The 72,089-nt window shown below is 40.6% G+C and overlaps 1 protein-coding gene across 3 annotated transcripts; it reads right to left on the reverse strand.

The window, feature by feature from the left end:
• Positions 1-1,666: 1,666 nt before the first annotated feature.
• On the reverse strand, positions 1,667-55,299 carry NMU (neuromedin U). 3 transcript variants are annotated; one of them, XM_075195892.1, is made up of 10 exons: positions 54,976-55,296; positions 31,754-31,812; positions 28,468-28,512; positions 28,325-28,384; positions 18,893-18,922; positions 18,747-18,797; positions 13,782-13,856; positions 6,635-6,688; positions 5,730-5,768; positions 1,668-2,786 (listed from the first exon to the last, which is right to left on the reverse strand). In XM_075195892.1, exons 1-9 carry the CDS (start codon positions 55,133-55,135, stop codon positions 5,733-5,735), a joined length of 570 nt encoding a protein of 189 aa, XP_075051993.1. In that variant the 5' UTR covers positions 55,136-55,296; the 3' UTR covers positions 1,668-2,786; positions 5,730-5,732. The 3 variants fall into 3 exon arrangements, with proteins under 3 accessions (XP_075052010.1, XP_075051993.1, XP_075052003.1); XM_075195909.1 differs by lacking the exon at positions 13,782-13,856 and having other exon boundaries at positions 1,667-2,786; positions 54,976-55,299; XM_075195902.1 differs by lacking the exon at positions 18,747-18,797 and having other exon boundaries at positions 1,670-2,786; positions 54,976-55,294.
• Between the last annotated feature and the right edge of the window lie 16,790 nt (positions 55,300-72,089).

Here is a 72,089-nt window from a genome sequence, read left to right on the forward strand (position 1 = left end):
CCTGAGTACACCAGCAATTTTTAGAAGACACAAAGAAGATTTTTATGCAGAGACGTGTATTAGTCCGCAGGGGTCAGCCTGTTTCCCCAAGTCTGAGATGGCAGGGATTGATGACACTGGTAACTTGTGTCTCACTTATGACAGAATCCTCTTCATTGGCATCATATGGCACTTGCAACACTCATCTCTGATACCATCCAATGCTACCACCTCTCTCCCACTCTCCAATAACAGAGAACAAAGAAGCCCATTCCCTGTAATTGATTCTCCATTTACCTAGACGCCTATACTCTGAGAACTTCAATTTACACTAAATTATGAATTGCCAATATCTGTGGTAGAGGTAACTGTCAGTCATTTATAGTAAAAACACATGCAGCTCAATAATGCAAAGCTGCAAAATGATTGACAGTTACCTTTGCTCAAATTACATATGCTCCCCCATATAATACAAAAACAGTAAAAAAATAATAATTCACAAATGGAATCCTACCCCATTAACCAGGGCCAGCACTATGTAGCCTTGGTAGCTATATAGGGTATCCCTACAACAATGAAAACCTTCTCCAGGCTGATCAGTATAGGATTTGTGCCCCTCTGAAGTCTGTATGTTATAGTGGAAACCAGTCCAGGCGGTCTAGTGCTGTTGCTGGGTGTAGTTTTGCATTATTATTTATTTCATGACATGTGTAGCATCTGGGGTCTGACTGGAGGTAACTGTCAATCACTTGCGGTTCTCTGTTATTCAGCTGTGTGTTATTTTTCTCTGCAAGTGGCTGATATTTACCTATGATCAGACCAGAGATGCTGCTGATTCATTAGTTTAGGACAGAATTTGAACGGTGGCTAAGTGGTTAGCACTTCTGCCTCACAGCAACAGGGCCATGAGTTCGATTCCCGACCATGGCCTTATCTGTGAGGAGTTTGTATGTTCTCCCCGTGTTTGCATGGGTTTCCTCCGGGTGCTCCGGTTTCCTCCCACAATCCAAAAACATACTGGTAGGTTAATTGGCTGCTATCAAAAATTGACCCTAGTCTTTCTGTATGTTAGGGATTTTAGACTGTTAGCTCCAATGGGGCAGGGACTGATGTGAATGAGTTCTCTGTACAGCGCTGCGTAATTAGTGGCGCTATATAAATAAATGATGATGATGATAATAATTTGATTCACAAATCACTGCTGTCCTTTTCACTCCTCTGACATGTGCATGTACTACCAACAAGGTGCCATCTGGTGGCAAAAAAATATACTGCAGTGAATTTAAATATAACTCTTTTGGAAACACACTTGATAAGTTGTGATGTGTTTCTTTAAAGCGACAGCATGGGGAAGATTAACAAAATCATTCTGCATTAGATGGCAATTTAATGCATTCTACATCTGTATCCATATCATCTTACTTTAATTTTCTATACTATTCTCCTGCTACGTTTCTGTACACCCTATTGTCCAGCAAAACACATTGTTTCCATCTCCATGTCTCCAGATTATTGCGGGGGACATTTATTATAGAGCTATCAGCTGCTTGTAAAAGACATTTTGTCCAACATATTAAACATGAATTAAATGAACGGTCACACAATTACACATCACTAATAATTATCAATTTTTATTTATTAAATATTTAGTACATTTTTTAAGTGCATTACCAAAAAACATTACAATTAGTTATTTGGAAATGTATTTTTAGACAACAAAGACGACTATCATGAAAAAAAACCAACTCTGTATATTTACTTAATTTATTTCTGTTATATGCACAGCAAAAAAACGATAATTGTTGTAGTGCAATATGAATTATTTATATTATATATAAGATACACTATTCATTTATACACTACTGTCATTTTTAAATAATTTATTCATTTTACATTCCTGAGCACTGGGTGCTGCCATACTCAATAAGAGAACCCATCCCACTTGTGTCACTGACTTGGATCCAGTTTAATAACGGTTACCTGTTTTCAACGCCTACTAAACACGATATAAAAAGCAGAGCACTTCTAATCACGGAATTAGCTTATTTCTCTCATCACCTCAGCATCTGTTCCCTTAAAGCTTAAGAACACAGGGATCTTGGTCCAAGTCATCACATTCTGGGACAGAAAATATACACATTTTTTATGTCGTTTTAAATAAAGTTTTCTTTTTTTATGTTTTAGTTCTGCTTTAAACACTTCAGCATAACTGACTGATGTCCATATTTGCTGGCACATTTGACATAAAAACCATAAAACAATTGTAAATGCATGGATTCAAATCAAATCAACATTTTCAATTTAAAAAGGTGTCGGAATTTCTGGAGTGCAAAGTCTACTTGCTTTTTTATTTAACAAAATGTATATTTTATTTAGCTCAATTTCACTACAATAAAGATCTGTGCTAAACTCTTACTGACATAAATGTCTCTATACAGCAATTTAAACAAATGAATGAAAAACCTAACAAATAAAAAAACTACTTTAAAAACCACTCTCAGTGGACGGCATTAATACACAAGACGAAAGATGTGTCTAGCAATGCTTTCAGAGTAGGACTAGTCTGCATGCACCCGTCACCATTCATTGTCATTGTACACCATACACAGTAGAACACTGAAAAACAATATTATCATTTTAATATGCTTTTAATATATTTAAGAAATTAAGGAAAATTTGGCAGTGGTAAACAAAAAAATAATTTATGATAGTAGTCTTTTACATTCTATAGTGAAAGATTGTTACAAGGTGTTTACAACATAAGGTATAGGAGTCTTTATAGTTGGATGGTCAGTGCCTCAGTCAACCTGTAACAGAATAATGAGAATATTATATGTCAATGTACCGAAGCCTTCTGTCTCAGACTTTAAACAGTAGTAACATTGTAATAAAAACATTTACTAAAGCTGGCCAATGCTTACATTAAGCTATATAATGCTTACATTGGGCATGATTTATTAAGAAGGGCATAAAAAAAGGAGTAACTTTGCACCTGGGCAAAACCAAGTTGCATTGGAGGGGGAGGTGAATTTAAAATGTGGGGACAGATTTATAGTTGGGGTAGGGCATGTCCTAGATCAATTTTAAATTTCTGTGTAAAAATAAAGCTATCATGTATTTGTGTGCTACATGGAAAAACAGGCAGTATTTAACTTATGTGCAAAATAAGAAACTAATTTGTACCACTTGCATTGTAACATGGTTTGTCCCGGAGAGCATTTACTCATTTTTTTTGCCTTACTTTCCTTAATGACTCAGGCCCATTATCTTCCGGCATATTTAACTGTCCCATATTGAATAGGGCGGGCATATACAATCTCATGTCTACTGCCGGTCCCACTATACATCACAGACCCGATGCCACTGGGCTTGAACAGGGTAGCATGAATAACATTTTGCGCTACAAACCAATGACGTGGACTAAGTGTTGCGGTGATAGTGGCTGGACATAAACAGAGATTGGATATGATTGTGCCCCCAGAAAATGGAGATTCTGCAGTAAAGGAAGGGTTAGATATATTGTGTATTTAGCAAACAACTGTCCATATCATAAAGGATATTTTTGCAACAGGTACATTTAACCCCTAAAAAATATTAACCAAGGAGGGCTATAGTTTAATACTAATTGAGCACAGCCTGAAAATTATTTGGATTAAACCCCTTCTAAGTTTCCTTAGTACTGTCAAACTGCTACATTTTCCCCCCTATTTAGATACTGAGCTTAGTGGCATATGGACTTTTAAAGCAAGTACCACTAACATCAATTGGAAGGAAAGTAGTATTACGTATGCTCTAAATTCACTGCAGTATAGAGTCAGTCAGTCTCCTTCACTAAATGGCAAACATATGCCCTCACAGTGCCCTTCTATGTCGGCATTTAAATGTGTCAATTTCTTACCTAGGTGCATGTCCACAATCCAGATTCTGAAGCTGTGCCCATAGAACCTGTCTGTGTGAAAATGTTCCTTCTAGGTCCCCCTTTTATTTATATTAACTTTTACAATTTTCTATGGCTTGTTCCAGTCTCATTTTTGTTTTAAATTATTAATGAGACTGACAGACACTGAGACAGTCTATATTACATGTCGCTGTATCAAACCTGACTGTTTAAATTATATTGGTCAAAATGCCACCTCCGAGAATGTTAAGAAAAAAGGTTTGAGGCCTCCCACTAAATGCACCATATCAACCACATGAATCTCAAGTAAATATCTTGTACTACAAAATTAAAGCTCTTTTTTGTATATAAGCATATTACCAGGTACACAAGTACATTTGTGTATAAGTTGGTTTATGATGTCACAATATATTTAGCTTTGTGGGCTCTCAGTTTTGAACTTTCGAACATTACATTAGAAATAACTTGTTATTCGCAAAGTAATTGGTAATGTCACTAAAACACATAGGGTTATTATAAGTAAATAATTAAGTGCATTTTTTATATATATATACGATTGTGGCTTGTTTGCACAATTTCCCCATCCAGCACGCACATTTACACAGACTACAAGTTTGTCTGTCCTTCGTAGAAATTGAAAAACCGAACAAGCCAAATATGTCTGTTAGGAAATGTTGTTAAAAGGAATACATTCACTTTTTAGGGTTTAAATCTGCAAAATAGAGCCTTGTCCTTTGTTTAATTGTAGGTTAGATACACTCTCTAGTAGCGTACATATTTACTTGAAAGTGAAGCTAAAACCATCACTTGGATCTGATTCTAGGGCCTGATTCATTAAAGAACTTAACTTAAGAAACTTCTTATTTAAGTCTCCTGGACAAAACCATGTTGCAATGTAAGGGGTGCAAATTATTATTCTGTTTTGCACTGACTGTTTTTTCAACCTTAAATTTCAGTGTACAAACTTAAAGTGTATTTAACTTATGTGCAAAACAGAATACTAATTTGTACCCCTTACATTGCAACATGGTTGTCCAGGAGACTTAAATAAGAAGTTTCTTAAGTTAAGATCCTTTATGAATCAGGCCCATGGTTTCGCCCATGAGACTTAAGTAAGAAGATTCTTAAGTTAAGATCCTTAATGAATCAGGCCCCTACATCTTAATTTGTGTATATTAGAAATGGAATATATCAGGGCACAAAATATTATTTTTCTGATTCTTTGTGGAGACTAGGAGGAGTGTTATTATAGGAGTGTTATTATATCTGAAATATATTTGAAATCTGAAATATAATTTTAGGGTTCCAGACAGACCTTGTGACCTGCTCCTAGCAGATCTCCATAAATAGCCGGACAGAACACCACACTCTGGCCTGGTATATAGACAGAGAGTCTGGGCGTATGGACTGCTGTGCACTAATCTAAATAAGGAGCTTAAGTGGCCCATTGTATTAAGTGTAATGATACCTTACATCCTGGCTTGTAGACAGACTGCAAGTTTAAGAATCATCTGTTAACTGGGGCATTTTTTATCATCTTATTTTTAAAATAGCAATACAGCCGCGGCCAATAAAGACATAGGAAAGTGAAGATATACAATCAGTATCTCCAGGTAATTACAGGATACTTCTGGTATTGCTGAGTTAAAGTCCAGATTGAATCGGCAGACAATAAACATTAGACTAATAAAAGCAACCGGCAGTATAATATCCAGTGTGCAACATTTGGCCAATAAACAGGTATGAGAGAATAAACATGATATTTTATTATAGATTGAGAACAGTCAGTCAGGGCACGTAACATTAAGAAATATTGTCTTAAGCGCTATAATAAAAAACCTGATCTAGATACCTCTTAGCGGAAGCCTGCCGATCTCCTTCCATTACGTGGCTAAAAACACAACAATAAATGGGATAATCAGCGATATATAAAACACAATAAACTTCTGGTAATTAAACATGTAAGATAAGCATCGTACATATTCTATTAATGAGCAGGTTTTTTTATGTCACAGCGCCCATCCATTCATATTATCCCTAGAGGAAATATGAAGAAACATTACTTAAAAAAAAGGGAAGCGGATAAGTGGAATAGTCTCCCATCAGAGGTGGTAGAGGCTAATACAGTAGAGCAGTTTAAGTCTGAGTGTTACTATGTAATGAAATATAGTTATGTTTTTAATTCAACTGGTTGCCTGATTGATCTGAGAACCCAAAGTCCTCACACAAATACAAAGAAATTGAGGATGTGGAACAAAGAGGACAAGCATCTGGGTAGAGAGAGGGTAAGACGTGACTGAGAGCTGAATTAGAATGTTCTTCTGAAAGAGACATGGAGAACTGTGGATCTCTTGCCTGCAAGAAGCCTTCCATCCTATATAAATGCACTTCTTTATTTCTCCCTGATATAAAGTATCCATCCAGTTACAGCTCTCTGCACTGTGATGAAATGTTGTACTCTGTAGGGATGTAATATGCTTTAGGAAGCTGTCCGTTCCTCCATGAAACAATGCCATTGGCCCTGTCACAGACATAAACCCCTCTTTGCTCCCAACTAGCAGCTGCACTGACAATCTCCATCTGCGGTACTTAAGCTGCAGGTGAGTCCTAGATCTCTAGTTGGTGGTCGTTTATTACAAGCACAAAATCTTCTTTAGAGAACAGAAAAATAACAGTAATTGACTTTCCTAGAATAACAGTCTGCACAAATATAAAACGATTTTGTTTGTATTAAACGTAATTAGATGTACGTCATACCCTGTACTGAAAGACTCCTCTGCTGGAAATACCTCCTGGTCCCTGGAGAATTCCCTGAAATAAAAGAACAATCACTGTAAATCGTAGGCAGGTATTCAGTGTTTGTCAGTGTGGAGCTAGTGGACAGATATGTTGGTAAAAAATACAATGTACTAATATTACTTGTTACAAGTGCAAACAGTTCTGTTTAGAATAGAGCTGTTGTCAGTAGTGCTCCCATGTGCTGATGTAATGCTTATGTCATATAACCCCGCCTACACAGTAAGTTATCTTATAGAACACCTCTGTTTACTTATCTTACTATTGCTTATAGGGAGTAACTCAATTTAGCTTGAGTTGCTTCGCAGTTCATTTATATGAGCCGCATGCCTGGTGTGCTATTCAATTCCTGCAATGCTCATCATGGCTGGAAATAGGGCTCAATTACCCTAATTTTGCTCATATCATCCAGCAAAAAATTCCCCCATATAGTCGTGTTTTATAAACACTACAAATCGAATACACCAGCAGGTTTATTTTACTGCGTTTGAGAATGTCAAACAATTGTAACTGAGGCCAACATGAGAAACTACATATTAGTTAATCATAAAGTCACGTATACCAGATGGGTCTTCCTTATTTGGGACAGACCACATTGCAAACACAGATCCCCACCCCACAGATATTCTCAACTTCATTTATTCCGTTGGTCTTTAGTGCTCAGAAGGCTTGATAATTCCTACAGCAAATAGTGTCTATGTCCACACATATGGAAACAGTTTCCTGTTGGTTTTCATTTGTCCCTGTGGCTCCTATGTTTATGTAGGATACTAATTCATTTATTGATGTATTTAGAACATAACCAGTTAAATTATTGGGTATAGAATCTCTGAAAGAGGGAATGTGAACTGATTAGTATTTAAAGTGCATGATATGTTTTGTACAGGATGGTTATTAACAAATTCATTTGACCACAATAATATATAACTATAACTGTCATATAGACAGATCACATTCACATTCAGGTTGGTTGCTATACTGAGGTGTATTGATGGATCATCTATGGACTTCAGTAACACCGTGCCATTATCTAGTAAGATCATCATGAAATGTTACACCTGCACTGCACTAACAAGAGGTACTCTCAGATCAGGGACAGGTGTTGCTGGGCCCAATATCAAAATTGTTTACAAATGCTGCTCTTGCTTCCTGGGCCCCCCGCTCAGCTCTCAACAGGGGGCCTCTTCTGAGTTTTCACTGTCTAGCATATGTGCCGGCTCAGAAGAGTCCTCTGTTCTACACTTTTGAGAGCAGTGTCACAGTCTCAGGGTCCTTGGAGAGAGACGGGCGGTCTAGCCTCTCTACCTGGCCCTATAGTGGCCGCTCTGCCTGTGCCCACTGTAGTTTTGCCACTGGCCACTTTTGATCACCAAAAAATGAGCTTGAACGTCTATATTGTTTAGATTTGTTGTTGAGGAGTGAGAACTGTTCTTACTCAAGATTTTATTCAAATATTGTTTATTACATGCTGCCATATTTCTTTGTAAGTCTTGTCAACAGTAATGCTTGCTACATTGTTTAATCTCCTTTACCCATTTAAATTATTTAATTATCTGTAAACATATATAACAGCTCCGCCTACTTTGTGAGAGTAGCAAGAGCTTGGGAATTAATTTGCATATAGTTGACTGGTAACATGTCCCATATCCTGACCTTCTCTGAATGGACAGCATACAGCTCTGATCATCAAAACACAACAAATAAGCATCATGTAGGAGCACAAATACACAAAGTGACGGTGTAACACAAACCAAAAAATTGAACACACATAAACATAGAAACAGATGCAATGAGAATCAAATCATTGACATCTTTTTTAAGTGCTTATTTAATAAACATGGAAAAAAATTAACCTTCAAGCAGACGTCTTTGGTTTTGATTGACATGTATAGTAAATACAGTTTCTGCCATAACAAAACATTAGGATTCATTAGCTAACATTGGATTTAGGTGCAAAATTTGCACACAGCCCTAGCAACCAATCAGACTGTTGTTCTCTTCGACTATCGTCAGTTGGTCGAGCAATTGGTCGGGATTTTGTACACACTGCAGGATTGGATGGACGCTGGAGCGAGATTTATAGTTCTGCTGAACAATTAAATTAAAGGACGATTGGTACTTTGAATGACTGTGGTTCATCGTTTAAGTAAACACACTAATGCGATACTGGCCCGAACTCCCGTTTATCGCTCGATTGACCCAATAGTCGGCTGAAAAACCTGTAGTGTGTACCCAGCCTTACTTGCACTCAGAGCCGTAACTTAGAATTCTAGCGCCTGGGGCGAGAAAGACAAATGCCGCCCCCCTATCCCTTCATTTTAACCAAATGAACCTAAAACATTCCTAAACTGCGCCCTCCTTCAGCGTTGCGCCCTGGGGGGTCGCCCCCTATCGCACAGCCCTAGTTACGGCCCTGCTTGCACTAGACAGATTAAAGCTGATTGGTTGTTGTGGTTCAGTGCAAATTTTTCACCTAAATGCAAGGTTAGTAAATGATCCCTAATGCAAAGTCATGTGTGACAGCCAAAACTGGCGTAGAACAGTTATGCATTTTATGTAGTGAAAAAAGGTGACTTTAAGAGAGACATGTATTAGATACGATTTATTGTTTCAATGGCACAGACAAAACTGTGTGGTACTCTGATGCTGAATAAGGGTACATCCTATGATATAGGAAGCACTAAAGCTTATGTATTTATGTATTTGAAAATGCATATAAAATTGATAAACATGGGTATAATATATTAATATTATGAGTTTTAAAAAAATAAAAAATAAATGTAGTATAACGAGTCTATATTTTCTTTCAAAAATACCCAAATATCTTCGAAAAGAGAGGAAGAGAGCTAAGTGCCTATCTACTGTCCCTTTTGTAAGCTGCATTACCGTCTAGAAAAATATTTTACTAAATTGACACCTCCCCCCAACCAGAGGGTGAGCAGTAAAACCAATCACAAGCTACAATCAAGAGAGGATGCGGTTTGTGATTGGTCCTCACATACCCCTTCTTTGCGGCCGTTAAGCCGTACATTTAGTTAACAAAATTAATTCGCCGATTAGCTCTGTCCATGGGAAGAGGCCACTAAAGGACATATTTTCCTAGTTTGTAATACAGCTTTAAATAATTATTTGTTCAAATCTACACAAATCAACTTTAATTAATATTTAGCTATCTATAATATAGTTTTATATGTCATTATGTTTTATGTTATGGAAACTCATTGATATGAATGTAATTACTGACTGTATAAAATAGTGATTGGATACTATTATATGAATGTAACAAAGTTATTGCAATCTTCTGCTAACATTTTTTAAAATCTGTATTTGTTCACATCCATACAAATCAACTTTAATCATTAGGTTTATATGTTGTTATGTTTTATCCTATGGAAACACAATTATACTAATTCAATCACTGGGTCTATAAAAATAATTGGATACCATTGTAAGTGCATCAATGTTATATCACATTTCTACTTGCATAATGGTTTAGTTACTTACTAGTCGATCATGATAATATATGTGTTTGTTCTATATATGTTTTACTTTTAACTTGATACATTTGAAACACTTTGGGGGAATTCAGTCAGCCGCGTAGAGCCTCCCGGACATTCCGGAGACACTTTGCTGCGGAGATTTTGACAGATATCTCCTCTCATGTTTCCTCACGTTCCATAAAGAAGCAAAGGAAAAATGAGCTGAGATTTCTACTGTAGTAACGGAAAAAGTGTGCAGTCGCAATGTTCAGAGGAACAATTTAATTGAATTCCCCACTTTAGATTGCTAACTGACTTTTACTTATTAGGAACCCTCCCGGGATTAAACATACTGAAGACTTTTGGACTTTTATGAAACTCCCTGATTAATCCATCCTGGCAAAACTAGTGGGGTGTTGTTTCTGTAGTGGGTTACTGCATGCAGCAAGTCGTGAGCTCCTGACCACAAGCCGGGAGTATGGATATGTATACTGCTAGCATAGGAAAACTGCGCTGAATTATAGATGCTGATAGGCCTTATTCTTCACACTGTGTCCACAGAGGGACCATGCTTTGTATTGTCCTGCAGATGTGAGCATATGTTTACTGTTATTGATGTATCTTTTATATTTAGCCATTTAGGGGCATATTCAATTGTCCCAAAGTTCCGCGGCGTTAAAACTATTATAGTTAATACGGTAAAATCTAGCTGAAAGGAAGCTGCGAGCTGAAATCCAGCGAGGATTTTACCGTATTAACTGATTTTCCGTGCACGATTACCGTAATAACGGTAATCATGCGTGGACCGCGGGATTTTCGGCAACCACGCCGACAATTGAATATGCCCCTTAGAGTGACAAACTTATTGAGCGCCATAGTTTTATTGTTCTGTTAAATATATATGTATGTATATATATATATATATATATATATATATATATATATACATATACAGTCAAGTCCATAAATATGGGGACATCAACACAATTCTCATATTTTGGCCTCTTGACACCTCCACAATGGATTCGAAATGAAACAAACAAGATGTGCTTTAACTGCAGACTTTTAGCTTTAATTTGAGGGTATTTACATCCAAATCAGGTGTAGGAATTACAACGGTTTCTATATGTGCCTCCCACTTTTTAAGGGACCCAAAGTAATGGGACAAACCAAACAATCCTACATCAAACTTTCACTTTTTAATACTTTGTTGTAAATCCTTTGCAGTCAATTACAGCCTGAAGTCTGGAAGGCATAGACATCACCAGACGCTGGGTTTCATCCCTGGTGATGCTCTGCCAGGCCTCTACTGCAAATGTCTTCAGTTCCTGCTTGTTCTTGGGGCATTTTCCCTTCAGTTTTGCATGCTCAATCGGATTCAGGTCAGGTGATTGACTTGGCCATTGCATAACACTCCACTTATTAGCCTTAAAAAACTCTTTGGTTGCTTTTGCAGTATGCTTCGGGTCATTGTCCATCTGCACTGTGAAGTGCCGTCCAATGAGTTCTGAAGCATTTGATTGAATATGAGCAGATAATATTTCCCGAAACACTTCAGAACTCATCCTGCTGCTTTTGTCAGCAGTCACATCATCAATGAATACAAGGGAACCAGTTCCATTGGAAGCCATACATGCCCACGACATGACACTACCACCACCATGCTTCACTGATGAGGTGGTATGTTTTGGATCATGAGCAGTTCCTTTCCTTCTACATACTCTTCTCTTCCCATCACTCTGGTACAAGTTGATCTTTGTCTCATCTGTCCATAGGATGTTGTTCCAGAACTGTAGTGGCTTTTTAGATGTTGTTTGCCAAACTCTAATCTGGTCTTCCTGTTTTTGTGGCTCAAAAATGGTTTACATCTTGTGGTAAACCCTCTATATTCACTCTTGTGATGTCTTCTCTTGATTGTTGACTTTGACACATATACACCTACCTCCTGGAGAGTGTTCTTGATTTGGCCAACTGTTGTGAAGGGGTTTTTCTTCACCAGGGAAAAAATTCTTCTGTCATCCACCACAGTTGTTTTCCGTGGTCTTCCGGGTCTTTTGGTGTTGCTGAGCTCTCTGGTGCGTTCTTTCTTTTTAAGAATGTTCCAAACAGTAGATTTGGCCACACCTAATGTTTTTGCCATCTCTCTGATGGGTTTGTTTTGATTTTTCAGCCTAATGATGGCTTGCTTCACTGATAGTGACAGCTCTTTGGATCTCATATTGAGAGTCGACAGCAACAGATTCCAAATGCAAATGTCACACCTAGAATCAACTCCAGACCTTTTACCTGCTTAATTGATGATGAAATAACGAGGGAATAGCCCACACATGTCCATGAAATAGGTTTTGAGTCGATTGTCCCATTACTTTTGGTCCCTTAAAAAGTGGGAGGCACATATAGAAACCGTTATAATTCCTACACTATTCACCTGATTTGGACGTAAATACCCTCAAATTAAATCTGAAAGTCTGCAGTTAAAGCTCATCTTAGTTTCATTTCAAATCCATTGTGGTGGTAAAAAGAGCCCAAAATATGAGAATTGTGTCGATGTCCCAATATTTATGGACTTGACTGTATATATATATATATATATATATATATATATATATATATATATTCTGTATATATCTTAACTTGGGGAATTAACTGCAAGAAAGAAGGGAGAAGTAGCTGAAGAGAATGAAGGTGCTGAGACATAAGTCATTGGGTCTTATTTAGAGTTGGTTGTAACAACGTGGAGCTAATGTGCACATAGAAGTACTGCAGCACATTGATGTTTTATAGTAAGATTTGTGCACCTTGCAATCTAGCACAAAGATATGTCCAACAGAAAGATGTGGCCTTGGGAAATCTACTAAATAAGTCAAGCCATTGGAACATAGTTACGGAGCGCTTAGACATGCTTCACCACGAGTGAATGGGGTGTGTACAGGTAGAGCACACATAATGGCTTCAAGATCATTTACAGTTATGCTCACCGTTACCTTGTAAGTGTAAACAGATGTAATCACTGTGCGAACACTCATGAGCAAAAAACAAATATGTGCATGGTTTATATGACATTATCCTAGTATACCTGCTTAGTCTGACATTGTACTGATATTACCATATTATCCTCAATACTTACAGTATCCATAGCACTGATCCCTCAATGTGAATAAAGATTTAAAGAAAAAAGCAGTACATCCAGGAGAACAGTCTGTAGCACCCCAAATTGTGGCTCTAGACTGTTTTCATCGCTCTAGTGCTTTTTTCCCTCTTTTTGCATTGTTTGTTGTGTAGGGCGGTAATTCTTCCCTTGTACAGCAGCGGGAGCAGCTGTCCAAGGGAATATAAAAAATGTTTATATTTTATACCGATTGCATTTATTATTTATTTAAGTTCATACAATTTGTGTCATTTGATTTCCAGGTCACATGGTGTGGCATCAGGAGGTTGTGCGTGTATTTTTTAATAAAGATTTAGCATGATAGAAATTAAAATGATCTCACGGTAGGTACATCAGTTTTGTAATCTATGCAATGTCATTAAAAAAAATTCTCATTGTTACGCTTAGAAGACCATAAAAAGGTAAAACAAAATAATTCATGGCAAACAATGTGACAATGCAAAAATTCAAAGTTACATACTTCAGGTTTGAATCTCTTCATCCTTCTGTCATGAAGCTGAGGAACGAGTTGCAGCAAAGGATGCAGGACAGACGACTGAGAGGACATGAAGACAGACAAATGAGCAACAATGGACATCTGGGTGCACAGAACGTCTTCTTCACTGTTACATGGACAGAACACACCAAACAAAACACGGAACATGTCCCCTTACACAAGACACAACCAACAGACTGAGCAAGAGATATGAAAACGTTCATATGTTTTTATCTTCCACACATGGTTGCAATAAACAGGTCTTTCAAGATAAAATAATTAATTTCTGATGTTATTTTTCCTAATGTATCACAATATTCTCGTACCCCTCCGTTACTTTTCAGCAGTTACTTAATGTAACGATGTGTCAGAATCTAGTATGTTGTCTATTTCAATGCTCATACTTACATTAAGAGCCCTCCAGGAATTCAGATAAAGTGCTCTCTCAATTACAGAGTAATAATAAAAAATATGTATCTATAGAAATGAGTTGGGTTCAGCAACCTTTAAGCTGTGCACTCTTTAAATGAGATATGGGGGATTTTTTTGGAAAAAGTTCATATTGCTCAACTTTTCTGTGAATCTTCTGTTCAGCGCAACCAATAAAATGTGTTTATTCATGATAATTGCAGCTTTTAAAAAAATAAAATAAATTTAATCTTTGGAAATAACATTAACTTATATGTAAACTCATATTCCTCATCACTCTTATCATAAATGCTAATCAGTACTTACATATGTGATGACTTTAGCAATCCCTAACAATCATAATGTAAACCGCAAGGCTATCCGAAGAACCTGAATAAAAGCTCTCACCCCATGGCTTTCATCCTTTATATAGTCATATGACTAAATCAGAGGGGGTCACATACAAAATAGTGGTGTAGTGCAAGAAACCAGCCAGGTGCCACAGTTACGTCACAATATTTGCAGATGATGTAATTATATTTACCAGACATTTAATGGATTTGTGGATAGAGATAGCCTTTGCGAAATAACAGGTAGATGGGAGGCCTTGTACTTTACTGTGCAGTAGACAGCAACCAAATCACAAAAATGAGATTGTTTTGCAGGACAGGAAATGTATATGATTTATTGGGAGTATGCAAATGTTGGGTATATTTAAAGTAGTTTCAAAGGGCCCAAAATGAGTTTTAAGCCAACCAAAATAACTTGAATCAATTTCAACCACGCCAAGCTCCATGTATATTGAAATACTGCACAATGTACATAAGTTTGCAATATGCACATGTGCATCAATGTATTAAATAAGGAAATACAAATATTTTTCACTTGAAATACAGTAATATTATTATATTGAGAGAAAAAGTTTAAATGAATAAGGGATACTTAGCCAAATGTGATAGTTCTACCAATTGTTACTATGACAGCACAACCAGGTATCATTATCAGTCACAATATTGCAAATTAAATATATTAACTAATGAGTAGAAGACAACTTTTATTTATGTAACAAACTCATGTTCATAAAAAGCAGGACCATTTTTGTATGTTTTTTTTTATGAATGCTAAAGTTACTGAGCTTAAGCATTGGTAATATAGTTGCCAAAATGCAATAAAAAAGTATTCCAGGTGTAATAACTTAATATCATCTAAATAGTAAGCGTTTATCAAACATATTGCTAAATGTAAAGTGCAATCTTGGAGTGTACTAAAGTGCGATTTTGACAAATCGCTGATATTCGGTGACATTGACGGCTAAATTTAAAGCGGTAATGTGATTAAAAGCAAGTTTTGCCTTAATCATATTGCCGCTTTAGATTTGCCGGAATATCAGCGATTTGTGAAAATCACACTTTATGTACTTTTAGCCCTTAGTGTGGGAGAGTAGAGTAAATCCTTGGCCATTTCAACAGACTACAAAATATAGTTATGGGGAAACTTATCAGTTTGATGATCTTATATATAAATAGCTTTTCACACTGCTCTATGTCACTCTGTAAAGTTTCAGCCACAGAATTAGAAATTATATAGACAGCCTAAAAATCAAAAACAGCTAGAAATCCAGCCATGATTTATTAATTCCAAGCTGCATTAATATTTAATAGTGTTTGTACCTAGAAGGTGCCGATGACAACAAATACAAACAATGATATATTCCGGGAGCTGCTGGCAGTGCTGTCTTGTACAGACATATGACACATTTATCTTGTTGTACAAAATAGATAGTGACAGGCAAAAACTTGACATCACCAAAATAATTCTGTATGATATAGTTTTTCCTATAGTGAACTTATGTTCCCATCTCCACACATTTAATGCCATTATATCAAACAACCACTCTTTATCTCACCTCATAACCTCTCTCCAGCACCTGCCTCATACCAATAATCTTAGCCACAAAGTTTAGATTGACTCTCTGCAAATTTAGCGCAGAGACAGATGCTTACAGGACGTATGCACTGAATGAGATGACAATCTAAAGTGGCCATAGTTCGAGCAGGCACTGGTTCTTTTGAGTACATGTGGAACCTAAACTGCATCCTTGCGCAATGAAGGTGGACTCTATCAGCCAGTCATATATAATGGAGATAATCTCTTTAGTAAGTGGGAAATGTAGACACAGGCGTTCGAACAAGGAGAGGGCCTGTAAGGCTTCAGGATGGGGCAAGGAGATAGCCAAGTGACGACCTGGAACAATTCAAAGAAAAGCAGCTGGAAAGGTTTAAACTTTTGTTGAAGATCTCACAGAGAGGCCGAAGTTCCATTGACGACGAGGTCCAAGACCACCCATTTCCCAGAAATGTTGACAGCCAAACAGCTTAGAGGATGATGCGATTCGCTGTGAATCATGTCATTAGGCCCCACCCCAACCCACTTCATAAGAGAAGTGGTAACACTGCTCTATTGGGAATCCTGGAGACCTCTTACAAATTCGAGAGTCTCCCAAACACTGCGGGAGAGTAAGCAACTATGATTAAAGGTCATGAGATCTAACAGTCCTTTTGAGGGGTGAAAAGCAAGTACTGCCCCTGTAAACACACTCCCTCCACCCCTTTATTTAATTTAAATAATACTGACCTACAAAACAAAATCTGAGTTTTCCATGCGGATGCACCTATTTTGTACTTCACAAGAAAACCCCATATCCAGCTAACTCATTCAAGCAGACAGTGCAAACATTTGCAGCCATGCAGGCACCACCTCGTTGGCCCACAATTCCATGTTCTTCCACATGAACTCAGTTGCAACTGTGCAAAAGTAGTTGTGTGACATAACAGAAGAGAATTCACCCTGCAGTTTTCCTCTCATTCCGGACATAACTGACCCTTAGTATTTTCTATTTTCTGCTGACAATGAAAAACATTAAGGGCTTACTCACATATATTGCTGAGACTGTGCATGTGTGTGTTCTGACAACACTGATAACCAGGCCGCCACCCACAATACCCTGCTCTCTGTCAGCTAAGATGTAACGCTCTTTGCTTTCAATCTCTATACTAAAATAGAGAACATCTTAGAGTGAACAGTGCTCCAGACCAAATGACCTATTATGTTGTCTGAAAGCACGTTTTTTTAATTTCTTCTCTACTAAAAGACTTTATCAATTAATTTCCCTTTTATACATCATCTATATAGTTTTTTATATAGTGTCTGCATATCATGCAGCGCTATACAGAGGGTGTTTAATTTTTCACATTAGTCCCTGTCCCATTGGAGCTTACAATCTAAAATAACTAAAAGGGTGCCAGAAAAAAATTAGCTTATCGATGTCTTTTTGGGTTGGCAGGCTGGAAGAGGGGCACCTGGAGGAGGCCCAGGTGAACACAGAGACAGCAGGCAAACTCTACACAGATGAAGCCCTGGTCGGAGTAGAGTCTATGGCCCCAGCACTAGGAGGGTGCAATGCTAAAGTCTGTGTTGCCCAGTGAGGGGTACGAGTGCGAATAAGTGATTACCCACAACAATTACGCTGACATGTTAATCGCGAGTGCTCTACTTCCAGACATACAGGAAATACAGACTTGTTCAAAAAATGACAACCAACAATTGTTGTAGGTAATCAATTCTTCGCTACATTGACTACCGCCAGTTGCGGATAATATATACTATGAATTTGATAAAAATAGTCTATGTACTGTCCTTCCCAACCCTCCCCCCCCGATCCTCCTCCCTTAACCCGTTTTGTTTCCTGTCTCTTTCCTACCCCTTCCTTCTACTATAAAAAATTAAAATAAGAGGAGATATCTTGTTGTCTTAACACAGTTGGTTTTTACTTGTTGTTTGCTCTTTTCTATGCTGTTTCCTCTTGTAACAAATAAAGAGTTAAAAAAAAAAAAAAAAAAAGTTTATGTAGAGTCATCCCCTACTTAATTTAATAGGTTAAAATAGTTTTCTCCTTGACCTAAAACACACTCTCCCCACCATTATTTTTCAGTTCTCCGTCCATGTACTCTCCCCCCCCAGTACTATGCACGCTGTCGGCCAGTTTAGTTACAGTCATATTCCACTGTGAAACTCAAGTTTTAATAATTCAGATATACTTTGTATAGCACAACTATAATCATCAACCCTAAAAAAAGAAAGTAATACTTATAGCTTAAACAGCGTTATACAAATCTCTACAACACACATGGCAGTTGCAGTTGTCACTATGTATTCTCAATCTATAATTTTATCCTAATATACCATTGACCTTGAACACATTTTCTTTCCAGGTGAAATTAACTGCTCCGTTTCTTTTATAAAGCACAGATCATGCTGTGTGGCTGAATACAAACACAGGCACACATGCATTTGCCCCATTACAATGATTATCCTGTAAAGCAGGAATATAAGCAGGGCAGTATTGCTTTGCTCACTTTTCCAGAAGTCTACATGGTACGGTGATACTAGTAATATTAATATACAATATGTATTCAGCAATGGAGGCTTCTTAGCTATGAGCTATGGTTTGGATGTTGTTCTCTCTCAGAAACTGCAACTTACCGTGATGTCTGAGTTTCCTGAGTCATGACTCTTAGAATAATGAAATAAGAACTGCGCAGAAAAGAAATTAAGACGCTATTTTACTTCACAAAAAGCTCATGAGGTAAAGAAATTTTCACAAATGTTGTGAGGTTAGCAATACTTACCCTTTTAGAGTCGTCTTTTTCGTCTGAACCCTGTGAGAAAAAAACATTTTCTATTAAAAAAATTGTTTCGTGGTTCATGTGTTAACTATTTCACATTCCATGTAGAGTAACCTGTTAGCATTTATCAAACTTTTTAAAAAGGAAAAATGGAGGTGAAGCCTGTAGCAACCAATCAGATTCTAACTATCATTTTATAGAATGTACTAGATAAATAATAGTTAGAATCTCATTGGTTGCTCTGGGCAACACCTCTTTTTCTTTTTAGAACGTTCGATAAATCTAACCATTAAGTTGGCCACACAACTAGCGATATTGGCTAGCTAGCTGTGTGTATGGTCCCAAAACCAGACCAAAGACTAGCTATATTTTACAAGATAAATATATTGGAGTATAGATTCTAATATTCAATGTCAAGGTTTTTTTTAGTAAATGAAAGTAAATGTCAACACAACTTTTACTCCACAGTTATCTCTGGAACAGTTTTCAGAAATGTCTCTAACTCTCTGTTAGTATTATGGTTTGTCTCATCCCACGATACATATTAGTGTCTAAGGGAAAACGTTTGAATTGCGTAGGAAAGTGGGCCCAGCATCCACCCAAAACTTTACCAATAATTCTGAGAATTAAAACATCCACTGATGCTGGGTGTTTAGAACATGTTGTGATTACATTAAATGAAACAGCTAGATAATGGCTGTGTTGTTCTGAAAGAAAGTTTGTTAACCCTGTATTTCTTTCTCAATTTGACCTAAAAGTGATCTTATCTTCATCTAAGTCGTAGTAACAGCGAATAAGAAAAGTTGGTCCTTTACACTACTACTACTACTACTAATAATAAAAAATAAGAATTTGACTGAACAACTAATACACAAAAACCTGTCTTCCTCAAAAATATTCAGGCAATATCCCGGTATATGAACCCGGGATATTGTCGGGGAACAGATCCTCCCACCCTACCACATACCCGGGTAGACCGTGTTAACACTGAACACGCGTCTGCCCATGTCTCCCTGGCAACATCACAAAAGAAACTCTGATTTGCTCTTCTTGTGATGTTTTTCAATGGTGTCGGTGAGACCCGGGTTGAAAAACCCGGATCTCACCATACACATTGCAGGCTACCCAGGTCAGACCCGGGAATAACCCTCCAAAAGACCCGGGTCTAATTCCCGGGTCATCCGACCCTGGAAAGATGCAGGGACCCTCTTTCACACTAAGCCTAGACCCGGGTCGTCGTGGCTCGCCCAGGTCTTTTCGGCAGTGTGAAAGGGGTATTAGTAACTAGTGGAACCTTATTTTGCTACCAAATGTTGCCACATGATAAATCCCATACATTTGCTTGGCTATTTTGTTCCATTCCTCTTTACAGAACTGCCTTAATTTTTATTTCTGTTGTATCTTGCATTAACTGTTTGTCATGTAATGACCGTTCAGGAGTTAAGGTGAAGTCATTGGGAGTTTGCAGGAATCTACGATCTGCAAATTCTATGGGCTAGATTTACTAAGCTGCGGGTTTAAAAAAGTGGGGATGTTGCCTATAGCAACCAATCAGATTCCAGCTGTCATTTTGTAGAAAGTACTAAATAAATGAATGCTAGAATCTGATTGGTTGCTATAGGCAGCATCCCCACTTTTTCAAACCCGCAGCTTAGTAAATATACCCCTATGTGTTCTAGGGAACAAGGGATTGTTACCTAGCAACAGCTACTGGGTAGTGACAGCCTCCCAAAGAACGCCGACATGAAAAAATGATGTGAAACATAAACATTTGTTTTAATGTTTCAGAGTTCTAAGAACGGGGTCATGTGATCAGCAGAACGAATTGCCAAAATCCCTTGTGTATTATCCAGTCAGATTTTCTGGAAGACTTAAGATGGCAATAAGCCTAGAACAGAAATAAAATGTAGTCAAGCAACAGCAAGTGGGTGGAATAGCCAGTACAAGGTGGTTGCTCTGAGGAACTACAGTCTGCGTCGGTTGGTCTCCAGTAGTGTTTAATGAATGTAGAGGTGGAAGACCAATAGGCTGCATGCAATATAATTCATAAGAAGACAGCTTTCCCCACAGCCTTAGTAGTTCCTATAGTAGCTACCTGGTAGGCCCCTCCCCTGTATGAACTTTAAATTGGAAAGTATCAATCCCAGAATTCATGCCTGTGTGAGGCTATGAACTGTAAATAGGAGGCTAAACATGCACAAGCAGTTCAACAGGATCTGTAACAAGGTCAAATTCAAGTCAACTGGCTTTTTCAGCTTACATTTATTTGTTATAGCTTTGAGAACAATATGGTAGTCACCAGGGGTCTGTTCGACCCATTGTATACTACTGTAAATTTCATGTACGGCTCTGTTGACCTTTTGTGGCACCGTATAAATAAGACACAATACAAATCCATGGGTCCATAATATGTATAAGGGACAATTCAGCACCTCTGGCAGACAGTGCTAAAGCCAATAAAGAGGCCAGTTTAATACGGAGTAGATTTATAGTCAAGGTGAGGTTGTCGAGGGACTTTAGGGATGACAGTAAAATGTCAATATCCCATGTACTTGGGTACTATTGGCCTGGGAAGTGACTTTTATTAGCCTCATGTACAGGGCCGGACTGGGACTAAAAATCAGCCCTGGCATTTCAAGCATACAGGCCCATCTCTGTTGATGAGCATGAAAAAAACTGGGTGCCGCTAAGGGCGTGGCCACATTATGTAGGGGGCGTGGTCAAGATGGGGCATTGATACATACATTACATACATTATAATAAAACATTACATTTATCAGGCCCTCCCTATCATGCCACCCCTCCACCACAGAAGCACATTACAACACCCCCAGTCCACTGCACTTATCTATGCTTCTGATTCTGCTGACATCCATCAGGATGGGAACTTCCTGTAGAGTGAGCAGGGAAACTCTCAGTCTCACAAGATTAATAAATCTCATGAGACTTAGAGCTCCTCGGCTTGCTCTGCAGGCTGTGTCCTATCCAGGGACTGGGAGTAGCTATCCGCTCCCTCCTGCTAACCAGAGCTGGACTTAGTCTCAAGGGGTCCTAGGCACTTAAGACAGGGGGCTCCTATGATGTAATATGGTTATTAGATACATTTTCAACAAATACATAGGCAATACTGTGAGCACTATTAGGTGAACACAGTTCTGCCTTCACAAGCAGTACAATGTGAAGTAGGACATAGCTCCCAACTGTCCTTGCAATCAGACCAAATCCTGACTAAGCGGGACAGTCACCCACCAAATTCAGGACAGTTGGCAGACTGTCCTGGTCTCTCTTACCTGTCTTGTCATTGTCACCACTTGTGGCTGCTGGTGTCTTTAGATCAGTTGCTGCTTGTCTGGATCCTGGAATGTTGGGGGCCCTATTTGGAAAAAAAAAATGGGTACATGAAAGTTAGAAAACTCCAAACAGCACCAATGTTAACTCAATATAGCACCCACGTTATAAAATTAGGCCTCACGCCAGTCCCAACATTAAAATAATAGTATTCCCATTTAATAAATAAATCTATTTCCCTCCCTCCAAACAACCTCAGCAAGAAATTAAATAGCATTTATGTTTAATAAAAATGACCATTTCCCACAAACATCCCAGGCATTAAATAATTCATAATCACATTTCATAATTAGACCTCATTTTCCCCAAACAGCCCCACATTCACTTAATAGCACACATTATAGTCATAAACTGTCCCCCACACACATTATAGTCATATACTGTTCCCACACACATTGGCCATTTTTATTTTCCCCCTCCTACAGCCATTGCCCCCCCTTGCAGACATTTTCAATCACCCCCTCTTCCCCCTGCAGACATTTTCAATCACCCCCTCTTCCCCTGCAGACATTTTCAATCACCCCCTCTTCCACTGCAGACATTTTCAATCACCCCCTCTTCCCCTGCAGACATTTTCAGTCACCCCCTCTTCCCCCTGCAGACATTTTCACTCACCCCCTCTTCCCCTGCAGACATTTTCACTCACCCCCCCTTCCCCCTGCAGACATTTTCACTCACCCCCCCTTCCCCCTGCAGACATTTTCACTCACACCCCCCTGCAGACATTTTCACTCATCCCCCCCTTCCGCCTGCACTTTCACTCACCCCCCCATCCCCCTGCAGACATTTATTGCCCCTCTCCCCCCCTGCAGACATTTATTGCCCCTCTCCCCCCCGCAGACATTTATTGCCCCCTCCCCCCCCTGCACACATATTCCTTTTGTCTCCCCCCTCCCTGCACACATATTCCGTTTGTCTCCCCCTCTCCACACATATTCCGTTTGTCTCCCCCCCCTCCCTCCCTCCCTGCACACATATTCCGTTTGTCTCCCCCCCTCCCTGCACACATATTCCGTTTGTCTCCCCCCCTCCCTGCACACATATTCCGTTTGTCTCCCCCCCTCCCTGCACACATATTCCGTTTGTCTCCCCCCCCCTGCACACATATTCCGTTTGTCTCCCGCTGCTCCCTGCACACATATTCTTTACACTTACCTCAACACTGACAGCTGCCTCCACTGCAGCTCATCCTACGCGGGAGCCGGGCCGGCGCACAGAGCCGTCATGACGTCACACGTCATGACGGCTGCACACACAAAAAAAAAAATATTTTTTTTTTTATTTAATCGGGGTATCACAGGGAGCCGGACCGGCCCATACTGCCATCGGCCCTTCTGGCATTTGCCAGAAGTGCCAGATGGCCAGTCCGGCCCTGCTCATGTATAGTTATCCTATTGCCAAGTTAGGAAATAGTATGCTGTATTATCTGAGGGTGGACATTGCCTATCCCTCATAAAACAATTTTAGCCATGAAATCGAGGGCTGATCTGACCTCACTAGAATGGTGAGGGTGTCTGCAGTGTTTTTACAGCTAAACACTGAATTCATGAAAAATTTGGAGGTATTTGGATCTAGTACATGGCTTGAGGGAATCTTCTAACCAACTCTGAGTAAGAGAAACTAATGTCTCCTTTGTTATCATCCCAGCGGTACCACCATCCACATGGACTGGGGCAGCTTTTGCACTGGAAATATTCAAAAGGGAAACCCAAGGGTAACTTGGACCTCTGAGAGGATATACCAATATTCTATATATATGTATATATATTTTTTTGTATTCATTTATTTTTGACTTGGTCTGACCCGATTTTATGGAGAACCTTCAAGAGGAGGTACAGAGGAGGAAATGGATAAGGAAGAAATAAGCCCATCCATTGGAATGACAATACATCCATCCTCCATGGTCCTGAGGATGACAAACTTGACACAAAACTTGAGGGCTCTGGGTACCATTGGCCTACATAATTTTCTGACAGGTTCAGGCTGTTAGAGAGACAAAACTCAGAAATACTCTCTATTGAGACAAGGAATCTGCTAACTTGTTCTAGCCTCCTGGTAAGTATTTGGTTGCGCTAATTGGATGTCTTGGGAAAGCCCACTTCCAGAGCTCTTTGGCTGCAAAAGATTCTGGACTTTGTGTCCCTTGTTAGGTTTAAGTAAAACAAAGATGTTTTGTTGTCCAATTTAAATAGGACAGAAACTGCTTGAAGCTGAGTTGGGACTAAAACACATAGAGCCAACCTGGCAGCTCTCAGTTCTAATAAATTGATATGGTGGAAAGGGCCATAGCATAGGACGTAGGTTGCTAATTTTACCTCTGTCAGTGGATGCCAAGGATCTGGCAACTATTTCTGGCTCCCGGTCCAACAACTGTCTGGGGAAATGTATAAAATCCTCCTCCTGAAAGGAGTATGTATCATTTCCCACTCAGGTAGCAATGGAGAAAAAATTACAGAGTAGCACCTGGACTGGCTGCCTTACGGCTTTAACAACTGGGCAGATGTATCAATTTCTGGGAGTGCATGCCTGCTATGGACCATATCAGGAAATGTGGCTTTGCTCGAATGAGCTTCGCACACCTTTACTTATCGGAACCTGCTGTGGATGCCTCATTAATATATCCTCATTAATATATCCTCATTAACATAGGGCTGAGGTTATGTGATATTTCATTCTGTAACTGGCTCTGAGTTAGATGAAAGTGAGAACTCCAGGGGTCCCTGATGGTAGCTCAGTGGTTTTTAATAGGGGGAGCCTCTTCTGAGGAAGTGGAATCTCCTCCTTATGGTATTGTGCACTTTACAGCTTTAACACTCTTCATAGAAGTGGATAGATGAGATAAAGTGCAATTATCAGTAGCAGCTACTGACACAGCGTCCTCCATCTTCCCTGTTGACAGAAAAACTGACAGGCTAAGCATGAGGGATCTTCGCTGCTGATCACATGATCCTGTGCTTAGAACTCTGCGACACAAACATTTTTTATGTTTCACATAATGTTTTCATGTCAGCGTGTTCTTTGCCACCACCCCACTAGCTGGAGATGAGGCCATTGATATTCTCTCTTATTGAGTGAAAGTGAGGCTATTGATATTCTGGCTTATTAAAGGTGAGGTCATTGTTGATCTGTCCTAGATTTTTTGTGTGTTTAGGAATGTTGTGCTGTATGAATGTTGAGCTACATGATTTTCAGCTAATGAATGATACCCTGATATTGCTGATAAAATATATAATGGTCCTCAAAACAAATATTTCCTAATTAAAGCAATCCAAATTTATACTTTCAACTCATATGTCAACAGAACATTCTTCCAATAATATCCTTCCAATAATATTCTGAATCACCCATGTGGTCTTCAGCAAACTCAAGATTAGCAGCAATGTTCTTTTTAGGGTGTAGCAGCTTTCTTCATGAAATTCCCCAAACACAACTCATTTGTTTAGTGTTTTCCATGGGGAGGACTCACAAATGTTGGCATTAATATAATGCAAAAGACCCTTGTCGTCAATTAGCTGCTATCGGGGGTTCTTTATTATTTTTCGGTGTATTACAAGTCTAGCATAATTACAAGCCTAGCCTAGAGTTATTTTTCTAACACGGAAAGTCCTATTAAATCATCTCCCTTTCTACAGTTTGCCCAAAATGGATTTATGGAGGCCAAAGTTTTTAACAATTTCTAGAATCCTGACTGCCGATACTGATTTGGGCTACAAACCTGTGTGCACTTATACAAGGAAGGGCCTCTCAAACACACACCTCATTGCCATCTAACTGACGTCTGAATCAAATTACCCCTGGATGTTATTCCTCTACAAGGTAATATACTTTATCCTACAGATAGTAAATGCAATATACAACATGCTATTTATCCTTATTGTTATTTTATATATTATTTTTTATAAGTAATATATACTTATTGCTTATTGTAAAATCAGTGCTTATATTGTACAAGTTAACCCGTGCATGATACTCATGCATTCTAGTCAAATCAAGCTACTTAAGGTGTTAAAAAGGTTCTTGTCATGCATTTGGGCCATAGCCCAGGCCTCAACCACCAACCACTCCCCACTGTCACCCCCGGCAACCACCAACCACTCCCAACTGTCACTTCTCCTTCAAGAAATATATATATATATATATATTTTAAATCTTTATAAACACTTTTAACAATTAACAAATTAAATGAACAAATTAAAAACATCTTAGTATACCAAATTTCAGCCCTTTCTGATTTTTCCCCCACACACACTAAGAATTTAGTAGGTCAGTGTATAACTCAGCCCAGCAGGTGGCGCTGCAGCTTGGTTTTATTTTTTCCACACACAGACAGACTAACACACGCCACTAGACATTTATATTATAGATTGGATTGCAGATCAGGCTGGAGAAACCTCCCATCAATATCCTGCATACTACTGCTCTAGTCCACACATTCACTACATTAAACTTTTCTTCTCGATTAATCATGAGAGTGAGAGAACATGGGAACTTAAATTTTGTGGGTTTGAATGTGTTTATTATAACATAAGTATCTGTACACTGATCCACATTAAATGCACCGGCATGGTAAAAAGACCTAATGGATGAACCCAATTACCAGCACCTCCTGAGCGCCCGCAAAAATAAAGAACTGTCCTTTTGTGGAGAGGAAGAGACTGCTAACCAGAGAACATCCCTAAGTGTGCTCTTTGCACCCTTTGAATCTTATTTAAATATCTTTTCCCATAAAATTACATTTTGTTTTTTGCATATAGACGCAATCAACCTTCATTCACGCAAAGAGCTTGCATTTGGCTAGGAGTGCCCAAATCTACTCATCTCCACCCATCAAAAGATTCTACATTGTACATCCCATACATTGCAAAAGCTGCCATCTTAACGTGTAGAGCCATGTGCTTCCCACAGAAATGAATTACTATTTGTAAAAATAGGTGCACGAGGTCACAAAACGGCATATGCACTGCAAAGAGATCATTTTTGTATGTTCAATGCCAACTTAAAGTGAACATTTTATTAAGGGGGATAGATACCTCTGTCCAAACTGTATTATATAATCTAAGCAGCTGGAACAAATGGGGCGGATAAAAGAGACTGGCCTGCTCTCCCAGGAGTCTGGGAACACTCCCAAAAGTTTATGAGTCTCCCGGACAGTCTGGAAGAGCAGACAAGTATGGTGTCACATGAGAACATGGCATGATTAGCTCACATACACATTCATGTGATACCCCCTTTAGATAAGTAGGTCTGCTACTAGAGAGCTTCCCAGGAAATGGAGTTACATAAAGAGGTTGGGTCTAGGATATCCATCTCTTTTAGTCAGCTCAATAGAGACATGATAAACTCAGATTTATGAGTGTTAATGGTTAAATCAGATCATCTTTATCTATTATTAACTTAGATGCAGATCAAGTCTCATTTTATTACTGTGATCAGCCTGGAGGCTCAGCCGCAGAGTAGTACCTAGCCCATGGGGGCGTCACATGACTGGAGATGACCTAATCACATGACACATCCATAAACATAAATGTTGTGATTCATCCGGAGCTATCCATCCCCTTTAATTTAAAGCTGAAATACAGATAATTTAAACGGGTTCACTAAAATTCTCTCATCACTGTAACTGAGGCTAGCGTCTTAGAGGTCAGTAACTGCAAAGTACAATAAATCACCATATTTCTGTTATGCGGGAATATAAATATTAATTCATATGTACATAATATTTCAGAACAGGATTGTTTCATGTTGTACAGATTTTGGTACTGCGGACAGTAGGGGTAATTTATGCTCATGTGCAATAAAATGGTGTATGTCTAAGTCTGTATTCAGACCCATACCCCCCCCCCCCCCCCCTCCCCGGCTTGATTTTGCAGATGCCAGTCTAGGGTGGCAGCATTAAAGCTGGTTTTACTTTTTGAGGCGTGGGTGTGGGGAGGTTTTATTGTAAAAGAAAAGTTTGATTAATGTAAGCGAATGTAAGATCGGTTGCTATGGTTTTTGGCACAGTTGCATTTTTGCACCATGTTAGTAATTACCACTGTGTATAAACTGTTTAATGAAAGTCTTAAGAGTAATAAATGTTCAACCTACCTGAGATTGTTGCAGAATCCCCATAACCATAAAGCAAATTTCTTCTAAAGCATTGGACGCCTGCATCCAAAAACAAATGGTGTCAACTCACATCTCTATATTTACATTATAGTCAATGGAAAAGGTAGTTAATATGGACTCACCGCAGGCTGGGAATCTGACAGTACTGCAGAACATACGTCATCTATCTGTAGACAAAAGGAAATCACAGAGAGGGTATGAAAATGTAACTTGCTGATGGTCAGCAGTTCTAAAAACAGCGCAGCTTGGAAAGTATACATTATTTACAAGCTAAAAATATTAACTCTGTACATTAAAATAACACTGGCCCATATTAATTTTATGCTCACATGTAGGTGGACATGATACTTTTAAAATGACATATAACAGCCAATAATAGGAGACCTAGGCGGCATGATTCATTAAGGAATGTAAATGCCGATATGTGCCGTATTTAGCTTTAAATTGCACTGTATATGCTCAAAAACTAACTATGCCCCAGTGAACGCAGGAACATTCAATTCTTCTTCAAGCACAAATGACACTTACGACAGCCTACAATTTCACGGGCGGAATGGGGACCTACGGTACATAGTCAAATGTACAGGAATGTTGTGCCAAGGTCGAGCGCACACAGCAGTGTCCCATTCAAGCTTTGGGCATCTCTAAGGTATGTTTTTTTGAGTCGCATCACTTGCACCAGCTACAGGTCAGGTGTAAGTGCCGAATGATAGTGATAATAGTCACGTATGCATGCTAGAATATGTGTTTGCAATCAATAGCAACTGTAAAAATGGAAAATACAGAAGCACCACCATCTCCTCTTCTTCATAGCAAAATATGGCACATGGCGGTAATGAAACAGATAATAGCCTATTAGATAACAAAGCTCATAAATTATGTCTATGTCTAGGTGCTCTGGTTCCTATATCATGCATCTACGCTCCAAGGACTTTTAGACCCTTTCCTGTAAACGGAAGCTTACCTGTTATCACATCTACAGTGCGTTTCTGACCACCGGTGACCCCAGCTTCTCTCTATACCTTTCCACTCCCCCTGTCTATCACCACACCGCTCCCCACCCTTTACCGTCACAGCACAGGTTTTTTTATCCCTTGTAGCCTGTTTCAATAATACCAATATGTTATTTCATTACCCGAGAATATGTCTCAGGCAATCTAAAACATGCCTCTATGCTACCGTACTTGTACTGTATTTATCCTTATAGGGAAATGTACACGTTGTGCCTGTTGAACTGGATTAACTTCTCTAATTATACTGCAAAATGAAAAGAAAGTGTTAGCCGCGGCGGTGCCCCTGCTCTCTGGCCGTCGCTATGACGACTGGGACGTCACTTCCGATCCCGACATCCCGGTTGCCTAGGCAACAACCGGGACGCCTGTATTTACGTGTTGCAGCGCCCGGCCAGCTGTCAGATAGCCGGGCGCATGCGCACAGGGCTGGTTTGTCTTAGCCAATATTGGCTAATCTAGGGGAGCTTATTACCTGTTTTACTTGCTGTATGCCAGTAATTTATTATGCAGCCACCTAGCTGATTTGTACTAGCTGGGTACCTTTACTCTCATTGGCCACTAGTAATCTAATCATTAAGCTACTCCTGTGGATGATTGTAGGGCTCTGTTCTGATTGGCTCTTTGTACTATTTAAGGCAGTGAGGACTGGGCCTCACTGCCGGTTATAGTGTCCTGTTCCAGTACTGCTACCTGGTCCTGTTCCTGTGTTTGGTGTTTGCTGTTGAAACCTGAGATTGATTACCCGTGTATGATATTTTGCCTGTCCCTGGATTCTGAACCTGTTCTAGTGACCCTGATCTATTGCCTATACCCGGATTCTGAACCTCTGCTAGTGACCCTGACCTATCGCCTGTCCCTGGAGCCTGAACCTGTGCCTGTGACCTTGACCCTCTTGCCTGTACCTGACATTTCCTCTGGTGCCCTGCCCAGTCCGCTGACCTCTGGCCTGCCGCTACTCCGTGTGCAACCTCCTATACCTGTGCGCTGCCGTGCTAGCATAAACTCATACTACTCTGAGTATAAGACCTGGGGGCATCTGAGTACCTGTGAGCACAACCAGTCTCTACGGGAAAGGCGGCTGCTAAAGGTGAAGACCTCTTCTACCTGTTCTATGAGTTTATGCCGCACTGGTGGCCATAACAGAAAGACATGTAAAAATGTTTTAAGAATAAAAGGTCTCGGCAGTATGAGTTAAAACTACCATTGTACAGCACACTTTCTTGCTGCTACAAGGGGTTGTCTCTTAATTGACATATGTGTCTGATAACAGAAAAAGTTTCAATGACTTTTACAGACACTTACAGTGTTTTTTTTGTCATAGAACTCACCGGAACTGAGTTCCGGCACCTTTTTTCAACGGATTTTCCAAGTTTTAAAAGTAACTTTTGAACATTTGATGTTTGGTCCACATGGACTTGAATCGCCCTGTTGAGCGTAGCAGGTCGGCGGCAAAATCATTAAAACGGTGCATGCAGGCTGCTTGTGTGTCCAGTCCGATGCATGCGTACATCGTCCGCGCTGGATGTGATGGCACTGCTCAGCTTGTGATTGGTCATGTGGCAGCGTGCTGAGAGCTTACTGCGGGCGGTGGTCATTATGTTTCGTTGCACAACTGACGTGTGTGGGTGTGTGTACGGTGATTGACTACATGATGTGAGTTCCGGCACCTTTTTTCTTGCAAAAAAAGCACTGCTTACAGATATCGTTTAGGCATTCAGCAACTATAAGTTAATGGTGACAAAGCCGACACTCTCACCACCAACACCCATGCCAAGCAAGATAAATACAGGACTTTGAGAGGGAAGGAGGTATTTTACCTCCATAGTTCATATCCCATAATTGTAATTTTGGGATTTAGTCCACCTTTAAGTTGTTTGTGGCAGCACTTATTTTAGATGTATTTATTGATTTTGAAAGTGTTTTCCTGCCGTAAAACCTAGTAGTCTAGTAGAAAACACATTTCTCTTTTGTGTTTTCTAACACACATAAAAAATACCTCAAAACATTTGAACATCTGAACACTTTTAACTGCGAAGGCCACTTTCATTGCACAGTATTATTTTTGATTGTTTTTTAACCTATAAAACTGTATGACATTTATATAAACTTAGATTTTGGGAGTAATTCAAATTCCACCAAGAATTTGCAGCAACCAATCACTTTCCAATGTGTGTTTCTCTTGGTGAGCGATATAAAGGCTGGAATTCCCCCTAGAATGAAGCTTTAAGGAGCAGGGCGTTCCCTACCATCTGTCTCATGTCTCCAGCTTCTTCATCAACCTCCAATGTACTTGGTTGTTTTTAGGTACAATTTCTTTTTATGTGTGATGTGTTATACCCACAGTCTGACGTTTTGTGACATCTAACAAATAAACGATGATGATACGTGAGCTTACCTCATTCCACAGTTGCAGCTCTTCCTCTGCTCTAAGCACATTAGATGAAAATGGGGCACCTGTAAGACATAAATTTCACCATTTGATAAATACCATGAAAGGCATAAAATGAATACACAAAGCATTGGTGAATTGTTATATGGATAGTTGTAGCTACAATGCAGAGACAAAAGCTGTCTGACGTATCTCTAGTGTTGGAAGTATATACAAGTATTTGCAGGAACACCACCACCAGTCCTGGGGAAGTCAAGTACAAGGACATCACTACTATAGATTGGTTTCAAATTAATTCTGGTTTTAGTCTATAAACTAACAGCAGCACAAACAGTGATGATTTTTACACAATATTAACACTTTTTAGCTTTGATTGGCCTATGCCTACTCCCTTATTATTAATGCTTTAGTGGGTGGGGACTGACCTGAAGACTCTGTGAGTTACAAATGTAGGTGGGCCTATGTAGAATGAGCAAAATGAGTAATAATATAGTTGCCAATAGTTGCACACAATATTCCAGGGGCACAATGCTGTTGTTCAGGTGCGTAGACACATTAACATGTACACTTGCCCTTTTCATATTGTACTTTATATACAACTTCATACGGAACACGTGATGCACCGCAGAGTTCCAGAGTGTTACTTCATCAGGAGCCATCTCCATGGATGGATTATCTGACACCATCTGGAAGTCAGACGGAGGCATCTAACTGATGGTCACACCACAGCCCACTGGACAGGTGCACTGCTGTGTTAAAGGTCTGCACCGAGGTGTAACATTACCTAGAGACATATGTACACTGGGGACTCTTGCCAAGGGTGACCACAAGCCACACCAGGTGGGCATCGCTAACAAATTGGGCCTTAATTGTTTTTTATGTAAATAGTGCATTCTTACTTTGTTATTGCAAATCTTTTTAGCAAGGCTGTAAAACAATTACATATACTGCTTATGTGATTATGTCTCTGTACATATATTTTTGTCCCACCGGTCAGTAATCTTAGTTATCACAGATACCGCCACCCCTCACACCTTGAACAGAGTTTGGGTACCTAAGAGCTACCCTTGAGGTTGAAGTGGACATTCAAAGGTATCATTTCTGAGAAAAAGATTGACAAGGCCTCTGAAAGTATTTGTAGTCCTACTCTGCAATGACATGAAATGTGCCAAGTAAAAGGCCATTATCTCTTACCTACTGGTACCCGTCCCTAAGGACCTCTCGTACCTTATATACGTACACTATATGGACAAAAGTATTTGGACACACCTGGTAATTATTGAATTGAGGGGTTTCAATCAGGCCCGTTGCCAGAGGTGTATAAAATCAAGCACCTAGCCAAGCAGTCTCTATTTGCAAACATTTGTGATACAAAATGGGGCGTTCTGAAGAGCTCAGTGACTTCAAGCGTGGTACTGTGATAGGACGCCACCTTTGCAATAAGACGGTTCGTGAAATTTCATCTTTGCTGGATATTCCACGGTAAACTGTAAGTGATATTAGAAAGTGGAAGCGTTTAGGAACAACAGCAACTCCGCAATGAAGCAGAATACAATCACAGAGCGGGGTCAATGACTGCTAAGGCGCATGGTGTGTAAAAGTTGCCAACGCTCTGCTGACTCAATAGCTGAAGAATTCCGAACTTCCATTGGCATTAATATAAGCACAAAAACTGTGCGGCGGAAGGTTCATGGAAAGGGTTTCCATGGCCGAGCAGCTGCATGCAAGCCTCACATCACCAAGACCAATGCCAAGCGTCGGATAGAGTGGTGTAAAGAACACTGACACTGGACTGTGGAAACGTGTTCTGTGGAGTGCTGAATCACGCTTCTCTGTTTAGCAGTCAGATGGGCGAGTCTGGGTTTGGGGGATGCCGGGAGAACGTTACCTGTCTGACTGCATTATGCCAACTGTGAAGTTTGGTGGAGGGGGGATAATGGGGCTGTTTTTCAGGATTTGGGCTAGGCCCCTTATCTCCAGTAAAGGGCAATCTTAAAGAACGTGACTGGCCTGCACAGAGCCCTGATCTCAACCCCATCGAAAACCTTTGGGATGAATTGGAACGGAGATTAAGAGCCAGGCCTTCTCGTCCAACATCAGTATCTGACCTCATAAATGCTGTACCCAGTCTATATTTACACCCACAGAAACACTCCAACATCTTGTAGAAAACCTTCCAAGAAGAGTAAGTTGTTATCGCTGCAAAAGGGCGACCAATTCCATATTAAAGTATAAGTATTTGAATACAATTTAATTACAGTCCCTGTTGGTGTAATGGTCAAGGGTCCGAATACTTTTGTCCATATAGTGCATGTTTTGAGTGTATTTATTGCATTTTGCCTATAAATGCACTTATCTGCATAAAGTGTGCCCAGAAGGTACAAAATTAGTCCCACTGAAAACATAGGCCAAGGCCTGGTTACCACAAGCTCCAAGGACAGTTGTGGTTAATTTCAAATCCAAGAACACCCCTATTAATGCGCTTTCTCCGCCCCATAAATCTGACGTAGACAATCTGATTCCCCAAATGCACATGTAATTTTTGTGTGTGGGTGCATATCCACATGCGTTCATGGACAGCCTGCATACAACAAAGTATACTAAGATCCGATTTGCGCCTCCCCGCAAATCTTTGTACATTCGCACATGATGTGACGTCAAAAACGCAAATGGTGTTGCAAACCTGCAGTTTTGTAAATTACCATTATTGACTTCAAATTATTTGGTTGTAAACATGGGACTCAAGTCTACATCACTGCTCATGATTCAGACTTTATTTTGTACATGATGAATACTCACGGCATAGAAACAAACAATCCACTGGCAATAAACTACATTACAAAAGATTTTTATATGGAGATTTCCAGCAGACCCAAATTTGAACAGATGGATAAACACTGCAGTTTTATATCTAGTTTTTGTCTATTGAACATTTTAAATAACATGATAACACAATGGGTCTGGGTTAGGTAAACAACTGATGGCTCGGTAAGAAGGTCTGCTAGACACTTTTTAGTTTTTGCTGGGCAGATTGTGTCTGACTACTCATCGTTCCCTACGGGTCTAGGTGACCCTCTACCTCAGGCCTGTCCAACCTGCGGCCCTCCAGATATTGGGAAACTACAAGTCCCAGTATGCCCCTCCAGCTATCAACAATATTGTCTATTGGCAAAGCATGCTGGGGCCTGTAGTTTCACAACACCTGGAGGGCCGCAGGTTGGACAGGCCTGCTCTACCTTATAATAAATATAGTTGCAGACAAAGGGGATCTCAATTTAAGACCATTCATTTGCACAATGTCACAAGTAGAAGAGAGCATGCTTAACTAAATATAGCTGAAAAATAGGCTCATTTGAATAAAATAAAATAAAATTTTAGAGCATGTTGCTCAGACTATTTTCTTTTAACGTGTATCCTTCTGTGTGTAAATCTATTCATAGTGGCCCCTGATCTAAGAATAACAAGGCCCATTTTTAATATTATTAAAAAATCTTCTATTGTTTACCGATATATGTAATGTTATTCTGATTTATGTGTAACTTACAGAAGCACCCTCCTTGACTCCATGTGAGGTATTCCTTGGGGTACAAATACCACATGTTGATAACATAGGTACCAGAGTAATGCAAAATGTCAATAATATTTGCAAAACATTGATTTTATTATAATTTTAGATACAAATTATATTGTGAAATAGAAAAGTGGTATAAAGGACCGGGGAAGATTTACTAAACCTTCTAAAAAGAAATGTTGCTCAAAGCAACCAATCAGATCCTATCTATCATTTATCTAATAAAGGGGTGGCCAACCAGCCAGAGACCAAGAGCCCAAAAATATCTATAAATACAGCAAAGAGCCAACTTTACCTTTTATATGTGTGTGCATATATATATATATATATATATATACACCCAGTATAAACATGTGCGTACATACCATATACACATACACTGAAAATATAACATAATTTATAATAACTTGCTAAGCAAAAAAACAAAATATCCAACACATTGCCAAACATGTTCAAAATAATCATAAAATCCTTCCCACATGCCAATAGATCTCACCACATGCTCCTTAAATGCCATCAGACCTCCCCACTTTCCATCAGATCTACCCAAATTCCCCATACATGCCATCTGATGTCCTCACATGACTCTTAAATACCCATCAACCTCCCCACTTGCCTTCACAACTACCCAAATTCTCCATACATGCCATCAGACCTCCCCACATACCCATTATCTTCCCCAAATGCCATCAGATATACCCAAATTCCGCATACATGCCAACAGACCTTCCCATATACTCCATACATGCCAAACACCCCCCCCCCCACACACACACACACGTGCCTGCAGACCTACTCCATCATATCTCCCCAAATACCATCACATCTCATTACATGCCCCTCAGCCTCTTCACATGCCATCAGATCTCACATGCCCCTTACTTGCCTGCACAGAGGAAGGAGGAAGAGTACACTACACTCTGTCCTCCTCCTTCCCTGATTGGATTGTCTATGACACTGTGGCCTCTCTGTAATGCTCAGAGGAAGTCACAAGACGTGGCTGCTCTCAGACAGTCGAGCAGCTGAATATTTTCCAATCTACCCCGTCGACGCCTGGACAACTACACTTCATTGATGCTCGTGGCCAGGAGCCATATTTCAAAGCTCAAAGAGTCACAGGTGGCTCTAGAGCCACCACTGATCTAATACATTCTAGGAAATGATAGCTAGAATCTGATTGGTTACCATGGGCAGCACCTCCATTTTTCATTTTTTTCATTTAGACATTGATGGGCAACAGACGCCCTAGTTCTGCATGTGCCCTCTGAGCCCACAAAGGCAGTATAAGGTGGAACTCCCAGCATCTAAATTCTATGTACGAGTACAGTATATATACAGCAATATAATGATTACAAACGAAAGCTGACACATAAATGTAGTCATCAATGTAACCAGAGAAGAATTATTACACGATTACCTTCACCACTTGTACCACTTGTCTGGACAATCACTGCTGTCCAGATCCGATTTATATTGTTAGCATAACTAATTCTCCTGTCTACGTACCTGGGGGAACTTACAAGACGCTGATGTGCTGCTCACTGCTATACTGAAGAGGATAATTATGTAAACTAAAGCGGAGGTATAAATCCTGCACAGTTATTCTTAATTAATTATTTGATTTGGTTACAGCTTATTGCCTAGATTATTTTAAACATAATTACATAAGCACACACTGATGTTATTACCGTGGTAATTAGTTCTGTTCCTGGAATCAATGTCTTACACCAACTGCATTTTCTACAAGCCAAACACAGATAATAACATTTGGCAAGTTCTGAATCATATGTTACATACAGTAGGTGCAAAGCTATCCTAAATGTGTTACATTATATGTAAGGTCAACAAGACTTAATATGCATCAAGCTTGTATTTGAGAATGTATGAACTCACTGTTTATCTGCAGTTTTGTGGGAAAGAAAATATTGATATAACAGATGATGAAATGGACGTCTGAACAGAAATAAATACTTTTAGAGCAGGCAAGACCAACCTGTGACTCTCTAGGTGTTGGGAGACTACAAGTCCTAGCAGGCACTGACAGCTATCAGCTGGATAACTGCTGGCAAAGGATGCTGGGGCTTGAAATTTTACAACACCTGGAGAGCCACAGGTTGGCCAGGCCTGTTTTAGAGCTGTTTCTTGAGCCTCAGTTCTCCTCCATATAACAATAATTATAATTAGAACTTGGCTAATAAATCTTAATTTGAATCACCTGCCCAGTTGTGAAAGAGTTGTCTCCAGACACTGAAATTACACGTTTGCTCAGTGTGGCCCAGAAATCTTACTACATTTCAACATGGGTAGAACATGTCAGCACCACAGGGCTACACCAGTAATCACTAAGAAGTGTAAATCAGTGAAACAATCTCAAAGCAAACTTTATAATGCCTCACTTAATATAGTTCCTAAGTTATTATTCATGAATCCTGGTAATGCTGCTGTTCCTACCCATGTTGACAAGTATTAATATTTATGGGATCTTTTCACAACATTTGTAACCATAACATTTTGTAAGACAAGACACCTCCGTGTTAGACGATTACATTCCTGAAGAACTCAGGAGAGCAAAGTCTTCACCACGGACCAACCACAACTGAATAAGACATATTTCCATATTCAGTAAACTTATATTCGATCTAAAAAAAACTATATAACTATATACTATTTAAAAACAAAAAATATTGTTAAGACATTAAGGGGCATATTCAATTGACGGCGGGATCGCCGAAAATCCCGCGCTCAAAAAATATTACCGTTATTACGGTAATCCTGCGCGAGAAAACCATTAATACGGTAATTTACTCGCTGGATTTCAGCTCGCGGCTCAGTGAGCTGCGAGCTGAAATCCAGCGAGATATTACCGTATTAACGGTAATATTTTTGGAGCGCGGGATTTTTCGGCGATCCCGCCGTCAATTGAATAGGCCCCTAAGGGGCCTATTCAATTCTACCACAAATAACAAAGCGTTAGCAGTATTACTATTATTACGGTAAAACTGCGCATAATTACCCTTAATACAGTCATTTCAACTCTGGATTTTTACTCGCGGCTCCCTGAGCTGCGGATGAAATCCAGGTTAAAATTACCGTATTAACGATAATACTGTTAACGCTGCGCTATTCGCGGCAGAATTGAATCGGCCCCTAAGCATACACTCCTGGATTTCTGGGAGTCCTCCCGGACTCTCGGGAGAGCAAGGTAACTTCCCGGTTTCTTATCGCCACCTATAGTAAAGAAAGGGGTCGGAGCTTAGGACGTGAATCATGCATCATAGTGGCCCCACCCCCTGCTGTAATTGGCTGGAAACAGTGATTGACTGTTTGGGGGCATGGCCAAATGACATGACCCGCCCACATCCCCCTGATCTCCTGAGGGCGTCCTTGCAATGTAGGCAAGTATGACATTAATAAACATTATCTAAAAAATCTGTATAAAAGATTATTGGGGCAGCACAGTGGCCTAGTGTTTAGCACTTCTGCCTCACCCCACTGGGGTCATGAGTTCGATTCCCAACCATGGCCTTATCTGTGTGGAGTTTGTATGTTCTCCCTGTGTTTGCGTGGGTTTCCTTCGGGTGCTCCGGTTTCCTCCCACACTCCAAAAACATACTGGTAGGTTAATTGGCTGTTATCAAAATTGACCCTAGTCTCTCCCTGTCTGTCTCCCTCTCTGTCTGTCTGTCTCCCTCTCCGTCTGTCTGTCTGTCTCCCTCTCTGTCTGTCTGTCTCCCTCTCTGTCTGTCTGTCTCCCTCTCTGTGTCTGTGTGTGAGTGTGTGTCTATATTAGTGAATTTAGACTGTAAGCTCCAATGGGGCAGGGACTGATGTGAATGAGTTCTCTGTACAGCGCTGCGGAATTAGTGGCGCTATATAAATATATGATGATGATGATGATGATGCCCTCTGAGAAAAAGGTGGGTTGACTAAAGTATTGGCTAAAATGCAACTGAAATGAGGTTTCTAAAGTGGAAGGAACTGAGCAGTATACACTGAGCAAAGAAAATTCAATATGAGATTTATGTAGTCTAACGTAGCATAAATTACTACTGAAAGGCCAGATAATTTACTCATTGTGTATATTAAGTGGTTCTGCAATACAAAGTTAATTTGAACCGTACAAACTACACAGTGCTAAAACATTTTAAATATACCGGCCTACTTTTCTGAGCTCCCCTCTGTGTAGTCAGGTCAGGTGGGGCTTAAAATGCGTCCTCACTCTCTGTCCACTGTGACACAATGACAATGTGCATCACCCTGAGCTGCCCACTGAGGGGGCGACATGAAATCGCAGCATGATGAAAAGTAACAACACGAATAGTCACACCATGCTATGCACATCATATCTCATTCTGGCTAGGCATCAGGGAGATTGGCAGAGTCTGTGGTGAGCCCGGGTGATTATTCACTACTTCGGGAGTCTCTTAGACAGTCCGGGACAGTCAAGTTTGATATCAAGACATTTTTTAGGTATGGATTTCCCATAAAATACAGATGATTCATACTGCACAAATACACTAATTTTCTCTGCACAATACGGGGAGGGGAAAATCTACATAGAAAATATGGTGTATTATCTGCACAGAAAGTATGATGTATTAATTTGTATACAAAATGTGGGCTAATATTTCATCATCATCATTTATTTATATAGCACCACCAATTCCACAGCGCTGTACAGAGAATATGTGTCATTCACATCAGTCCCTGCCCCACTGGAGCTTACAGTCTAAATTCCCAAACACACAGACTAAGGTTTGTAAGTAGTCAATTAACCTACCAATATGTTTTTGGAGTGTGGGAGGAAACTGGAGCAAATCCACGCAAAAACAGGGAGAACATACAAATCTCACACAGATAAGGCCATGGTCGGGAAACTCATGACCACAGTGCTGAGAGGCAAAAGGCTGACCACTGAGCCACCGTGCTGAAATTGTTATCATTTGAAATGGTGATGTACTCCTCCTTTACTAAGAGGACAGTTTTGTTTACGGTTTGCAAACCACCACACATTGGATTTAGTTTCCAAATCAAAACTGCAGGATTTATCAACCTGTTTGGAGGCTGAAATTTCAAAATGCATCCGAATTGTGGCTGTTTACAAGCCGCTAAATCACATGCGGTTTAGGCCAAACATGGTAAAACCGAATTTGAAACATCTGGTTTACTTAGAGGCTTTGTTATGTGTAGTGTGGCATCTGCTTATATTAACAGGCCAAGCGGTTCCATTCTGACAGACCAAAAAAAACATGTCCCCCCCTTTCAAAAACTAAACAGCCTAAGCGCTGTGTAGCCTGTGCTGCTTGGCAGTAAAACAGGGCATCGTATAGAGATATAGTGTTGACTCGTAGAGGCAAACGGCACAAGGCTACACAGGCTGGACTGTTTTAACATTAGTAACAGGGTGACAGCTCAGCCTGTTCAGCATTGGGCTCGGTTCTCAAGGGGAAAAGCCAACAAAATTTGCAGGTTCTCACACTTAGGGGTATATTTACTAAACTGCAGATTTGAAAAAGTAGAGATGTTGCCTATCTGAACCAATCAGATTCTAGCTGTCATTTTGTAGAATGCACTAAATAAATGATAACTAGAATCTGATTGGCTGCTATAGGCAATATCTCCACTTTTTAGTAAATATACCCCTTAGAGAGTACTGGTCAAATTCTGAATAGTTCTGCACTCCCTGGCAGTTGGGTATGAGGGTAATCAGTGTAAAAATAAGAGTGATAACGTATTGTGTCACTACAAATGCCAGCATGTATACATGGCCACTGCATGTGGTACCACCATAATGTTTAAAAAAAAAAATTATGCAAAATAGCATGAAAACCTACAGTTTGATGAAACAGCACTTAAGTAATTCCAAGCCATGGTGAATATATTCTCTCCACAGAAAGAATGATGTATTATCTACATCATACTTACCAACTTTCTGAAGTTGGCTTCCGGGAGCCTGCCGGGGGAGGTGGGCGCGATGGGGGGCGGGGCTCCAAAATTTGCGTCATTTTGGACCCGCCCCCGGCTTCACTTTACAGCAGGGGGCGGGGCCAAATGACGCGATTCCGATGAATCGCTGCATTTTGGACCTAATTCTGCCCACTTCACTAGGAAGTGGGCAGATGCGGGAGATTGCCACACTCTCCCGGGAGTCCGTGAGACTCGCGCGAAATGCGGCAGTCTCCCGGACATTCCGGGAGAGTTGGCAAGTATGATCTACACAGAATGTATGATTTCTACACAGAAAATATGCTGTGAGTGCACTCTGCAAGAAAGTATATGATGATTATTCTCTGCATAGAAATTGTTATGTATTTTTCCATAGAAAATATGTTGTGAATATACTTGTGATATTTGCGGCAGAGCAGAAGTGTGCACGATTCCATGGCAGGAGACAGCTGTGCGCTTAGTTTTGCACAGATAGCCTCAATGTCCCCTCACTGTCATGATTCATTTAAGAAATGCAGCTAAAGTGAGCAGTATTTTAGGATAAAAATGGATACCTTTAATTTAAAGAAAGTGGATTTTAATATGAATACATTTCATAGTACACCTCTATCAATTTGTCAGCCTCTCCACAAAACTAGACACAGTCCTGAGCTATTTGACAAGGAGTTTTGAGCTGCACATCCAGTGCAGGTAGTAAATGAAGTAGATTGTGTTTGCAGACACCAGGGACCTCCTGCTTTCAAATCAATTAATTACTGAGATCCTTTGTTAATAATATTTATCAAAGTGATGAGCCTGCGTAATAGTAAAAACACAAGGACTTCACCTATAAGTCTTCCCAACATGGAATTTATTTACATTGACTATATTATTATTTATTATATTATATTATTATTATCTCCATTTAAAATAGGTGAATTTTATACCACAAATCTGATTAATCTGGTATCAGATATAGATATTTAGCTCATACTTGCACACTCTCCCAGGAGGTCTCCAAGACTCCTTGGAGAGCAGTCCATTCTCCCAAATCCTACCCACTTCATAGTGAAGTTGGCAGACAGGGGCCCTCCATGAAGGGCCATTTTTGCCCCACACCCGTCATCAAGATGATGTGGGCCTCCAAGACACAATTTACGGCGCATTGCCCCCTCTCTCACTTAATCTCCCCTTCAGAGAAAAGAAATATCATCAAGTATAAATTAGCTCTAGACACAATAGTGGTGTCTACTATTGTGTTGGCTAGTGTAACGCCAGTGCTGGCTAGGGGCAAATCCTTTTACACAGTAAATTGCACCTGGGAAGCTTTTCATTCCATTAACATTATCCCAATGCAACTTGGCAATAATTACCCATTAATGTCATTCAAGGATAGATTTTGATGACAGTATAAATATGCAGTAATTAATTAACATGTTGATGAATTCCAATCTTGATCCTTTATAAATACATAAATCTGACAGAATATAAAAAAATATTGCCTTACCGAGCCTTCCAATCTACAACATTACCATCATTTCATATTTCCTGTATGATAAAGTAATAAATAGCACATTAACATGGTAGCAGCGCAAGCAAATATGTGCATATAAAATCAGCAGTTAAAGGAAAATTACTTGTTAAAAATTAGTCTGACTTGTTTGTGACTGACTTGTTTTATCCCTGCTCACTATAGAATGTTTAACTGTCTGCCTGTTGGCGCGAGTCTCTTACTAGAGCAGCAAGGAGCTTTTGTCTGCCGGAGGTTTAACACTTTTATGTGGTTGGAGAATGAAGATGGACAAATATAAGATAAGTATGATATCTATTAGCGCTACAGTATATATATATGTATACAGGGCCAATCCTATCATTAAGCAGACCAAGGAGGTTGCCTAGGGCACCAATGATTAGGGGGCGTCTAAAAGTTACATCATTTCACTGTTCTGTCAGAGTCAGTATTATGTTGGGAGAGTGGCGCTTGGCTATGATGTCACAGCCAAGTGACACACTCCCAGTCCAAGGAGCAATGGATTCCGCCACACCGCCAAGGGGGAGGGTGGTGGGTAGGATGTACATGTGTGTGTGGGGGGGGGTCACTCCTTCCGAGTGGGGCACACCTGTCAGCTTTCTATTTATATTTAAATTGGAACATATAAAGAGGAAGTTAGGACAAGCCCAAAATCCATAATTAGAGTAACAATGGGTGTGAAACCATCAGAATATGCAAATTGCACTAATTGGCATAATATGAATAAAGTTTATTTGAATTTTATTTTTCAGTAAATGTTCATATTATTGTTAATACACATGGGCATTTTTCTGAATATGTGTGTTTATTGATAAAAGTGAATAACATTGCTAGCTCTAGAGAGGTAAAATGAAAAGTTATTGTTAGGAGTTATTTACTAAGTGCAAACCCATAGCAACCAATCAGCCATTAGCTTTCATCGATGCAGATGGACAGATTAGTTGCGACGTATTACTGAACATCTGCTCTTTGCACATAACACAAATGAGGTGATTTACAGTATATTAGGATAACAGCACAATTTTGTATTTGCTGGAATTGAGGGGTGGTACTCTAGTAGCAGGAGGTTGGATTTTTATGTGATATTTACAGAGCACCTCCTAAAGTATCTCCAACTCTCTGCACTGCTAAGAGAGGATATGGACCTAGATGTGTGCTGGATGGACCATTGAAACACACTGTGCGCAATGAAGATGTTTTGCAATGCACAAAGGATGTGCTTAAGTAAATGAGCTCTGTGGACACCACAAGCAGTGTAACAATATTGTCTAGAATATTTTGTAGCATTAATATTTGTGGGAGTAATTTGTGTCATCTTAGATAAATATATATATTTTTTTAATTAAACAGTTTTTAGTATAATGTTCTTGAAATACTAGAAATCTCATTTCTCTTTTTGACAGATCAGATTCATTAGTACTATGTGATCAGGCTCCATTTGAACTGTAAGGAGTAGTTAACTAAAGCATAGTATCATGATCTGCCCACGTAAGTCAATTTAATTGCTGGAGATAATTATTGCGTTCTTACTCGGATTAGTAGGATTATTGCTATTAAAATATCTACAAGTATTTTATTTTTAATTTGGGTTTTATTTGTGTTTTTGCTGGCAGAGCAACGACTGGGAATCAAACGGTATCAGTCACATGAGCACTGTGATAACAAACCACAGTGATCACGGTAAAAGTTAGTTTACAGCATCCTTGCCCACTTTATAATTTTCCCCTCCATGAGATCCCATGGGGAGGGGAGGGTCAAGCGCAGGGGAGCCGCACTTCTGCAAATCGTGTCATTGAGGCTCTGTCCAGCCTACTTCACTAGGGAGTGAACAGGATGCTCTCTTCTGGGAGAGCTACCCAGATTTCAAGAGTCTCCCGGACATACCGCTGGAGAGAAGAGAAAGCTACTTCTAACAGTGTGGGAAATTTTTTTTTACTTTGTTTTAATAAAACTAGCCTTTTCCCAAATGAAACCTTTCTATTCCAATTAAGTAGTATTAGGTAATTTCACTTGTTAGATTTATTGTTAATTTAACTGTTAGGTTATTGTGGCTGGATCACTTATAAATAACTTATGGTATAAATTTATTCACAGGAAATAGTGCAGGGCGCTTATTATAAATAACTGCAAATGTACTTATTTTTGATATTGTGTGTATTTTGGTATAAGAAATGTCCTGTTTGGGAAAGTGGCCCAGTTGACGGATCAGCCAACCCCAAAAGACTGTACAATCAGGGACACACTCCTCTTCTACTAACCCCCAAAAGAAAGTACCTAACCCTTCGGGTACCACTCGCCAGCCACCACCCCGCCCTGTCCCTGGGAGTTATCAGACACCATCGGAGCCCAGGATGGAGAGGAAGTGCTATAGCTGTGGGAAAACTGATCATATGCGGATGGACTGTCCCACAGCATTAGCACCCCAGACTCGTGCCCCTAAACCGAGTCCTAGGGCCCTGCTGACTTGCTTAACCGGCAAAGGTGAGCAGTAAAAACTGTTTCCACCCCTGCCAATCCAACACTGTGTGACGTGTCTGAAGGTGACTTGGAGGGACACCTGTGTGTCCAATAGACCCTACAAAACATGTGGAGGAACCTGCAGCAAGTCCAAGTGGGACGCCTGGAGGGAGAAGGAGGGGGAGACTCAGGGGCATCCATAACTGTAGTGAGCCCCCATCTTATTGATCCTGCTGCAGTATTGCAGGGTCGCACTGCCAAAGTTACTGTGGCAGATGGACTGGAGAAGGTAGTGCCTGTTGCAAGGGTCTATCTGGACTGGGGAGATGGCCGAGAGTTGCAAGATTTTGCCATTATGAATGGCCTCCCAACTGATGTGATCTAGGGCGATGTTGGGGGGGGAATTGTGACCGCATTTCTCAACTCTATTACCTGGAGCCAAGCTGCCGAACTACAGTCTTCAGGATCTGCACCTGCACAACCCAGCTCAGAGGAAAAGACCACATCTGCTGTTTCTTCAGGAAACAGACAGCCCTTTGCCTCTGGAAAGACTACGTCCCCTAGCAACACAGAAGATGTTGTCTCTTGCCAACCTGATCTTATGGGGGTGCCCAGTGATGCTCCTGTCCCTAGCAGTATGCCAGGTCCAGCGGTGAGTACAGCTGACCACAGTGACCCCTCGTTTGACTGACCCCACTTTGACTGACCCTAGTAACCCCAACATAGACCCCCCTGCATCGTATCATGACTTAGACGATAGTGAGGGCCACAGTGAAGAGTTCAGGGCAGCTCAGCTCTCTGATCCCTCACTGGAAGGCATGAGCCGCCAGGCCCACAACAGCCTTCCAGCCATGAAGGTGGGGCATGTGACCCATTAAGTAGTATTAGGTAATTTAACTTGTTAGATTAATTGTTAATTTAGCTGTTAGGTTATTGTGGCTGTATCACTTATAAATAACTTATGGTATAAAATTATATAAAGGAAACAGCGCAGGGCACTTATTATATATAATTGCAAATGTACTTGTTTTTTATATTGTGTGTATTTTAGTATAAGAAATGTCGTGTTTGGGGTTTTGTTACTTTGCTAAAGGAAATCTCCAATTAGGCATATGTGGGGAGGGAGTCTGTTTTGCTGATAGCAGGAAATGCTAACTAAGTCTTTTTATGTGAAGTGTCAAATGCCTGCTCTGGCCTGAAGGCCCAGCAGGGAGCCGTTACCTGTATCCTGGTTAAAGTGAAAGGAAATCTCTGATCAATGTGATTTAGGATATCACAGATTACTGCAAATTTTGTTAAGTATAAATTGCATTTAAATCCATGTTTGGGGAAACACATTGCATCCTGATACTAAAAATAACTCAAACTTCAGGGGGCCTGGCTTCTCCCCTGCGAGGCTGTGTTGAAAACTGTATAAAACAGCACTGGTTTGCACTGAAATATTTCCTTCTTGTTTCTTCTGACCTCTTGATCACTAGTACTTTAAACCAGTGTGAAAGCAAATAAACATCACTTGCTTCAAAGACCTGCTTGACAACTTCTTCCATGCTGAAATTCCTGTGACCTACAGATTAGACCCAACTCTAATCCGTTCCCGGCTGTACTGAGGTTTGGACCCAGCTTCCCGGTATCACTGCTCTGCCCGCTAGCCAGCAGCTCTGGCCAGTGTGATAGGCCAGGAGGGATCCATCCACAGCAACCCTGATCTATAGGAAGAGGTCAGGGGTACCAGCCAAGGTGTGCCAGCAAGGTTGTACCCTAGCAGCAACAGTTGCCCAGAAGGAACGCGGTTCTGGATGCTGTGAAGGAGTCCAGTGGTGGCAGCATTCGTAAGCCCCTCTTACTGCAGTTAGAGGGCACATTTGGGATAAAGAAAGGGAACAGTGGTAAAGTAAGCCCAGCCGGTTCCCAGCAGCAACAGACAGGGTGGCATAGGTGGTCCATCCTGTCACAGTTATCAAGAAAAATCATAGCATGGATCCTAGCCCTATAACCATCCAAACCTTGCCAAAAGTTTACATGTCTGCTATCCCTATGTTTGGGAGACTAAAGCTTCAATAACTGTCTCACTGCAAAAATTGGGAGAATTTAGAAAAAAGTGTATTATTTTGCGATTATCCCTGTGTTCCCCTATCTATTCCCAATAATATAAACATATTTAATTCAATGAGGTATCAGATGCAGTGTTCATCCCAGGACCTATTTCACTAGCGCTTCATCCAGCTTTTTTTTTTACTTACCGTCCAGCTCTGTCCAACGATAAACACCCGCTCTGTGCCTGCGCTACCACCCAAGGGTGTCAGTACCACTGCCACTTAAACTAGGGGGCCTGGATCATGCACTGCTCCTTTAAGAAGATAGCGACATTGTCATGACATCACTATGTCACATTCATGATGCTGTCAGTAGAGGAGCCTACCGAAGCCAGCCGAAGAAGCTGCGCTTAGCTACAAGGTGAGACAAGGGGAAAAGAGTTTGTGGAGAAAACTGGGGTGCGGTCTGTGGAAGTGGTGAGTATCTGGAGAGTGGGGACTCTGGAGAGTGTGGCAGTGAGTCTGTGGAGACCAGAGAAGTGAAGGTGGAGAGGTTGTGGGTTGTCTTGACGGCCATGATTTATTTCACAAGTCCCTAAACTGGGTGAATTTTCGTGTCACGTCAGTATATGATGTAGCATTCACACATTATCTTTCAGTAATATATTTCAAATATATTGGCATTTAAAGAGGTAGTACAATATTATTTGTGACTCTTTAATTTAATACATAAAGTTGTGCTGGTGCTGTAGGGAAGAAACTGAGGTTCTGGATATTACAGCTCAGCTGCTTAAACTAAAGGGGGGGGGCTTATAACTGAATGTGGAGCTGAGTTTGGGAAGGGGTATTTATTAAATTGGGGCAGCTTTGAGGGGAATATTTTTTATGGGTGTATTTATTAAATGTGATTAGATATGTCAGTGCAGGTTGGGGAGAAATAGGTATATTAATTAAATGTGAATGCTATTAATATAATGCTTGTGATGATTGCAGGTAGGGAGGCCTAATAATTAAGCATGGGTAATATTGATTTAAAGTCGGGGCTGGTGTCGGAGTGTTCACTCATTGCTAGACTTATTATTTCATGCATCTATTATTTTTCCAAACAGGGCCCCAACATTCCAGGATTGAGACAAGCAGCAACTGAGCAAATGTGAGCAGACCCAAGAACATGTAGGGGAGTCTGCTAACTCCTGGTTCTGGTGGGGCAGTCAGGACTTTGTCCCCAGTGCAGGGTAGCAGGGAGGTATGTCCCACTTCACACTGCTCTACTCTGAATGGCAAGTTGTGTGCACCTTACAGCATTGCCCCTGTATTTCAAATGGGTGGGCAGGCGTTGGAGAGCAACCTTGCACTGGCTAAAAAAAAACAGGCATAAAAAAAATTAATTATAAAATAATATCAGTACGTCCTGTCTAGACAGCAAGTGGGCAATAATCGCAAGAGTCATTATAATATTTTCATTATTATTATTGCAAGCTATTACACTGGCTACACCCGGCTAATTCTTAATGTCACCCGGCTGGCAAAATTTTCTGTGAAGAACACTGAAATGACAGCCCTATTTCTCCTTATAACAACAACATAGACTTCACCTAGATTTAGAAATAACTATTCCTAGACAATTCAGTGGTCAGTCTGACTGCTGAGCATCTGTCTCTGTGTCCACATGGATTACTAAATTGGACAATTAAGTCGGTCAGCACTGTGGCCAATAATGTCTTGTTGCCCAGTTATAGGGGTCACATGTCTTAAAAAAGTATGCAGAAATCATGACCTGGATTACAACTGCTATGCAGATGAAATTCAACTGAACCCAATATCAATCCTCAATGGCTAACTAGCTGAGCTCCAGGAGTAGATAAGAGCCAGCTGGCTGAAGTTGAATCCTCATAAAACAGAGGTTCTTATGATGGGAATTCACCACCATATGATAAAACTGCAGATGAATCAGCCAACTGGGCCTAAGCTTGTGGGTTCTGAGTTGCCAAACTCTCATCACATGCAGTAACATGGTGTTTTCCCTGATTGTGACTTGACACATAAACACCAGGTGTCAGCCATGACCAAATCTTAATTTTTTTCATCTGAGGAACATTGCTAAAATACAGCATTTGAATCCCCCAGATCTTCACAGGTTTATTGACATTCAAAGCTCAACTCTTTGGTCTGCAGATGAAGGACTACTAACAGTACCTAACATCTCCTATGCTTCATACAGGGCCCATGCTTTTAGCTTTGTGACTCCTGCTCTTTGGAACTAGCTGCCTCACACAGTCCCAGAGGCCTCCTCTACAAATTATCAAAGCAAGACTCTAGACTTATCTGTTTCATTAACAAATCTCTACTTTCATAATACCTAATGCTTAACTCTCTTGTCAGTATTCGGTTAATCTTTAATATGTTTATTTTGTACCATGTGTTTTTGTAACTGTAAAAGAGCTATATAAATAAAATTATTACTATCATTATCATCTCATATTTTATGTCTATCACAAGCATATTTAAACTGCTCTACTGTATTAGCCTCTGCCACCTCTGTTGGGAGGCTATTCCACTTATCCACTACCCTTTCTGTGAAGTAATATTTACTCAAATTTCCTCTGATCCTACTTCCCCTCCAGTGTCAGTACATGTCCTCATGTTCTAGTACTTCTCTTCCTTTGAAGAATGTTTCCCTCCTGTACCTTGTTCAAACCCTTGATATATTTGCAAGTTTATATCATGTCCCCCCTTTCCCTTCTCTGCTCCAAACTATACACATTAACATCTTTTAGTGTTTCCGGGTATGTTTTGTGCTGCAGGCCATTCACCATTTAATTTTCTCTTCTTTATACAGTCTCTAATGTATTTATATCCTTCTGGACACAGTATTCTAGATGAGGACGTACCAATAGCCTATAGAGTAGCATTATTACTTCTTTCTTTCTGACACTGATTCCTCTCCCTATGCAACCAAGCATCTAACTTGCTTTCCTCATTGCTTTGTTACATTGCTTATCTGCCTTTAAGTCACCTGAAAGAGTGACTCCTAGATCTCTTTCCTCCTCAGTATTTTCCATTATAGTGCCATTAATACTATATTTAGCCTTTGGGTTTTTAAGATCCAAGTGCATGATTTTGCATTTTTGGGCATAAAAATGTAGTTGCCACTCTCTTGACCATTCCTCTAGTCTACCTAGATCATCTGTCATTTGTTTTATCCCTCCTGGGGGTAAATGTATCAAGCTGAGAGTTGTCCGGCGGGTTTGAAAAGTGGAGATGTTGCCTATAACAACCAATCAGATTCTAGATTTCATTTTGTAGAATGCACTAAATAAATGATAGGTAGAATCTGATTGGTATTTCAAACCCGCCGGAAAACTCTCAGCTTGATACATTTACCCCCTGGTGTGTCTACCCTGTTGCATATCTGTGTCATCTGCAAAAAGGCATACTTTCCCTTCAGTGCCTTTTGCAATGTCACCAATAAAAATATTAAAAAGAAAAACATGCTCTTAGATTTGCCATACTCTCACATAAAAAGTTACATCATGATTTGTTAATTTATTGTGATAATATTCTGATTTGCTACAAATGCTGTTTGAATTTGGCACAGGAAGCAGTCAGTGTGCCTTATTTCATCCATTCAGTTTTATGTGTTTCATATAAATGCTCTGGACCCATTAAATTATAAAGCAAACATAAGGTAGGAAGTAAGTTATATTCACCACCTCCTCCTTGTGGTATCAAAATAATACTCTCAATAAAAAAATTAAAAAAATAAATTGAAAACAAAAGAATCTCTTTGAACATCTCATAAAGGTTATGTTTAGATGACGTTATTTTTTAAATGTGCTTAACAATTTATATTCACATTCTCTATCATAATTTTATTACAATTGATTGATACACAAAGTACAACACAGGAATGAACACAATAACAACATTATATAAATTACTATTAAATATATAGCTCAGTAGAACGTGGGATGTAGTCAACAAACAATACCGCAATTCAATTAAATACTGTCTGCACTGAAGACGTCACAAAGACGATTGGTCTACAGATTTTTTCTTACTACGTCACCAGAAACACTGTCTGTTTGAATGTTTGGGTACATGAGTGAAAACGTACTAATTACACAATGATCATTCCATATACAGGAAAAACACTGTGCAACTAATTACTCACCAAACCATCATTGTATCTGTACTGCTTGTGCAATAACTATAGACGCCTGGCTGGCTGGACGGTGATATACATGGTATGCTGGATAAATTCTTTGTCTCCAAACCAGTTAGAAAACTCCAAAGACTTGTTCATACATATGCAATGAGAAAACTTATTTGTCCTATTTTGTGTGCTTTGCATGTATTTATTAGTGTGTATAAAGTGCAAACCGAAGGGGTCAGGTGTAAAGGAGCCCTTAATACCCTTAAGGGGTATATTTACTAAATTGCAGGTTTGAAAAAGTGGAGATGTTGCCTATAGCAACCAAGCAGATTTAAGCTGTCATTTTGTAGAGCGCACTAAGTACATGACAGCTAGAATCTGATTGGTTGCTATAGGCAACATCTTCACTTTTTCAAACCCACAGTTTAGTAATTCTAGCCCCTAAGCTCAAAAGTATGGACTCTTAAGACTTAAGGTTGCTAGTCAAGTTGGACCTAAATAATCTGCTACACTAGAGCTAAGCAAACCACTTCATCAACTCTCTTCAGGTGTATACATCACATTAAAAAAAATCACAGATTGTCCCAAGAACTACATAAACAATAATAATTGTTGCATTTCATTGCAACAGACTAAGTTCTGAACTGCACAACTAATTACTGACCACAGCTTCAATAGTTCATTTATTCTTTACTGTAGCAAATTACATATTATTCACATGTGATTGTCAGCTCATTTGTATTCTCTTTCATGTAAATATGTGTTGTCTTTCTTATAGAGGAAATAGATGTTTTATAAATGGGAAGAGGTACGAAATTAATTTTAAGCATCATTTGAAGCTATTTGTAGCAGAGTAATATAGTGCACAGCTATAAACTATTAAAAGACATAAACCCTTTTGGAAACGTTCATAAACGTGCTGTAAAATGTAATGTATTATGCATTAAGCCTGAAATTGGATAACACTGATAATATGCATGAATAATGATATCATGTTAAATTTAATACATTCTGAACACATTCATTTAAGTTAGATTTCCACCTCCTTAATGAATTGCTACAGGTGCTGGTGTTGTTGTTGGGGCTGGATGTTAGCAGAGACGACAATGGTCACTTCTGCTCGCACTTGGGCTTATAGAAACCGCAGAACGTTCTACAAAACACTAATTCCATCATTGATTATTACACCCCAGGGCTTGTACACAAGGGTCCTGAAGTTAGTTCCAACACATAAGCACAGCTTATAGGCATCACAATACAGATCACTGAACTGTATAGAGCAGGGGTCAGGAAACTTTTTTACCTTTTACCCCCAAATATATTTAGATACGCCGACGTTACCCCCTTGATTTGAAAGGAAGAAAATCATATATTATTAATTATTGGAATTCAAAATGTTATTGAGTCTATTCAAAATTCTTTGAAAGCTTCAACTTCAAAACTTCAGGTTTTGGAGAAATGATGTTGCTTCATTTTTGATACGAGAGCATCAATATTGGGGCATTTTGATGTCAGAGCAATATGGATACAGTCTTCAGCGTCCAATCGATTTCTCTGCTTTGTTTTTATGTTCGTTAGAGTGGAAAATCCTTGTTCGCAAAGGTAGGTTGTTGCAAGAGGCAGCAACTTTTTGACTGTCTCCTCATGTGTAATTTTGAATGCAGCTGTTGACATCCAAAAATATGACAGATCTGCTTTGTTTTAAAATGCAATACGTGCTTCATTATTGCATCGAAGCTCAAGAAGTGCCTCTGCCAACCCTTGAGGCTCTTCTGGTACAACAGCAATTTCACATTTAAAGGGGTCTACAATCTAACTGACAACATGTGAATCGGCAGCATTACCCCAAGGAATTTAATTTTTACCCCATTTGGGGTAATTTACCCCTGTCCCCTGACCACTGGTATAGAGAATGCACCAACTGTAAATATGACCATCCATAGTGGAACCTGGATGCCAGAAAAATGCTGTCTCAGTAGTCTATCCAGCATTCACATGATGTTGTGACTGTCGTGCATGAAATATATATATTTGTGAGCATATTCTAACCAGCTGCAGAGCATCTGATATGAATATAAATATAAAAATACCAACAGCTTTGGTACATCTCAGACAGGACATTCTACATGTTTCCTACTTATTTCCTAAAATAATGCAAATGATTAAATTAACCAGGACTGAATTGAGTAATGCAAATTTATGATGTTTTTGGACATGCACGGGGTGAAATAGGTCATGTTATGAAGTATTAATATTTACAGCATAGCTTCCAAAATTATTTCCCAGTTGAATTAATTTGAGCTAATTTAAATCTGAGCATATTAATGGTGTATTTAATACCAATCATGTAATTCAGTCCAGGCTAACTGAGTAGGTGAAATTAGGGTTAGACCATTAAGGTATGTTACACCATGTATAGTTTTTCATTTATTTTCCAAAAAAAAAGACTGAATAATCTAAGATATATTTGATATAACTCAGACATTATCCACATTATGTAATTATTGCAAATGCTGCAAATATTTTCATGTCTACATGTGTAACTAATAAGGGATCTGCAATAGTGGATCCTGATATAATGACCTAATATAAGGGGGGAATCACTGACATTCAGGAATCGAGATGTGTCATTGAAAATGGTCTTTCTATTTGCTTTAGTAATTAAGAATGTAAAAATGTTAAAGTATTTATCTATACTTATTCTCCTTTTATAAGCACTGCGATCTTTCACAATGCAGCGACAACATCTCACAACACCAGCGTTCCTAAATATTTCCTTTACCACTAAATAATATCAAACAAAAACCTGCAGATAAAAACTGACAATTGTTCTTAGGCAGCATAATTCCAATCCTAGCTCAACTTCTCAACTTCAGGATCCAGCAGTTCCCCACGTTCGCACACAATGCCCAGGAATAATCTCATTTTACCCAGCTGTCAGTTCCTACATTCTCTAATGCATAGCATTTTAATGAGCAGTATTTGGAGAAAACCAAATTATGAGAACAGACAGGAAAGAGGATTTCTCCATGTGTGTATAAGAGGTCAGTAGGTTGCGAAGAGTCAGGGAAGTCAGTGACAGACATGCAGAATAACACAGAGCACCACACAGAGGCACGAAGAGATTCCACAGACCCTGCCTGGTTTGACATTTAAATTAATACGTTTTTGTAGAAGTCTGCAAGTGACAGTTTAAAATACTGATAACACAATAAAAAGATTTAACAAAAACTATAAAATTATAGGCATGAAGTACTACAGGACCAAAGATAAGGGAATAGTTTGAGGACAGATTACATCACATTAGGTTTAGATAATCTAGCAGTGTCTTCAGCTCTTGTGAAACTACAAGTCCCAGCAAACTGGAACCTGTACTTTCATAGGTTGCTTACATCTGTTTTGCATGAACAGAAGCGTTAAAGAAAAATACAAAACATAAGGTAACAAAGTATAGTCAGTATAATAACATAACATTCTCAGATTACTGTATAGGGGTGGTGGTACCTGTTGCTTTTGCTAATGAGAAGTTGATGCGCTGCGTGGCAAAGATCTTACCTTGGCAGATGCCAGTCAAGGATACTAGAATGACGAGAATCAGCAGCCCACACGGAGTCTGCCCCCTGAAGTTGTGTTTTTGGTGCCAGCTCTGGGTGCTTTCTTCCCTGATATAATTCTGCATACCAAGCTGCCTCTTGCAACTGCTAGGACTCAGCATCGTTTTTGCACACAGCCTCCCCTGATTAGTATAGAAGAAGTGAGGCAGTCCCTCCTGGCAGCACTTGCTTAGACCTCCCGGGCTCTTCCAGTGCACTCCGGCGCTTCCCCGGCTGCCTCGCACTTATATAGTGTAGCCATGTGGTGGATGCAGGCAGATCGCGGTGCGCACAGCAAGAACTATCGTCATCAGTCCATAGCATCCGCCCACCCGCTCGTTTCCCTGGATCACTCACACCGAGCCCCGCACGTAGGGCTCTCCATCCCTGACACAGGCCAACAATGTTACATGCCTTTAATTAGTGTATAGCTAATTGCCCATGTACTTTTTTTTACGATCTGGTAAATAACTTTAGCAGGTACGCAAGACATCGTGCTAACTGCAAAATTCCACTCTTCTATAGGTGCTTTCAGAAGTTTAGGAATCTCATAATACATATATATAATTATACCAAATCTAGTTTCAAATCTGTTGCTCAAGTTAATCACAAACCGTTTTACCATACTGTCTTTCCTGTAAAATAAATAAATACAATCCAAAATTATTATTATAAATATTATTATTATTATTATTTTATTATTATCAATATTATTATTATTTATTGTCTTTTATTTATAAATTACATAAAGCTGCTATGTACATTGAGGGGATCAAGACACAAATAAATTACATACAATGACATAAAATAGAAGGTAAAGAGGTGTGGTGAACCCTTGATACATGAAATAGAGGAAAGTGTAGCTGCTGGTGTTGAAAGCGCATGTGGCTACTGTAATGCAGTGACATTTTCTAACGCCTAGAATAAAACAGTTGCTAACATTTCTCTGCAGGTACTGGTGGTGCGGCACAGGTGGAATGAGGGCAGTTGTCAAAAGGCGTCAGCTGTCACCCATAAATTTTCTTCACCATTTATTTTAACATAATTATACACTCCTCCCTCTTCTAGTTCTAGAGAAGGCTATTGTTATCGTGCTGCATGGGTACTCTTGTGGTTATCCAAATTCACTATATATACAGAGGTTGTAGAAGACCCCCCTTCTCCACAAAGAATTTTTTCTATTCACCTAATGGTGACGGAGAAGGAGGAAGCACTATTTGCACACGCGGCTAACACAGGGCCATAATTAGTGCTGTGCGATAGGGGGCGACCTCCCAGGGTGCAATGCTGAAGGGGGTACAGTTTATGACTCTTTCAGGTACATTTAGTTAAAATTAAGGGCTGGGGAGGGTGTTTAAGTTTCTCGCCCCAGGCGCTAATATTTGAAGTTACGGCTCTGGGCTAACATCAGTGCATAGAGCTTTGACCCATGAGGGATCCAGTGAAACTGGAGAGGCTTCAGCTGGATCACATGTTAAAGTCAAGTGATGCCATACTGAGATGTGGTACTTTGCTGTGAGAAGCTTTGCTTTTGGCAGCGTAATAAATTGACTAATACCGCTGTCCCCTTAGAGGTTTAAGGGGACTTCAATAAGCATCGGTAAACAGGTTAAGGCTAGAAAACTCTTTGGTTTCTGTGGCGTTAACCTTTGTTAAATCAGAAAAAATGGTCAAAGAAAGGTTACCAAATGAACACAAAAAAAAAAGGAATCCCGCGCTGGGCAGCACCACACCAAATAAACACAAGTCGCAGCTGTAAAACAGGGCCAATTGCTAGCCCCTAATCAAAAACAACCACAGACCATAAAAAGATAAAGCAGCACTGAATAGTGATATATAGGTGTGGCCTTAACTAGAACAATCAAAGTAAACCATGACAGTATACATAAAACCAGAGATAATAGTATGTAAGAAAAATATTTTTAATGTCTCAATAAATATAATACATAGGCCTCATAAATTGGCAATTGAAACCAAAAATTTAAAAAACATTGGGACTAAAAGATGTATAAATGAAATCACAAATGGTGTCTATAAACGGACTAGATTGATGAGTATGTCCACGTAACTAGTAAATATATGGTAGTTCATATAGTGATATAATAACAATAAAAATACCAAAAAAATCCCTCCAGGATATCCAGCAAATCGGCCCATAGGTTGGAAGATATATAGCAATCAAAGTAATTCTGGTATATTAATGGTATTCCACGTCCAGATGCTGGTGGAATGTCACTGGCAAAGGACTTGCATAGGAAATAAATTATATAACTCACTTAATTGTTTTAGTGGTTCCAATGCTGCAACTCCCAGCTAATGACTTTAGTCCGGGTGCTCTGTACACAACCGTCGGAGAACATTACCCAGAAGCGCAGCAGTATGTTTCCTCGTTGTCAGTGACGTTAGTATTAGCAAGGTGAGTAGGTCTTCACATGCAAAAAAAATGTAGAGATTGATTTCAGCATTTGTAGCAAGTTCCAATTTGATCAATTAGGGCACATAAATCCTGAAGGGAAAAAACTGGTATCAGTGTAAATATGAAATGAGTCCAATATCAGATAACTGAAACAGCGAACCCAGTGTAAAATCTGACGCGTTTCGTCTATTGAACCGAGACTTTATCAAAGATAGAACATAGATAGTTTGTATCTTTGTTAAACTCTCAGTTTTCATTTTAGGTTTTATAGTAAGAATTTGTGTGATCATTGCTAAGCACTCAAGATTATCCTGCTCTGATTGGCTACTTCTAGTACAGGAGGAGGGAAAGTAAAATTGATGCCCAACTCACTAAACACAATCAAGGCTAATCATCTAGATGATGGTGATGGTTCAAGGATTGAAGGGCAACTACAGTAACTCCTGGTTTCCCATATTAAAAAACAAGTGATCCAAGAAAATAAAAATAAACCCTGTATAATATGTATATGAACTACCCACCATAAAAATAAGGGGCACAGATTACTAATTGGAGAATTATGTATCACATAGAAATATTGTAATATTTATATTGTAAATAATAAATTATGACGTCTAATTAGAGATTCATTTACATAATATCATGTATGTGAATGATATAAATAAGTGGGGACCATTTCACTCACCATTCATTCACTCATTAACTAAAAATACAATTGTGAGGCCATATACATATTGATTTAATGATATAGATGGTGCACATGATCATACATGTTTATAAATACACTACTTATCTCATCACTCTAGGAAACAGGATGCACGTGACAGGATCAAGTAAAAATAAATGTATAATAAGAAGAAAGAAGAAATTGAGAGGCGATAATTCAGAGACAGATACTTACCCCTTAATTTGAAACACATCATTATTTTCCTTATTTTTAATATTTTGCCATTTTATGTCTAAAATTTACACTCAGATACATTTTTAAATTTTCTCTTTAGTGCACCACAAGACAGCAACTTTCTTCTTTTTTGTTTTTAACTCAATAAATTTTATTAAGTCATTTATCATTGTGATACAAAAGATTTGTATATAAATCAGCTTTGAAATTACAAAAAACATTTAAAATATAACAGGAAAATGCAACTTCAAACTTGGGAATAAAGGGAGGGGAAGGAAAAATAGGAGCGAGGCATTAATCATAATCAGGGCCGGATTAAGGGAATGGAGGTCCCTGGGCTAAGGGGGTTCCCATTCCCCCGTGAGGCCCCCCCATTAGCCACCTGCCCTTCCCCCATGAGCTCCCCCCTGTTAGCCCCCTCACCCCCAAGCGCTTACCTTCTCCTGTCACTGTTGTCCTTCGGCGGCACTCTGTAAGCTCCTTACTGAGGAGATCTCGTGACACTCTCACGGGATCTCCACAGAAAGGAGATTACTGAGCACCGCGGAAGGACAACAGTGACAGGCTCAGCAGCATTGATCGGGCCGGGGGCACCCCCTCCCCTGGCTAATAATGCTGCTGAGCCCTGTCAAGGGCCCCCTGGATGCCCGAGGCCCCTGGGCTGTAGCCCAGTTAGACCTCGGGTTAATCCGGCCCTGATCATAATACAGACAATACTAAAGCTGGTTACACACTACATTGTTTCCAATAATCGCCTCGAACAGCCGACATACAACCGCTCGTTGAAAATTCGGGTCAGTGTGTGTAGTAACACGATGGTCGAAAGTCTGCCCAAATGGACTATTATCTCCTCATTTGGTTGGTCGTACCATTTAATATTTTCGGTCCAATCTCATTTCCGCTGTGTAGTGTGTATAGACTTCCGACCGATCCACGACAATCCTCCAATACTTCCTCGACCTGGGGGGCGTGTGTATGTAAATTTTTTATGTCAATCCTAGTCCCACGTGGTGCGGAATCCACACATCACTGTGTTTTGTATCGATGTATATTGCACCTGTCTGGCTGCAGACCGTTACACTTGTGTAAAGCACGTGTGTTATTACCCTTTGCGTCTTTATACACTTATACCTTTATAACCTAGTAACGTTATATTAACCTTTAGTAACTTATAATTGTGAAGTACGCAGAATAAACCACACAGTGTTCAAGCAACATTTTTATTGCTGGAAAAGGTACAAAAATTTTAACACACACAGAAAGATCCGCATGAGAAGTGAACGTGCCCATACCAATCACAGAGCTGAGTACTGCAGAGTATTATTTTTAGTATTTAGTATTTTTAAAGGTGCTACTGGTTTGTGGCAGAACAGGTCTTGATGTCGTTTCTATTCCCTTTGATTTCTTTATCTACGAAACAAGGAAATAAAAAAATCTTTAACATTTAACTGCAATATCTGTAATTTATATTCAACGACATAAATACTCTCATTTTCTCACCTTGCACACTGCTCGACATCAGTTTATATTTTGGTCCCTGTGGCGAAATCACAATAATAGCGGGCTTAACCTCCGAGCATTCTGGAAAACAGGTGCCATTTTGGTTATTATAATGGTACAGGTGTAACATTAGTAGTATCAGTGGTATCTAAACAGGCCTTCTCAACGTTAATTCTTCATTCTGACATAAAAAATTAGGTTATAAATTAGCATTTTACATTGCTTTATGTGACACTACATCTACACTACAGGTACAGTACGTGTGCTACTGACCTTTTTTAATGTCGTTGTCGTCCTGGTCCAATACTTTGACCATCATCTCCACCTCTCTTGGCCTCATTGGATTTGCTCTTTGCTCTTCTTGAGTATCTCCACCCCCCACCTTAACTTTTCCAACATTTTTTGGCCCTTCCAGCACCATTTCTGACTCTGTCTTCGTCTCCGTCTCCATAGCTGCAACCCCCACTGACACCTTCTCCTCACCCGCAACCCCCACTGACATCTTCTCCTCAACATTGACCCCCACTGTCACCTTCTCCTCAACCTTAACACCCACTGACACCTTCTCACTCGCCATCTTCTGACGCTCCTCGGCGCCAAACAGGTTCCTCTGTCATTTTATACACTCTGACATGGGCGTTTGTTTCTGCTGTGGACCAATCAGAGATGATGCACGCCGAGAATGGAGCATTCCGTTACATACGAAGGGATTTTATTATTAGAAAATATTCACTGCATTCCACTTTAGCAGTTAAATGTTTTCCTAAATTTAATGTATATTACTAAACTTCTATTTTATAGAAATGAATGAAGAGACAGTCTTGCCTTCTCTTTTTAGGCAGCTTTGGGAGTTAACTATAGCGAAAGCTCTGCCCCTTTATGCTAATGCCTTTGGTATCTCGTTACATTGCAAATGTCGCTGCAGTGTGTACGAAATTGAAATCATTGCTCACGACAACATGGCTGTTAAAAGTCGCTAAAGTGACGTCCGCTCTTCCCTTTATCGTCCTAAACAAGGCTAGTATGTATGCAGTCCATGGACCGAGCGATCGGACCATCGATCGCATGTAAAATCGCTCGGCATAAAAAGTTGGTTGAAATTTCTGTAGTGTACATTTAAGTAGAAATATTCCATAAAAAGTTTTTTACGTAAAAAACTTTTTGTGGAATATTTCTACTTAAATGTAGGTTTACTTATTTAGTTTTTCTACTATTGATTGATAAATATATCTGGAATTGTGTTATGAATTTGTGTTACGGACAAAAACCCCCTTTTTTTATTTAATTGTATGTACATATGTATGTCCTCACGTATCTCCGGATCACCACTGATTGGCATAATTAAATAAACCTGGAAAGTCATTTGACCAATTTTGAAACAAGTTGCTAATTGGAGGATTGCTAGGTCTAGGGGTTAAATACGAAGCGGTGAGGACATCGGGAACATGCTTCTGATGAAACGGCAGGCGCCGAGAAACGCGTCAAGCAGTTCTGATTATATGTTTTGGAGAGAATATATGCTTTACATGCTTGGCATAGAACAACCCCGGGGTTTCATGTTTTTATAGCGCCTGGAGAGAGACTCAGTTTATTTACCCGTGATGACGAGAACAGGGATTATCAGCTGTACGCTGACTACAAGGGCTGGCATTACAACGTATCCAGCATTTCATCATAAGGTACCTCTTCTCACGGAGAGAACATTGCTGTGAGGCATTGTGTTCTAATTACGTGGATCAATTGCACAACAGATGGAATGTGCTATATAGTGGATGTCATCTACATTTATGTGGAAATAATTCGTTAATACAGTCTTTATATATGTATGTATAGTGGTGCGTGCATATATTTAAAAACAGCTGATCACGCTTATACACAATACTACAAGATAATTGTTTGTGGGATAATAATACCCCTTTTTGACTGTCTATACGGATAGAATTCCATGATATACCTTGATTGGTTTTAGTCCAGCGGACTCAACACACAAAGGGTTTTGTCCCTATTGTCAGACAGCGGACATTTTATTTTCCACAGGATCCAGCGTACCTATAAGCTAAATATCATCTTATTTATACAATATTTGGAAAAAACCTTAAGGTGATATTCATGAGTCAAGACCATCTTTATCATCAGCGCTTTGATTCAATACCCCTAAAAAGGTGTATCTGCTGTCTTATACACTTTGTATGTTTTTATTTTACATGATCTGTGGGGGTGTTTATGGCCATAAACCACTGTGTGTATAATTGTGCATAATATTTTTATTAAAATTTTGTGGGATCTACCTAGCGCTTTATTATTTTATATCTTTGTTTACATAACATAGGAATAAGGTAATAAAATGACCAGTGAACAGAAATGCAAAAGGACATAAGGAGCTCAACATTAGATTATATACTTGTGTCAAGGTGTGGGGACGCTAGGTGCTCAGTATAGTAATTGTGCCATGGTTGCCATTTGGTAAAGGGGGAGGAAACTGATGTGCATTATTTGAACTTAATGTTTTCCATTTTATGACTTGTTAGGATATTTTAAATAATTTTAGGCATAGCTGGGGGAGCGTTTGTTTTTTTTAATGCCGATCTGGTTGTGATTAATATTTGGCCCGTTACATATCTGTTATATGAATGGAGTTTCGGAGGATAGTGATGTAAGAGGGCAAGTGGGGGTCTTGTATTAGTGATAGGAAAAATTAGTTTAAAAACCTCAGTCCACAAGTTATGAACTAGTGGGAAAGTCCAAAAGATGTGCATTAATGTCACTCACCGGACCGTGAGTGCCTCTTCCCGGACATTTAGGAACCGTGGCCGTCCTCTATCCTGAGGGTCTGCGCATGCGCAGCCCTTTCCTATACTTCTGTGTATGTCCCTTTAACTTAATTGGCAGATCAGGCAACCTCCCTATATTAAGCACCTGTGGTCAACACCACGTTGCCTGATCTTGGAGTCTCATTCCCTATGAGTCTCTGAAGGTGTTCCTGTATTCCTCGTGTTTTCAGCGCTGCTGATTCCTGTGGTTTCCAAACCACTTCTACCTCCGTGGTTTCCAAACCACTTCTACTACTGTGGTTCCCATACCACTTCTACCATCAACTATATCATCGTGACTGTTAGCTGATTCCTATCCGCTGCCTCCGTGCACTACAGTCTTCCAAACCACTTCAACGCTACTACTTATTATTGTGACTGTTTGCTGATTCCTATCCGCTGCCTCCGTGCACTTCAGTCCTCTAATCCACATCCTCGCTATTATATTTCACTGTGACTGTTTGCTGGTTCCTACCCGCTGCCTCTGTGCACTCCAACCGTTACTTTACATCCACTCACCTGTTCCTCATCAAGTCAGTGAGCTGATTCCTATCCGCTGCCTCCGTGCACTACAAGCCTTCAGCCTGCAACTCGCCTGTGTTCATTATCGTGACTGTTAGCTGTTGTCTATCCGCTGCTTCCGTGCACTACAGCCTCCAGCCTACAACTCGCCTGTGTTCATCATCGGGATTGTTAGCTGATGTCTACCCGCTGCTTCCGTGCACTACAGCCTCCAGCCTACAACTCGCCTGTGTTCATCATCGTGACAAGTTAGCTGATTCCTATCCGCTGCTCCTGTGCACTGCAGTCTCTTCTCAGCTCTCCTGTGTTTCCTCGAGTCTGCTGCTCTCATTGCCATTTGCTACTCTCCGTGATCAACAGCTCCTGGTCTACTCTGCTATCCCGTGTTCCATCGCTACTGACAACTATTGGTTGCTACTGGTTACCTCCGTGTACCGCAGAGCCCTGCTGCTGCTGACCGCGCTATCATCCATCTACTGCTGATCCGCTCTCCACGCCTTCACGTGTCCCGCAGGTCTACCCTCCTGTCTGCATTGGATTTATATTTCATCTACTACTCCTCTGCTGGATCATCTCCACTCTCCTGGGTCCTGCGTGAGTCCAGTTCCACGTGTTATTGGTTCCTGTGGATTCGTGTCCCTGTTGGTCTACTTATCTGTGCGCTGCACCTACGGACCGCTGCCTCAGGTATCCTGGGCCTTCTCATCCAGCCGGCCTCCTGCCGCTCAGGTATCCCTGCACTCCTATCTGACTACCTGCTTCTGAACCACGGTATGCATACTTCTCATTGACTGTGCTGGTGTATTGCATATCTTGCTGGACTGTGTTGGTTCTCCTCTGGAGTCTGCTATCCACTGAGTTTATTGCCATCATTGACTGTGTTAACTTGTGCTGGACTACTTCAAGAGACTTCCTATATTTGCAGACCTGTTCAGTCATTTATATATATATATTATGCATGTTACTGTGGATCGTATATAAGGTGCCTGTGTATATCCTGTGTTGCAGTCTCTTCCCGTGCACCTCCTCACATATATATTCAGTGGTACAACTTGCTAGTAGCAGACCACTGATCCCTGTTTCCAGTATCACCTGTTCCAGTATCCTCTCACATAGCAGTGGTACAACTTGCTATCGCAGACCACTGACTCCCCGGATACCTCCACTTGGATTCCATTCCTTCACTCAGACAGCGGTACAACTTGCTATCTGCAGACCGCTGACTCTCATCACCTCCTCGTTTCTGTTGGACATTCCTCCTCACTATAGCAGTGGTACAACTTGCTATCGCAGACCACTGACTACCTTCACGTGTCCTTGTCCTACAGTTCCTCGTGTACTATTACCTCCATATTACCAGTGCTGCTAGTCATAGACTTTCCTGAGCATCTCATCATCTGCTGTTTCCTGTTCCGTGATCACCCAGCTACCAGAGTACCCTATTACCATCTACATTGCTCTGGTAAGCCTACCACCTGGTGATCCCTGGGTAAAGACTCCTAGTGCCCGTGACAGTAAGATCAGGCCATGACAGACCCAGATACGGAACCTACAGCCAAAGAGATGCTGCAGCATCTGGTCAGCCGGGTAGAGCAACAGGATGCCCGCCAACAGCTGTTACTTCAGTGTTATCAATCGTTAACCTCCCAAGGAACATCTGGACAGACAGTGACAGCTACTACTGAGGCTCCTGTGCTCTCCTCCGTTTCCCCAGTGCCATCCCAGGTGTCTACAGCTTCTACGCTTCACCTGCCTAATCCGTCAAAGTACGATGGGGACCCCAAAACTTGTAGGGGTTTCCTTAACCAATGTTCAGTCCATTTTGAGCTCCAACCTCAAAATTTTTCTACCCATCGTTCCAGAGTGGCCTATCTTATCTCTTTGTTTTCTGGACAAGCCCTGGCTTGGGCCTCCCCTCTGTGGGAAAGAAACGACCCAATATTGCAAGATAGTGCCAAATTCATTGCTACATTTCGAAGTGTGTTCGATGAACCAGGTCGTGTGACCTCCGCTGCTTCCAGCATCCTCCGTCTGCGACAAGGATCTCATACAGTAGGACAGTACGTCATTCAATTTAGGATCTTAGCCTCTGAACTTCAGTGGAACACTGAGGCTCTAGTTGCCGCCTTCTGGCAGGGGCTCTCCGATAAAATTAAAGATGCACTGACTACCCAGGAGCTTCCTTCGTCACTTGAAGATCTGATCTCTCTTTGCCATCGTGTTGATATGAGATTTCGTGAAAGAGAGGCTGAGAAAACAACTTCTGCTAAAGCACCTCTTCGTTCTAACCCTCAATTTCGTCCAGTTTCACCCTCTGTGATTCCCATGGAGATAGGACGTTCCAAATTATCTTCAGAGGAGAGGAAACGAAGAGTAAAGAATAGACTCTGTATCTATTGTGCTGATTCCACTCATATGCTCAGCTCTTGCCCTAAGAGATCGGGAAATGCCAGGCCCTAACTAGTTCTGGAGAGGTGAAGTTAGGGTCCCTGGAGTCCTCTCCATCTGCCATGAAATCCAAAGTCTGCGCCTTTGATGTTACAATTTCCTGTGCTACCAAAACCTTTGAGTCACAGGCATTGATTGATTCCGGAGCAGCAGGAAATTTTATTTCCAAATCATTAGTAAATCATTGGTCCCTACCAGTGATTACCTTAAAAACACCCATTACTGTGACGGCTATAGATGGATCACGTCTCATCAACGGTCTCATCACTCAGAGTACGTCTCCAGTAACCCTTCAGATTGGTGCCCTGCATCATGAAGAAATATCGTTTTTAATCCTTTCTGTTACGACAAGTCCAATTGTCTTAGGCCTTCCATGGCTTCAGTGTCACTCTCCCCAGATTGACTGGCGCACCCCTCAAGTCACGTCTTGGGGGTCTGAATGTCACCATCGTTGCCTTTCCCAAGTCATTCCTCTCAAAGTACAGCAATCTTCCATCTCATCTACCTCACCGGGACTCCCTCCTCAATATGCTTCATTTACTGATGTTTTTGATAAAGCTCAGTCTGAACGTCTTCCTCCTCATCGTTCTTGGGATTGTCCGATCGACCTTCTACCTGGCAAGACTCCTCCCAGGGGTCGGGTCTATCCTCTCTCGTTACCTGAAACTCAAGCTACATCTGAGTATATACAGGAGAACCTCCAGCGTGGGTTTATTCGACCTTCCACCTCTCCCGCTGGAGCTGGGTTCTTCTTCGTTAAAAAGAAGGATGGATCTTTACGCCCTTGCATAGATTTTCGTGGACTCAATGCCATTACTATCAAGAATCGGTACCCCATTCCGCTGATAACTGAGCTATTCGATCGCATCAAGGGAGCCCGTATCTTTACTAAGTTGGATCTTCGGGGTGCCTACAATTTAATCAGAATCCGTTCCGGTGACGAATGGAAGACAGCGTTTAACACCAGAGACGGGCATTACGAATATCTGGTAATGCCTTTCGGGCTGTGTAATGCCCCCGCTGTTTTTCAAGGTTTCATTAATGAGATCTTCCGGGACTTATTATATGTATGTGTCGTCGTCTACCTGGACGACATATTGATCTTTTCACAGGACCTGCCTTCTCACCACCAACATGTGGCAGAAGTCCTTTCCAGGCTACGGAAAAATTCATTGTTCTGTAAATTAGAAAAATGTTCATTCGAATTACCCCAGATTCCATTCTTGGGGTATATAGTTTCCGGAGTTGGCCTGAAGATGGATCCCGACAAGGTGAATGCTGTACTACATTGGCCCCAGCCAACTACTCTTCGTGCTATCCAGCGTTTTTTAGGTTTTGCCAATTACTATAGACGCTTCATTCAAGACTTTTCTTCCATTGCATCTCCTATTGTGGCCCTGACTAGGAAGGGGGCTAATCCTAAGCAATGGTCACCTGAGGCTCTTCAAGCCTTTCAAACACTAAAAGAGTCCTTCTCTTCGGCTCCAATCCTTCGACAGCCTGATGTGACACTCCCCTTCTTCCTGGAAGTAGATGCCTCTAATGTGGGCTTAGGAGCTATTCTTTCCCAACGCTCGGAACAGCAAAAATTTCATCCTTGTGCCTTCTATTCTCGGGGTCTCCTGCCCGCAGAGAAGAATTATACTATCGGGGACAAGGAGTTACTGGCTATCAAAGCTGCATTAGAGGAATGGAGATACTTATTGGAAGGAGCTCGCCATCCGGTGACGATCTTCACAGATCATAAGAACTTGTCATATCTCCAGTCTGCCCAATGCTTGAACCCTCGTCAAGCAAGATGGTCTCTTTTCTTTTCCCGTTTTGAATTAATAATAACCTTCAAACCAGCTGCCAAGAACAAAAAAGCTGACGCTTTATCTAGAGCTTTTATGACGTCCTCTGATATAGAAGAGGTTTCCAACCATACCATTCTAGACCCCAAATGTATCTCACTGGCTGCTTCATCCACCAAAACGCTACCATTTGGGAAGACCCTCGTGCCTCCTACTCTAAGGAGGAAAATCCTTTCGTGGTTCCATGCCTCTCGTTTTTCTGGACACGCCGGTGAACACAAGACCTTTGAGATTCTCTCTCGAAGTTACTGGTGGCCTTCAATGAGGAGAGACGTCAAAGAGTTCATTGCTTCCTGTGAGCTATGTTCCCAGTTTAAATCCTCCCGCAGAACTCCAGCAGGGTTGCTGCGACCACTACCCATTCCGTCCAAACCGTGGACCCATATTAGTATGGATTTCGTTACTGACTTACCACCTAGTAAGAATCATAACACTATTTGGGTGGTGGTGGACAGATTTTCGAAGATGGCTCATTTCATTCCTCTGGCTGGTTTGCCTTCCTCGTCCATTCTGGCTGAACATTTCATTAAAGAGATCTTCCGTATCCATGGATGTCCGTCTGAGATTGTGTCGGATAGAGGAGTACAGTTCGTTTCCAGATTCTGGCGAGCCCTTTGTAAAACCTTGGGCATACGATTAGCACTCTCATCTTCTTACCATCCGCAATCTAACGGACAAACTGAACGTGTCAATCAAGATCTTGAGACTTTTATAAGGATGTTCTCATCAGCCAATCAAGACAACTGGGTAGAGTTGCTTCCTTGGGCTGAATTCGCCCATAACAACATGTATCACGAGTCATCATCCAAAACTCCATTTTTTGTGGTCTACGGTCACCATCCGTCTTTTCCGGAATTTCCTGCCCTCCCGCCCACCCAAGTTCCTGCGGTGGAGATTGCTTGTCAGACCTTTAAAAATATCTGGTCCCAGGTCAAAACCTGTTTAAAGAAGACATCTATCAAATATAAATCTTTCGCAGATAAGAAGAGGCGGGCTATTCCACCACTAAAAATTGGAGATCGTGTCTGGTTATCTACTAAAAACATTCGTTTGAAGGTTCCATCTATGAAATTCGCCCCTCGTTTTATTGGTCCATATAGGATCATTCAAGTAATCAATCCAGTATGTGTGAAACTTCTTCTTCCTAAGAATCTTCGGATTTCTAATGCCTTCCATGTGTCTTTACTCAAACCTCTTATTATCAACCGTTTCTCTAATCCTCCCTCAGCTCCGCAGCCAGTTCAAGTTCATCAGGAGGAGGATTTTGAGATTACTGAGGTACTAGACGCAAAAATTTCGCGAGGAGTCCTCCGTTTCCTCGTTCATTGGAAGGGCTTTGGTCCTGAGGAGCGCTCTTGGATCAAAGCTGAAGATCTTAATGCTCCTGCCCTTTTGAAGAAGTTCTACTCCAAAAATCCGGACAAGCCCGGTTCCAGGCGTTCTGTGCCCACCTTTAAAAGGGGGGGTACTGTCACTCACCGGACCGTGAGTGCCTCTTCCCGGACATTTAGGAACCGTGGCCGTCCTCTATCCTGAGGGTCTGCGCATGCGCAGCCCTTTCCTATACTTCTGTGTATGTCCCTTTAACTTAATTGGCAGATCAGGCAACCTCCCTATATTAAGCACCTGTGGTCAACACCACGTTGCCTGATCTTGGAGTCTCATTCCCTATGAGTCTCTGAAGGTGTTCCTGTATTCCTCGTGTTTTCAGCGCTGCTGATTCCTGTGGTTTCCAAACCACTTCTACCTCCGTGGTTTCCAAACCACTTCTACTACTGTGGTTCCCATACCACTTCTACCATCAACTATATCATCGTGACTGTTAGCTGATTCCTATCCGCTGCCTCCGTGCACTACAGTCTTCCAAACCACTTCAACGCTACTACTTATTATTGTGACTGTTTGCTGATTCCTATCCGCTGCCTCCGTGCACTTCAGTCCTCTAATCCACATCCTCGCTATTATATTTCACTGTGACTGTTTGCTGGTTCCTACCCGCTGCCTCTGTGCACTCCAACCGTTACTTTACATCCACTCACCTGTTCCTCATCAAGTCAGTGAGCTGATTCCTATCCGCTGCCTCCGTGCACTACAAGCCTTCAGCCTGCAACTCGCCTGTGTTCATTATCGTGACTGTTAGCTGTTGTCTATCCGCTGCTTCCGTGCACTACAGCCTCCAGCCTACAACTCGCCTGTGTTCATCATCGGGATTGTTAGCTGATGTCTACCCGCTGCTTCCGTGCACTACAGCCTCCAGCCTACAACTCGCCTGTGTTCATCATCGTGACAAGTTAGCTGATTCCTATCCGCTGCTCCTGTGCACTGCAGTCTCTTCTCAGCTCTCCTGTGTTTCCTCGAGTCTGCTGCTCTCATTGCCATTTGCTACTCTCCGTGATCAACAGCTCCTGGTCTACTCTGCTATCCCGTGTTCCATCGCTACTGACAACTATTGGTTGCTACTGGTTACCTCCGTGTACCGCAGAGCCCTGCTGCTGCTGACCGCGCTATCATCCATCTACTGCTGATCCGCTCTCCACGCCTTCACGTGTCCCGCAGGTCTACCCTCCTGTCTGCATTGGATTTATATTTCATCTACTACTCCTCTGCTGGATCATCTCCACTCTCCTGGGTCCTGCGTGAGTCCAGTTCCACGTGTTATTGGTTCCTGTGGATTCGTGTCCCTGTTGGTCTACTTATCTGTGCGCTGCACCTACGGACCGCTGCCTCAGGTATCCTGGGCCTTCTCATCCAGCCGGCCTCCTGCCGCTCAGGTATCCCTGCACTCCTATCTGACTACCTGCTTCTGAACCACGGTATGCATACTTCTCATTGACTGTGCTGGTGTATTGCATATCTTGCTGGACTGTGTTGGTTCTCCTCTGGAGTCTGCTATCCACTGAGTTTATTGCCATCATTGACTGTGTTAACTTGTGCTGGACTACTTCAAGAGACTTCCTATATTTGCAGACCTGTTCAGTCATTTATATATATATATTATGCATGTTACTGTGGATCGTATATAAGGTGCCTGTGTATATCCTGTGTTGCAGTCTCTTCCCGTGCACCTCCTCACATATATATTCAGTGGTACAACTTGCTAGTAGCAGACCACTGATCCCTGTTTCCAGTATCACCTGTTCCAGTATCCTCTCACATAGCAGTGGTACAACTTGCTATCGCAGACCACTGACTCCCCGGATACCTCCACTTGGATTCCATTCCTTCACTCAGACAGCGGTACAACTTGCTATCTGCAGACCGCTGACTCTCATCACCTCCTCGTTTCTGTTGGACATTCCTCCTCACTATAGCAGTGGTACAACTTGCTATCGCAGACCACTGACTACCTTCACGTGTCCTTGTCCTACAGTTCCTCGTGTACTATTACCTCCATATTACCAGTGCTGCTAGTCATAGACTTTCCTGAGCATCTCATCATCTGCTGTTTCCTGTTCCGTGATCACCCAGCTACCAGAGTACCCTATTACCATCTACATTGCTCTGGTAAGCCTACCACCTGGTGATCCCTGGGTAAAGACTCCTAGTGCCCGTGACAATTAAGCTCCTAAGCTTACCACAACCTCTCCAACAAAACGTGGATACTTTTTGCCAAATTTTGTGGCGTTTATCTGGTGTGAGATAGTCTATGGACAATTTTTGCAAGAAACTTAGAATGGATTATGCATTTGAACATCTTAAATATATTAAGGTGAAAAAATGTATCCCAGTCTTCGCTTTTTAAAGATGTACGGTGGCTCAGTGGTTAGCACTTCTGCCTCACAGCACTGGGGTCATGAGTTCAATTCCCGACCATGACCTTATCTGTGTGGAGTTTGTATGTTCTCCCCGTGTTTGTGTGGGATTCCTCTGGGTGCTCTGATTTCCTCCCACACTCCAAAAACATACTAGTAGGTTAATTGGCTGCTATCAAAAACTGACCCTAGTCTCTCTCTCTCTCTCTTTCTGTCTGTTGTGTGTGTATGTTAGGGAATATAGACTGTAAGCTCCAATGGGGCAGGGACTGATGTGAATGAGTTCTATGTACAGCGCTGCGGAATCAGTGGCGCTATATAAAATAATGGTGAGGATGATGATACCCTTAATTCTCACATCCATTTTGTTTGGATAGCTAGTTTCTTTTCTTTGATAGGGGCTATATATGCCTACTTTGTGGTTAAATGAGGAGAGTTTTAAGCGTATGTATGGGCACAGGGAATTCATGGAGTGAGAGTTGGAACTGTGTGTTTGCAGCCAATAACAGACTTGTAGGAACTCATAAATTCACGAGTTGGGTTGGAGTTTTTTTCCTGTAGGCAGGCAAAGAGTTCTCAGATCCTGTAATTTAGTAATGCCTAAATTGAGTCAACTGGTTAAAGAAAGGTTCATGATTAGGTTTTTTAGGGCAAGAGATATGAGCACTGGAACTCAAATTCACCACAAGAGTTTACCATTTTTCCCCAAACTTCTAGAGTATCTAATATGCTCCTTAACATGCCAGCAGTCAAAGGTTTGTATTTTTTGTCTAGCCATATAAGAACTTCTAGGGGAAAATGGTGAGAGGAGTGTCGTTCAATGGCTCCCCATGGCTTTGGGAGAGAGCAGGCTAACCAGTCCTTAAGTTTATTC

This window comes from Mixophyes fleayi, chromosome 1, assembly GCF_038048845.1.
Source record: "Mixophyes fleayi isolate aMixFle1 chromosome 1, aMixFle1.hap1, whole genome shotgun sequence".
In the NCBI taxonomy this organism is placed as follows: domain Eukaryota; kingdom Metazoa; phylum Chordata; class Amphibia; order Anura; family Limnodynastidae; genus Mixophyes; species Mixophyes fleayi.

Bases quoted from the DNA above. Each gene is read 5' to 3' on its own strand.
- NMU (XM_075195892.1), bottom strand. From the start codon at position 55,135: ATGCTGAGTCCTAGCAGTTGCAAGAGGCAGCTTGGTATGCAGAATTAT. The intron at 28,513-31,753 runs GTAAGCTCACGT...TTTTGTCTACAG, and splicing joins AGCTGCAACTGTGGAATGAG to ATAGATGACGTATGTTCTGC. The intron at 5,769-6,634 runs GTATGACGTACA...TTGTGTTTTTAG, and splicing joins GAGGAGTCTTTCAGTACAGG to CCACGTAATGGAAGGAGATC.